This window comes from Euprymna scolopes, chromosome 2, assembly GCF_053919585.1.
Source record: "Euprymna scolopes isolate OS-2025 chromosome 2, ASM5391958v1, whole genome shotgun sequence".
In the NCBI taxonomy this organism is placed as follows: Eukaryota; Metazoa; Mollusca; class Cephalopoda; order Sepiida; family Sepiolidae; genus Euprymna; species Euprymna scolopes.
The window spans coordinates 203,821,181-203,893,269 of NC_136483.1; the positions used below are offsets into that span (position 1 = coordinate 203,821,181).

General features: G+C 35.1%; 1 protein-coding gene and 1 pseudogene across 1 annotated transcript; both read right to left on the bottom strand.

The window, feature by feature from the left end:
- Positions 1–23,111: 23,111 nt before the first annotated feature.
- On the bottom strand, positions 23,112–56,753 carry LOC145241340 (uncharacterized). The gene is made up of 4 exons (XM_080104189.1): positions 56,729–56,753; positions 53,252–53,458; positions 31,027–31,253; positions 23,112–28,406 (listed from the first exon to the last, which is right to left on the bottom strand). Exons 1-4 carry the CDS (start codon positions 56,751–56,753, stop codon positions 23,151–23,153), a joined length of 5,715 nt encoding a protein of 1,904 aa, XP_079960315.1. The 3' UTR covers positions 23,112–23,150.
- On the bottom strand, positions 36,746–36,837 carry LOC145243449 (U2 spliceosomal RNA; annotated as a pseudogene).
- Positions 56,754–72,089: the final 15,336 nt, after the last annotated feature.

A 72,089-nucleotide genomic window follows, 5' to 3' on the forward strand; every position in this document is an offset into this window, starting at 1 on the left:
ATACATCATATATAATGACGTTATAGCAGATGACATCATATATGCTCACGTCATGTTTATATAGTTTATTCACAAAAACGTCATATATTATATGATTAAAAAATGTCATATATGATGTGGTTAAAAACGTCATATATGATGTGATTAAAAAAACGTCATACATGATGTCATTTAAAAAAACGTCATACATGATGTGATTAAAAAAACGTCATACATGATGTGATTTAAAAAAACGTCATACATGATGTGATTTAAAAAAACGTCATATATGATGTGATTTAAAAAACGTCATATATGATGTCACTAAATATGTGATATGACACATTTTGTTTCAACCTGACATATACAGCTAGTTTAACATTTAATTTGTTGAAAAAGTATTTCTTGAGCAAATCCATGAGTTGAATGCAATCAAACATTGTGTATCAAAAGTCACGAAAGTAGATCAATTACAACAAACCGTATGTGATGATCAGTAAAGGACATTTGTATCTCAGAAAGCAAGGAAAATCACTGTAATCAAATTTCAACATGATCACCTGATTCACAATATTTGGCCTCTTTGCTCTTCAAATCGTAATCGTTTGGAAAACTATGTACAGAACATAGTTGAGAAAAGGCTTAATAAGCAAACCTCGTAACACTAAATAATTCTTTAAACAATTTTTGTTTTTGGTGAAATACCATTGTGTATTTTTTTTTTCTGCATCATACTTTAAACATGGCATTCACAAATGTATGCGTAATGTTTTCGGATGATGAAGTCTGGTAGCAGCCCAACTGCTCCTATAGCCTGTCATATATGGAGGGGGGGCGTGCAATAAGTAATGCCCCTGACCCACTTCCCATAGCAGTAGAGCAACAAAACTTGGCACAGTTATTAGTCTTTCTCTACATAGGAACCACCCAGGGTTATGCATTTCTCCCATCGTTTGATGCAGCTCTGGAGACCGTTTTTGTAGAACAACCCAGGTTGGTCCTCCAACCACGATGTGACTTCAGAAATCAAGGCTGCATCATCTGGGAAACGCTTTCCTTTCAAAAACAACTTCATGGCTGGGAAGAGCTGAAAGTCAGAGGGTGCAAAGTCAGGAGGGTAGGGAAGATGGGGGAGGATTTCATAACCACACGCCCATGCTTCTGATTTGGTGACATGCGAGTTGTGGACTGGAGCGTTGTCCTGCAGGAGGAGGGTACCTTTGCTGATCTTGCCCCGCCTCTTGATTTTGATAGCTTCCCTTAATTTCCTCAAAAGTGAAGCATAATAGACTCCTGTAATTGTGGTACCCTTTGCCAGGAAATCTGTCATCACTACTCTGTCCTGGTCCCAGAAGACTGTGAGCATGACCTTGCCAGCGGAGGGCTGCACCCTTGCCTTCTTTGGAGGTGGTGAGTTCAAGTGCTTTCACTTCCAAAATGGCAGCCTCAACTTGACGGACAGATGCCTCATCAATGGCAGAAGGGGAGCGACCAGGTCTGGGAGCTGTTTCCACAGACTTCCGGCCATGTTTGAATTCGCGATACCAGCGTTTTACAAGGTCATATGATGGGGCATTATCACCATAAGTTTCTTCCATTTCATCAAAAGTCTCCTGTGGTATGCGTCCTTTCAAATACAAAAACGGATCACTGCTCAACATTCAACAGGTTCCATTTCACACCTGACTCAGTTTAAACACCTGTAAAACAGAAACCACAATTAGTTCAGAGCTGTAATTTGCCACATAACCCGTAGAGATATAAATCATTGCACATGCAAAATTTCAGCTAGATCAGACAACTGGAAGTGGGTCAGGAGCATTACTTATTGCACGCCCCTCGTAGTCAGAGGGTTTCTGAACAGTTTCATAGTACTCAATTTCTCTCACAAAGTTTTGGCTGACCCTTGAAATATGGTTTTCAGGTTTGCCAAAGGTGCTGCCAGGTAGAACCAAATATGTGAGTGTTCTTTAACAGCTGTTATGTCGTATATATATGATTAAAAGAAACACAAAGAATGAACAACTTTTTATGTAGTAAACAAAGCAATAAACCCCTTTCTACATGATTAAAAAAAAAAGATTATATGGTCAACAAAAGCAAAATAAAAAGATATGGTTATATAAAAAATCCAAAAAGATTTATATGGTCAACAAAACGTACTTTTTATTGTTAAAAAAGGCAATAAAAATAACAAAACAAAAATAGGATCATTTTGAAACAAAACATCTTTAAGAAATATTCTTTGTTAAATTCACGTAAGAATAATTTTAGTTTACAATAAAATAAATAAACAAAAAACTGACACATAAAACTGTTTCAAATTTGACAAAAAATAAAAAATTTTTTCAAAATTAAAAAAAAGATGTATACTTGGCATGTGTAAAAGTTTCCAGCAAAAACTAAAACAATAAGATTTAAAAATAAATTAAACCAAATTCTATGCAATCTCCAGTTTAAATTGCATTTTTCTGTGAAAGTGAACTACAAGTCCTGCTTGTCATAAACAATTTCAGTATCGAAAGATTTTGTATGAAGAAACAAATAGAAAAATATAAAAAATTATGATTTTAAAATATTGAAAATTAATATCTATAATTCATGAAAAATATTGAAAACTAATATCTATGATTTATGAAAAATATACATAAAAACATTAAAATATCTTAAATGCATAAAAATATGAAAAAAAAAACCCTAAAATTATTGATACATGACATCTTTTGTTCTTCAAACACATCAAAAAGTTTTCTTAACTGACAAACCATTAAAGTTTGTCTGGCAGCACAAAACCAAATTACGGAGGAATACAAATTGAAAGACTGCATTGCACAAACCCTCCAAAGAGAAACGACCTTGAAAATTAACAATCTAGATTCTGACATTGAACTCCAAACAAAGGAAAAAGCAGAATTTCCTCTGTCAGCGTACATATTTCATCAATGTGCTTTCCGTGAAACCATAATGTTAACATCAATAAAAAAGGTAAAAATGTCTCAAACAAACAAACAAACAAAATTTTCCATGTATAAGAAAATGATTTTCAGCTTAATCAGATTTGTCTGTCTTAAAAATCAACATTGAAATCTTGAAATTTGAATTGAAGCCAAAATACTGACTTCATTGAGAAAAATACAATTGTTGTTTCCATATCGAAACATGTTTTCTCGGTTCATCCATTAATTGATGGTGAAACTAATGTTAAGATAATACGGTTTATGTCTAAATGCCTGACCTGCTTTGAAAATCGGCAGTTTAAATTCTTATTTAGGGTTGAAACCTAAATGCCAGTGTCAATCAGAAGCAAGTTTCTTCGTTACTAGAAATTTCTTGTTTGGCAAGAGAAACGACACTAACTCTATGCGGGTTTAACCGGCTTCCTCCAAAGCAGGAAGTTCCATGGGAGGATGAAATTCACAAGCAGTCCCCATCGCATGTATATCACCGTTAGAGGAGATGACAACGTTAGGTTTTTGCAACTCTTGCGGGGAGGTGTTGATGTCCTCTTACATACAGCGCCTGGAATTCCAAAATTGGTTACCCATCTGGTACTGATCAAGCTCAGCATTGCTTAACTTTTGTGATCTAACGAGAAGCGATGTGTCAACGTGATTAAGCTGTTTAGAATATTTTGAATGTTGTTAAACAACATTCAACATGCTTTTCTTGGAAAAGAAAAAACATAGTGAAGAAGAACTGGTTCTTGGAGATTTCATCATAAACAAATTCAAAATTGGTAAAACTGTGATGGTGTTTGATAACAAAAGATGTAAACGCTTTTTTCATTTTTGATGTATTTTTACATTAGAATTAAAAAAATATATATCTTCTTTACCAATAAATATTAATATGCACACACGCATTACATACGCACACACATTACATACACACACATACATATCAAATATTCACATATGTTTTCTTAAATTCTATAAAAATTGGATAACAATGATCGTTTTCAAATTAAAATTGAAAATATGGACTCCCCTGCAGTCTTTGCATAATCATATTCATTTTAATGCCCATTTTACATACTGACCTTTAGAAAAAGAATTATCTCTGCCCAGGTTTTTATTTATCCCTCTTTCTCTGAAATTCATCCTTATCACTTGCTCCCACGTTTTTTTTTTGTCTTCTTCTGTCAACTGATCCTGCTACCTCAACTGTTCTACACCCACTGACCCAAGCGCTTATATCCATTTCTGCAAATGTGACCCAAACTAACAAAGTCTCTAACATATTTTTCTATAGATTCATTCCTCTGAAAATATGTTAAAGACATTTCAATATCTTATATCAGTTGGATATTCACATTTCCCCAAATCTAAAGATGATCTTCTCAATTTTTTTTATTGAATTCGCACATATGTCCCCCACCCAGCACAGGTTTAAATGATAAAAATTCAGAAATAGTTGTCTTTTTGGGATTTTAGCTCAAATTTATAATTCTTTCTGCTGATTTATTTTGTCTATTTATTCTGCACTTTTAGTGAATACCTGATTTTTAGGAGAATAAAATTATTCAGTTTGTAAATTATTTTAATTTAAAAAACAAACAAACTGTTAACTCTAAAAAGACAGCAAAAGAAAGTAATAGCCAAAAATTGCTAGTTTGGTTTAAGCAAATTTGTTTGATAACAATTAACAAATTGCATTTTTTTTATTGTTTTATCCAAATATAGACCCCCCCCCTCCCCAAAGCGTTCTAATAATAAAAAATCGTAAAATATTATTTTTCTGTGAATTTAATTTTTGAAATTTCGAAATTCCCAATTTTCTCCTTGCACCATAAATAAACTGGACAAAGTAATATCATAACCCTCCCAGAGATTATTTCCCCTTTTTAGAGCTCTCCACTCAATAGAGAACTATAATTATAGCTTCTTTCCCAGAAGGATTTTTCCTTGGAATTCCCTCCCTACTCCTAGTTTTTTCCACCATACCATCATGCACAAATTTCAATGTAAGTGCACAAACATTTTGTTGCTTAATTCTTCACCTATGCCACCCCTCCTTTTTAAATAAATCTTGTCCATAATCGCAGCAGCACCTTATGCCTTGTTTTGGAGTGAATAAAAATAAACAAATAAAACAAAAAAAAATCATAAATTATATCAACTTCACCTCATTTAATCTTCTTTTTTTAACCCGACTAGCACAATATTTATTATTTAATGCGCATTTATTAAAAATGAGTTCTGTGTGAGATTTATTTATGCCTCCCCCTTCTTTCTTGCCCGATGTTTATTCATATTTCCACAATTTTAATAATTGCCCTCTCAATTCTTTCATTGAATCGGCATATATGCCCCTTTCCAAATAATCCAAATAGTGTTGTCATTTTGGCATCTTAATCAGCCATGAATAATTGATTAAAGGTCAGTTACCTAGCCAATAAGTGGCACATTAATTTGATGAGGGACCCTTGAAGGAATAGTTTCTATCTTTAATTTAAAATGGCGTTAAAAATGTAACAATATAACGAAATGCTATGATACATATGCATTGATTTGAAAGCCAACTAAAATTTTGCAGTTTTAACAAAAGAGCTACAATAATATCAAGGCGTCTCCATTTACGCTGAAGATCCACAGAATGCCAACATCAATATATTAAAAGAGTTTGTTGTGGCAGTTCCACAGGTCCGCTAGTATATTATTAAATAAATGATTTCTTAATTTTGATATTGCAGCTTCTTTCATACCTATCAACATCATTTAGCAATCATCATTTCATTCTTTTTGATGTCACACTGTATTTGGCTGCTCTTCATCATTTGTGACGTCATCCATTTGCAAATAAATATTTCTTTCTTGATAAATCTCTGATAATAAGCATTAATTTTTTCCATAAAATTTTATCAATTTAGTTATCACACACACATTATTTGTATGTAGCTATTAAGTTTTAGCAATCATTTAAAATATGAACATCTTCCAAATTTTGTGTCCATCAGAATCAACCCAAATACTGAAATTCTAATTTGCCAAAGCATAATTCCGTTGGAATTTCCTTGGTTCTCTCTATCGAACTAGAAAATTACTCACACCTGAGAGTATCCTGTATCTTTACAATGCCACCATTCGCATACAATGCATGGAGTATTATTGCCACACCTGGGATGGTGCATCTACCACGTCTCTCCTTCTTGGATAGGGTCCAAAAAAGAGTTTTCAATCTAATAGATCCCATTTAAGCTCCAACCCCTGTCCCATCGTTGCAATGTCGCATCACTGTCCCTGTTTTACAAATATTTTAATGGGATGTGCTCTGATGAACTCTTTGCACTTGTGCCCCCTCGATATGCATATCCCTCAACAACAAAATCTTAGCAACAAAATCTCACCCCTTCACTATTGAGGTCCCTAAATGCCAGAAAGCTTTCTACTCTATCAGTTTCTTCCTCCACGAACAGCTAGACTTTGGAATTCCCTTCCTGCTACCTGCTTCCCAGACTGTACTGATATGCAGAAGTTTAAATGTAACATAAACCAATATCTTGTTAATTTTTCCTAAGCAGAGTCCCAGATAGTGGCTCCTTTACGCCCGAGTGGCGATGTGCTTTGTTAGGGGTGAACGTAAAAAAAATAAAAAATAAATTTTAATAAATAGATAAATAAATATAAAAACAACAAATACACTTAAAAAAAATATCATCAGCTAATATTAACCCTTTATCTATATACACTCTCTACAGGTTTGAATTTCTGATGGATCTTTCCTGACAGATCAGGACACCACATCTAGTTATCCAATAAAATATTTGTCATGCCCAGCAGGTGTTTCTCCTGGATCGTCATCAGAAAAAGATCCACATTCTTCAGAGAATCTCCGTCTCTGCGCACGCACACACACACACACACACACACACACACACACACACACACACACACACACACACACACACACTTTTACTGAAGCTTTCTCACTGATAAATTCAAAATTTCAGGCAGTTTTTTCTTTTTAAATATCTTTCAACTTTTTAGTTCACAAGAAATTAATCATCCCTTTTCTATACGTTCCTGTCTAATCATCTTTTATTTATTTATTTTTTTTATGTTTTCTTGCCTGTCAATAACCGTTCCTTATTCATAATGTCATCTCTGATATAAAAACACCTTTTTTGTTAGAATAATAGTTCAAAATTTGGGCTGATTGTGTTTATTTTGAAGAATAATTATTCAAAATTTGTTCTAAGAATGAAAACAAAATGACAAAATAAAAAAAAATGACAAATTTCACACAAAAAAGCAAACAAAAAATATTTAAGACAAAAAATTTTGATTTGTGTCTTAATTCATCAAAACTTTGCAAAATGATTTCTTAAATTTAGGCCACATATGGTTGCACAGTTTTGATTGATGTCAGTTTTTTTAAGTCGGTACTTGTGCAGTTTAAGGACCATGCTGAAATAATAATGTTATTAGTTAGAAAGCCATTCTTACATAAAGAGAGGAGAGCAAACAAAAACTGTAAAAATTGAATTTTACTTCAAAATCCTATCTAAAAACAACACGGTTCATAAACTGCACAAGCCTTTTCGATCCAATAAAAAAGACAACTCTAAAGCAAGAAACAAATTAATTTATAAAAAAATCTTTAAATCAAAAGTGAAATTGTTATTTGTATTTTTTTCTTTTCAACTTTTATAGTAAAGTCATATTTACTTTGTGTGTAACTAATTGCAAACTTCCTGTTGGAAGTTTATAGATTCGTTCACACTTGTTGAATTGCATTATGGGATACATTTTTGTCTTACAAGTAAAAAGGAACCATCTTGTGGCTGTTTTATACTTACATATAATGTCCCCTCCCCACAAAGAAAAAACAAACAAAACAAAACAAAAACAAAAAAAAAACGAAAAAAAATGCCGTCATGTAATCTTCTATATATATAAAAGCGAAAATGTATGTATGTATGTTTTGATTACCCCCCCCCGGTACCCCCCCCTCGCTTTCTGTTTTCTTTTTTACTTCGCTTATTCTTAGGTTTTCAGTAACACCCCCACCCCCTCCAAACACTCGGGCAACGCCGGGTACCCCCCCCTCCCGCTAAGCCGGGTTTTTTAACGTTCGTTTTTCTTAGGTTTTCATTAACACCCCCATCCCCGGCCCGACCACACACACCGAAAAACACCCGGGCAACGCCGGGTACCCCTCGCTAGTCGTTAATAAAATTCACAGTATTTTCTGCAATATTTGGTAAAAATTACTTTCATTTTATATCTGATTTGTTCACCAAATTCCAGTCATGAATGCCCAACAGTTATTGTTTTATAACTGATTCATGATAAGCACACCTGAATACGAAAAATTTAAAACATTATCACTATCTGTGAGATACCCCTTTCTTCGCACTTTCCTGGTTTGGACTGAACCTCAATTCAGAAATCGTTTGTGGTTTGTTTTTATCTAATAATAACCTACTTCAGATAAAAATCTAGGGTAAGAGTGAAGCCCATTCAGGATCACACCGTTTACTGATGAGACGATTACCAAAGTGTCCCCGCATATCAATGAGCCGTGATAAAACAAAAAACTGTAGGACATTCTTGAACTGACAGATGGAGAATCTTTCTATTTACCTGATGAACTTTTTGAAATTGAAATTGTCTTTAAACGTTTAACCGTTCTTTCATTTTTATTTATTGGCAATGAAATCGCAGAAAATAGTTAAGTTTTATTTTTTATTGTAGTTAAAAAAATATTGTTAATTCTTGCTTTGGAGTTAAAATAAATCAAAGAACAGTGCTCAAACAGTGTAAAAGTTCATTTTCGTTGTTATTTCAAGACGTACTTTGTTCGCGATTTCCTTGAGTCTTTTCAGTTCCAATTTCATAAAGAAACTTCTTTATCTGAAGTACAGATTAAAAAAAAATCGTTAAAAAACAAACTATGAATTAACTAAGGAATTACCAACAGATTTAATAGATTGTCTACTTTGTATTTTGTGAGCTGATCTAAATTTCCAAGCGATCCTTTCTAAGTTTTTCATTTGTCTATTGTGTATGGTTTCGTTTATTGAATGCTCAAATTCATGTGAACATGTTGATCAATTTGTAATGATCAAAAGGTTTCAAAATTAAAATAGAAGTAAAACAATATTCGGTATTTAGTTCCCATCGCAAGAACTATGACTCTAACGCCAGAAAGTGAGATTGAAAAAGTCAGTGTTCTAGGGAAAGAGCCCTCTGGCTCTGCAAACGATGTCTGTGCAGCCCCACCGGTATTCCAGGCAGGGCGCCCCAAGAGATTAGCAATAAACTAACCTTTTCTCAAAGAGAGAAGGCAAAGCTTGGAAGGATCGACCACCTAGAACTGCACAGAACCAGCCTTACACAACGATCAACAGGGACCATGTCATTACAGCAATGGTCGAATCTCTGTTGATTTTTGGGGATGAGGGTAAAAATCCGGGTCGAAATAAAACAGGACTGTATACTTGCATCTGTGCTTTATTGACATTTATACTTGCAATGTAATTCAGAAACTCAACTGAAAGAATATATATATATATATATATATATATATATATATATATATATATATATATATGTGTGTGTGTGTGTGTGTGTGTGGAAGACGTAGGAAGCACAGTCTCAGAAAACACCAAGTTGGACAATGTCACTGTCTATGATGGGCAATGCAAGCAGAGCTTAATAGAATTCTTAGAGAAAGTACATAAATTATTAGATTAGATCCAAATTGATTTGAACTCGACATAGACAATTCTATCGATTACACTAATCACATACTGATTTAACTGTAAAATTAGTCTTGTACTTCAGACAAAGAAGTGTATTAATTTGCAAGAGTATTTTTCTTTTCTTTTTTTAATTGGGAAACTGATTTAAGAAAAATATCACAGACGACAAGAGAATCGGAAGTCTAACTGTCATCGTTTTTTTTTGTTACAAATCATTTGTCATGTTCAGATCATTTCATTTTCTCACTCTCTCTATGAAAAGAAAATTCGAGTGTTTATGAGAGAGAGACTCCTGAGATTGATATTCAATAAAAAGAAGAAATATTTAACATTTGTACGCGCGGATCATTTGTTTTTTGTTTTAACAAATGTTTCTACGAAACTCATTAAAATGTTTTATAAGCATCAATAGATTTTTCAAAGTCGTTGGTATTTTCCAAATAATTTCAAAATCGTTGGTATTTTCCAAATAATTTCTATCACAAAACAAAAATGTTTGTCATTTTGATCGGTTAGATTATTCATTTAAAAAAAGGAAAAAATAATATAAAATATCTCTGAGTTGAAAAGGCCGAGAAAATATATATCTTATGCCATTTTGAAAGTTTATTCTTTTTGGGATATTATGCCGAATTCAAGTACAAAAAAGGGAAATAAAACCAATTCTATTCTTTTTAATTTCCAAGATAACTTGTCATTGTTAAAATCTTTGTAGTAACATTGTATGCACATTTGAGTAAAAGAGTCAGATAAAATTTGCAAAATTCTATTTTTAATTACCTAGATATAATTTTATACATGTGTTTTTAATTCATGGAAAAGTTTATATAACTTTAATATGTACATGTTTTTAAATTTTAATGGGAAAATGTATATAACTTTAATATGTACATGTTTTTAAATTTTAATGGAAAAATGTTATTTTTAAACCAATTAAAAAAAGGTTACTGTTTGTGTTTTAGTGATCATCATTGTTGTGTTAAACTCGTTTCTTTCAGATGCCATCACATTTTTTAAATAAAAAAGAATGACATGAACGAAAAACTAAATAACTGTGTGGCATAATTATTGGCCAATTTTGCATTTTATTACATTTCTTGCATTTTCAAAACGGAGAAAGTTTTGCTATTTGAAAAAAAAAATATCTTTTGGACTTTTTCGTTTTGTGATGAGTTTTCCCGCCATTTTTCAGTCATCGATGTTTCTTGTGATTGATTTTTATTCAAATTTAAAATCACTTTTAAAATATTTAAAAATACTTTTTAAAATATCTAAAATGTACTTTTAAAAATATTTAAAAATTATTTTGAAAAATATTTTTTCAGTGAGCTTCAAAAAATCTATTAATACTGACAAGAGATGTTTAAAAGAACATCATCTGATAAAACAAAACTTATACAATCACATGATACAATCACATGATATAATCACATGATACAATCACATGATACAATCACATTATATAATCACATGATACAATCACATGATATAATCACATGATACAATCACATGATACAATCACATTATATAATCACATGATACAATCACATGATATAATCACATGATACAATCACATGATACAATCACATTATATAATCACATGATACAATCACATGATATAATCACATGATACAATCACATGATACAATCACATTATATAATCACATGATACAATCACATGATACAATCACATGATATAATCACATGATACAATCACATGATACAATCACATGATACAATCACATTATATAATCACATGATACAATCACATGATATAATCACATGATACAATCACATGATACAATCACATTATATAATCACATGATACAATCACATGATACAATCACATGATATAATCACATGATACAATCACATTATATAATCACATGATACAATCACATGATACAATCACATGATACAATCACATGATACAATCACATTATATAATCACATGATACAATCACATGATACAATCACATGATATAATCACATGATACAATCACATGATACAATCACATGATACAATCACATTATATAATCACACGATACAATCACATGATACAATCACATTATATAATCACATGATACAATCACATTATATAATCACATTATACAATCACATGATATAATCACATGATACAATCACATGATACAATCACATGATACAATCACATGATATAATCACATGATACAATCACATGATACAATCACATGATATAATCACATGATACAATCACATTATATAATCACATGATACAATCACATGATACAATCACATGATATAATCACATGATACAATCACATGATATAATCACATGATACAATCACATGATACAATCACATGATACAATCACATGATATAATCACATTATATAATCACATGATACAATCACATGATATAATCACATGATACAATCACATGATACAATCACATGATATAATCACATGATACAATCACATGATATAATCACATGATACAATCACATGATACAATCACATTATATAATCACATTATACAATCACATGATATAATCACATGATACAATCACATGATACAATCACATGATACAATCACATTATATAATCACATGATACAATCACATGATACAATCACATGATATAATCACATGATACAATCACATGATACAATCACATGATATAATCACATGATACAATCACATGATACAATCACATGATACAATCACATGATACAATCACATGATACAATCACATTATATAATCACATGATACAATCACATGATACAATCACATGATACAATCACATGATACAATCACATGATATAATCACATGATACAATCACATGATACAATCACATGATATAATCACATGATACAATCACATGATACAATCACATGATATAATCACATGATACAATCACATGATATAATCACATGATACAATCACATTATATAATCACATGATACAATCACATGATATAATCACATGATACAATCACATTATATAATCACATGATACAATCACATTATATAATCACATGATACAATCACATTATATAATCACATGATAAAATCACATTATAAAATCACATTATACAATCACATGATATAATCACATGATACAATCACATGATACAATCACATGATATAATCACATGATATAATCACATGATACAATCACATTATATAATCATATAATATAATCATAATATATACAAACATAGAAACATTTCTATAACCAAAGAGCGAATCCACGTGTCTGTCTGACAGGAGTTGTAGAGGGCACTGATTATTTGTCTCTCTATAAAGTTTCATCTCCCTTATTTCTTACATAAAATATATCCAGTCGATTAGATTTAGATTTTACTAATAAAGATTAAAAATTTATTAAAAAAATATTGGTTGAATTAAAAAAAAAAAAAATATTTGTGAAGTTTACGGACCGTGTTGAAAACATAACAATATTATTTAGAAAGTTATTCTTAACATCGGAAGGGGGAGTTTGTTAACGATTCTGTAATATTGCCTAACAATTTATTAAACAAAAGATGCTGTAAAATTGAATTTAACTTGAAAATCCTAACTAAAAATAGAACGGTCCCTAAACTGCACAAGTACCAAAATTATTTTATAAATAACTGCTGTATCTATTTGGAATTGCTCACGCGTTTTTTACGTTCATTTTTGCTCACTAATTACAGGACCTCCTCCCACATTTTCTCTTTTTTTAACAATTAGTTTCTTGTCAGAAAATATATTTTTAGAAAGGTAAATCAATGAGAGTATATGTTTTATTATAAAGTCAGTTTTGTAATAAAATCGATGGGACGTCTTACAAAATCTTGAAATTTGAATCCCATAAATACTTTTGAATCTATTTTTTAGTGTATATATATATATATATATATATATATATATATATATATATATATATATATATATATATATATATATATATAACTGTTGCATGCCAGATGTGTTCCTTTTTTTAAATCTGATTTTTGTGACGGTTAATTGAATTACAATATCTTTCGTCATTTATATTAATTGAATAAAATTGTTGTTGTACATATTTCTCTTCTGAAGATGAGGTTTACCTCAAAAATTCAAAGAACATAACAAGAACATAAACCCACTGATAACCTCCTGATTCCATATATTACTTAAGTAAATAAATAATTTGTAATATTTTTAAAAATATTTCAATATCGTTATTTTTTTTTATTTTACCTCATTTCGTATCCAACAATGTTTTTTACACCATTGCATAGTCATGGCCTTTAAACACAACTTATTATTTAATGTTTTCTTATCAAAGACCGATAAACCCGCTTAGCAACAAAATCTCACCTCTTCAGTGTTGAGGTCCCTAAATGGCAGAAAGCTTTCTACTCTAATAGTTTCTTCCCTCGGAAAGCTAAACTTTGTAATTCCTTTCCTGCTACCTTTCCAGACTGTACTGACATGCAGAAGTTTAAATGTAACATAAACCAACATTTTGTTAATTTTTCCTAAGTATGGTCCTAAATAGTAGCCCTTTATGTCTGAATAGCGATATGCCTTGTTAGGGGTGAACGCGAGTAAAAACAAAAAAAAAAGAAGAAATTAATAATTTCCTAGACTAACCTTAACCCTAACCCTAACCCTAACCCTAACCCTTACCTTTACCCTTAAAGTTGTGGTAAAAGCTTGGTCAAATCTGAAGAACTAGAGATCTTAAGATTTTATATTTGGCACACCCTAAAGTAAAGTTCAGAGTTTTCTAAACTTCTATGTTCAAACAATTCTTTTGTTTTATTGCTATGAAGCGTTTATGGAGAAATTGTAGGAAACTAGTGTGTGGGGAGAAGGATAGGAGAAAATGTGCCCACTTAGTTCATCATGGATTCGCCCTTCCAGAACTGTATGGAATATGCTATGGAATTTCGATATCTTTGAATTCTTCTTGTTTCATAGTCCTATTATATAGTTTTTTGGCGATTTAATAACTTGTAAAATTGTCATTAATGTAAGATTTATAAAAAATTCTGAAATTTGAAGTCGTTCAAATCCTCCTAATTTTTTAGGAATCCATATCAAGGCAAGTTTGAAATGTTAATTCTTTCAAAAATGACAATAAAAAAACATTGTTATAAAGATCAAAAGCTAAATGAAAGGATTAAAAAAAAAAAAAGAAAGAACTTTGTTATTTAGTGTTCCAGTAGTCTTGGACAAATTTCAAGATTTTATATCTATTACATATGTTAAATGAAAGTGACATAATTTTAAAGCTAAATCTATCAAGTTTAACTTTAATGAATTTATATATATATATATATATATATATATATATATATCGGCATGGTTTTTACATCTTTAATAGTTTTTGAGATTATTAATGTCCAAATGTGTTCATGACTTGTGGAACACCCTATATATATATATATATATATATATATATATATATATATATATATATATATATATATATATATATATTGTGTACAGAAAGTTGTTAGATGAGACAAGTCATTGGTACCGTCGGTTTCTCTAATGAGTATTGGCTGAAGAGAGCTTGATATGGATATCTTAAACGGTCCTAATTATCGGGCTTAAAACCGACGGTACCAATGATTTGTCTCATCTAACAACTTTCTGTACACAAAATACAAAATATATATACGCTCTTATTTTCGGATTTTCCTTTTAATTGAGCATTCTGCTGGATTTTTTTTCCAAAAAAAAAAAAAAACAACAAAAACAAACTAATCATATATATATATATATATATATATATATGAATGACCTTTTTAAGGCATCACTTTACATATGAAAGGGCTCTGGTGTATGTGGGAGCCAGCCCACTTCACATCGATGGTGTAACAACCGGGAGTGGACACACGGTATGTGACGTCGTAGACAGAGTCCTCGCTGTAGATGACAGATGTCTCTAGGACAGTGTTATTTGTACGTGGTCCACGTATGCCAACCGTCAGCGGTCCATGTCCATTTACTGTACGGACCTTATAGAAAAAAAAGTTAACCATTAGTTACAAGAAATACAAATATAGAACCATTATTAGCATTTATTACACAAACCGTATTATTATTATTATTATTATTATTATTATTATTATTATTATTATTATTATTATTATTATAATAATAATAATAATAATAATAATAATAATAATAATAATAATAATAATAATATCATCAAAAATATAAGAAATTAAATATTGTTTGGATGATTTACAAAACAACAACAATATTATAAAATAAAACGTATTCGTTTTTTAATCGTTTTTTATTCGTTCTTAAGAAAGTATTCGTTTTAATTTGGTTTTCATTCGGTTTTTGTATGTTTTCTTTCGTTTTTTATTCGTTTTTATTCATTTTTCTTTGTTTTTCATTCGTTTTTTTCCGTTTTAATCCGTTTTTATTCATTTTTTTAAAATTCATTTTTATCAGTATTATTCGTTTTTATCCGTTTTTCATTTGTTTTTATGCGTTTTTTTGCATTAGTTTTTATTTATTTTTATTTGTTTTTCATTCGTTTTATTCATTCATTTTGTAATCATTTTTATTCGTTTTTATTCGTTTTTTAATCGTTTTGTAATCTGTTTTTAATTTGTTTTTATTCGTTTTTACTCATTTTTTATTCGTTTTTTATTTTTTATTTATTATTTATTCGTTTTCATTCATTTTTATTCGTTTTCATTTATTTTGTAAAATCTTTTACTCGTTTTTTTTTTATTAATTTGTATTTGTTTTATTATTCATTTTGTATTAATTTGTATTCGTTTTTCGTCCGTTTTTTGTATTCATTTTCTATTATTTTTTCCATTTTTGTTTTTTAATTCATTTTTTATGAGTTTTTTATTCGTTGTTATTAGGGTTTAGTCGTGTTTATTCGTTTTTACTTGTTTTTCTCGTTTGTATTTATTGTTTTGAAGTTTTTTTTATTCCTTTTAATATTAATTTTTATTCGTTTTTTATGTTTTTATACATTTTTCATTCAGTTTATTTAATTTATTCATTTTATATTCGTTTTTATTAGTTTTTATTCGCTTTTATTTGTTTTTATTCGTTTTTTATTTTTTTATACATTTTTTATTCAGTTTATTTAATTTATTCATTTTATATTCGTTTTGTATTTGCTTTTTAATCCTTCTTATTCATTTTGTATTCGTGTTCATTCGTTTTTTATTTATATTTTATTCGTTTTATATTCGTTTTTATTCGTTAGTTATTCATTTTTATTCATTTTTTTATTAGTTTTCCTTTTTTAATTCGTTTTCTATTCGTTTTTATTCGTTTGTATTCATTGTTTATTAGTTTTTTGTTACTTTTTATATTCGTTTTTAATTCATTTTATTAGTATTTTATTCATTTTTATATTCGTTTTTTTCCATTTTTCTTCATTTTCATTCGTTTTTATTTGTTTTTCATCTTTTAGTATTCGTTTTCTATTTGTTTTTTATTAATTTTTTAAGTTATTTTTCATTTTTCATCATTTTCATTCATTTTTTATTATTGCATATTTTTTCATTATTTCATTCACATTTTATTAGTTTTTTTCCTTTGTAACGCCTCCCTCGAGGAGGTGGTTAGGACTCTTATTTCATTGGATTCTCGGCACGTGTCGTCTAGACTCCTCGGAGGTTGTTACATAATCTGGTATGCTGAAAGCGAATATCGAAGCGGCAGGCAGGAAGAAAGACAACGATTGTAGTCTATCTACAAAAGCTTAATTCTCATAAAATTATGTACAAATGTTTTTATAATTCTCATTCAGATTTTGTAAGTTCTTTTCAAAGTCTCAACTCTCTTCACAGACAGCGACCGACGGATGGATGAGGTGGGGACGGGTCACGTCTCTTCTCTACTCTGATCTGAAACTCTCTCTGGCTCAACTCTTCTCGCTTTTCTCTTCTCATTAATTTTCGCACGACAGTCGTATATATAGTAAGGTAAGTGGATGGGGTTGGAAATTCTCCCCAGCCAATAGGATTTCGCCACGGAATCTCCACGAAATCCTAAGCCCCAGGTCCCTGGGTGGGCACCGTTCCCACACCTGAATTTCTTTCACCAATTTCAAGGACAGATGTCAATTCTGACACCCGACCCTGGGTTCATGTAAGGCCACACAAGGTTCTAAGTGAAATTTCCTGTCGTCAACTTTTAGCCGTAAAAATACATTTCTCTGGTTTTCAAACAATATCTATTTTGACATGAAATAAAATATGTATATTTATTTTCTCTATCTTAAATCCTTGGGTTATCTGGCGTCACCCGGGAATACAAAGCTACTTTAGCGTAATTCTAACGCTCCTCAATGGGGGATTACGTTACACTTTGTATATTCGTTATTTTTATTTTTATTCGTTTTTATTCATTTGTTATTCGTTTTTATTCGTTTTTATTTATTTTTTTATCATTTTTATTCGCGTTTTTCGTTTTTTATTCATTTTTATTCGTTTTTTATCATTCATTATTCGATTTTAATTCGTTTTTTTACTCGTTTTTTATTTTTTTGTTTCGTTTTTATTTATTTATTTTAATGTTCTATTCGTTTTTTATTCGTTTTTTATTTATTTTTTTCGTTTTTATTCATTTTGATTAATTTTTGTTCTTTTATTCTTTTTCTATTCGTATTTTATTCATTTTTCTTCTTTTATTCGTTTCATCATTTGAGTAAGAGAGAGACGAAAGATCTTCGCTAAAGTCTTTAAATTTTTAATGAATTGAACGCTAATCAACTTCTTCGTTAATGCAAAATTTTTTCTGACAATCAGTATGGATTTAGGAAATCCCGTTTTACTGTGGTCATCTCAGAATGCATTTACCATAAATTAGATGCAGTTCCCTTCTTGCTGACTGTTGTTCTCCTACTTCAAGCATTGGTTTTTCACGACGAAGGTCAATAGGCATTTCCTGCCTTTACAATAATCATTATTCGTCTTTGTTCACTCCTTACATAGTGGGTTCATGCATTGTCTAGAGAGATTTTTATAATAAAAAGAATCTTCGAAAACGTTTCATTTGCTTAATTTAAATTAATAACGGTTCGAGTGTTTCATGCAGCAAGAAGATTTCTCCAGCTCTTTCATTCTTCTATCACCAGCAATTGTTTTTTTTTACATGGGGTCGCCAGTTATCAAGGCCTGGAGGCCACTCAGGGATAAGGGTTATTGCGTGTACAGTAATCAATGAGATAGTATTGTAGTAATCATTAGTATTGGAGATTTGAGAGAGTGTCTTACTTAAGGGGGCGGTTTGTCAGGAATTTGTTTATGTTGGACTTGAAGACATCCAAGTTGTAGTCAGGTGGGAAACAGGCAAACGGAACAGAGTTCCACAGTCGTGCACTTCTGAGAAAGAAGCTCTGCTCATGGAATCTACGTTTGGATTTAGGCACAGATAAAGAGTGGGGAAAATTATTGACAGTAGTTTCAGCCAGACGGGTGTTTCTCGTGAAAGATTGGCGAGGGAGGACGAGAGATTGGAGCTCAGACGAGCACTTACCATTGAAATAACGATAAAACAAAGACAGGCTCGCAACGTCTCTTCTGTGGGAGAGAGGTTGCAGGGAAGAGAAAAGGGCATCCCCCACCAAGCCATGAAGTCTATTTTGTACTCTGTCAAGACAGGATAGGCTGTTTTTAGAAGCTCCTGTCCAGATGTGGCAGCAGTACTCCATCCTTGGACGTACTTGGCTTTTATACAGATAGAGAATTGCATCAGTAGTGAGATATCTTCTAGAGGGGTAGAAGGATCCCACCATTTTCTCAGCATCCTTGGCAACAGACCTGATGTACTTGTTCCATTTCAGATCAGGGGTAAAGGTTAAACCCAGAAGCTTGTCAAAACATGGAGCCTCCCCAAGACGAGAGCCATCCATTTCAATTGATGCCAGATGGGGATCAGAGCGTTGATGATGTAAAGATAGAAGCTTGGCTTTGAATACATTAAAAGTAACCAGCCACCTCTTCCCCCACTGTACTATGCGCTCAAGATCAGAGGAGAGAGAATTGGAGAGAACTTTATCATTTACGACCTTTGATGTGTTGCCATAGATGGTCGTGTCATCAGCATAGATGTCAACGAATGATTTAAGTATGTGTTTTTGGAGATCATTGATGTAGATCAGGAAGAGAGTTGGGCCCAGGATGGACCACTGAGGGACTCCAGCATTAATACTGTGGGCCTCTGATTTTTGCCCATCAACCACTACTCTTATGAACCTATCGGAGAGAAATGATTTAATGATTGAGTAAACATTTCCAGTGATACCGTAGCTGGAAATCTTGTGAAGTAGGCCCTTATGCCATACATTATCGAAGGCCTTTGATATGTCGAGAGCAATTGCCCTGGAAAAGAAGCCTTTGTAAAGAGATTCACTAATCCTATGAGATATAACCGTTAGCACATCTGCTGTAGATCTTGCAGAGCGGAAACCATATTGCATGTCACTAAGAAGGTTGTTTCTGTTGAGGTGGTTGACTATTTCTTTATTTAATATGGATTCCAACAACTTACTCATGACACACAGGAGAGTTATTGGTCTGTACTGAGAGGGAGATGATTTTTCACCTTCTTAAATACAGGGCAAACTGATGAGGTTTTCCAGGGTGTTGGAAAGCACTTCTCCTTAAGGCAACGTTTAAACAGTTTTGTAAGTATGGGGGCAAGTTCTGGTTGGAGCTTTTTCAGCACTATAACTGGAATACCGTAAGGGCCAGTTGCTTTACTGGAATCAAGGTTCCTTCAGGCGATATAGAAATCATCATCATCATCATCATCATCATCATCATCATCATCATCATCATCATCATCGCCCAAAGAACCACCCTGTCCAAGGAAGTGGAACCCCGAAACAGAGCAGCCATACAATAAGAATTTTAAGCTCAAATTTAAAAAAAAAAAGATATTAATTTTTAAACCTAAATCAATCATGAATTGCAATAGTTTGATTTGCTTTGTAGGTATTGATTTCATCGATTTAATTAGCTACTCACAAGATGGACCACACAACATTTACCAACTGAAAGTCGTACTACGGACCTGACCAAACTTGAACAGGGAACATCGAGTGGTCAGTCTATGTTGTTATCCATTTAATCCCCCTAACGGTCAATCCTTTCTGAAATGTGAATAAATCCTTACAATTACTAGTGTGACACATGTCACGGCGTTGTACGGAAAATGTGAAGAATTCGGTATATTTTGTAATATTAAACCCTTTTATGAAATGTCTAAATTTAAATCCCATAAATATATTCAAATACTTACGTATAACAAAACCAAACTCCTATCCTTACATCATCAACGCTCTGATACCCATCTGGAATCAATTGTGATGGATGGCTCTCGTCTGGGTGAGGCCCCGTGTTTTGACAAGCTTCTGGGTTTGACCTTTACTCCTGATCTGAAATGGAACACGTACATCGTCTGTTGCCATGGTCGCTGGAAAGATGGTGGGATCCTTCTACCGCTCCAGAAGATATCTCACTACTGATGCAATTCTCTATCTATATAAAAGCCAAGTACGTTCAAGGATGGAATACTGTTGCCATATCTGGGCAGGAGCTGCTAAAAACAGCCTATCCTGCCTTGACAGAGTACAAAATAGACGTCGTGGCTTAGTCGGGGATGCCCTTTTCTCTACCCTGCAACCTCTCTCCCACAGAAGAGACGTTGCGAGTCTATCCTTATTTTATCGTTATTTCCATGGCAGGTGCTCATCTGAACTCCAATCTCTGCCCCCCCCCCTCGCCAATCCTTCACGAAAAAGACCCGTCTAGCTGAATCCACTGTGAAAAATTTCCCCCACTCTATATCTGTACCTAAATCAAAACGCGGATTCCATGAACAAAGCTTCTTTCTTAGAACTGCACGCCTGTGGAACTCTGTTCCGTCTGCCTGCTTCCCACCGGACTAAAACTTGGATGTGTTCAAGTCCAATGTTAACAAATTCCTAATGAACCGCCCCCTTAAGTAAACACTTCATCAAATCTCCACACTAACGTAATGTACTTGCAATAACCCTTATCCCTGAGTGGCTTCCGGGACAAACAATAAGAGGTGATCACTGGGTAAAAAAACAAAAAAAAAACAACAAAAAAACAAACAAAAAAAAACAGCTGTATTCCAAAATTCTTAATGATCGGTTAATTATTTTAGGAGTGAATCCTTTACATACAAATATAGAAACATATTCACAAATTTAAATTTATATTTTTTAAACTATGTCGTTTGTTCATTGTTTTGTATTTTTGTGCTTTTTTTTTAGAATAATTAATTTTTTTGCATACGATTTGGAACATTAAGGTCAATTATTACGTTATTGTAACGTTACGTGGCGTTACACTTTACTTTAGTAATTCATAAAAATATAATTGAAAAGAAAGAAATAACAATCCGAGCCGGCATTTTTCCTTTTTTAGCAAAAAGGTTTTATTACCGTTACTTATGCAATACGTTATACAATACATTATACAATACATTATACAATACATTACTATATGTTATACAATACATTATGCAATACGCTTTACAATACGTAAAACAATACGTTATACAATACGTTAAACAATACGTTAAACAATACGTTATACAATACGTTATACAATACGTTTTACAATACGTTATACAATACGTTATACAATACATTATACAATACGTTACAATACGTTTTACTATACATTATACAATACGTTATACAATACGTTATAATACGTTTTACAATACATTATACAATACATTATACAGTACGTTTTACAATACGTTATACAATACATTATACAATACGTTATAATACGTTTTACAATGCCTTATACAATACATTATACAGTACGTTTTACAATACATTATACAATACCTTTTACAATACATTATACAATACATTATAATACGTTTTACAATGCCTTATACAATATATTATACAACACATTACAATACGTTATAAAATACATTATACAATACGTTATACAATACATTACAATAAGTTATACAATACGTTTTACAATACGTTATACAATACATTATACAATACGTTATTATACGTTTTACAATACATTATACAATACATTATACAATACGTTATACAATACATAATACAATACGTTATAATACGTTTTACAATACATTATACAATACATTATACAATACGTTTTACAATACATTATACAATACGTTATAATACGTTTTACAATGCATTATACAATACATCATGCAGTACGTTTTACAATACATTATACAATACATTATACAGTACGTTTTACAATACATTATACAATACATTATAATACGTTTTACAATGCCTTATACAATACATTATACAACACATTACAATACGTTATACAATACATTATACAATACGTTATACAATACATTACAATAGGTTATACAATACATTATACAATACGTTATACAATACATTTTACAATACAAATTCATTCTTGGAATGTCAAAAGGCTCTCCTCATAATTGATTAGAAAAAACATTAAGCACTAACCTGGAAGAAATTGATGACATGCACGTATCCGTTATCTAGTCCTGGTCCAAGAGCGTAGCACTCGTTAAGAGGCCTCTCTTCGACATTGACGATGGCCTTATGCAGTGAATAGAAGAGCATCTCCGTTCCAGGCAACAGAGATTCACTTGTCGAAGCACAATTACCGATATGAGGATGACGGCATTGAATCACGGGATCGATGCAAGAATCAGAATAGCAAGCATCACCTCGGCAACCAAAGCAACAGATTCCCGGCGCTTCCTTCAAATTCACGTTTGGTAAGCATCGTTTTCGATGACTGTCAATTGAGTCGTGGCGGTAATAGTCCATGTGATCCGAAGCTGCTGAAAGCATTTTCCTATTGGCGCTGAAATTTGGGTCAGTTCCATTCGAATTGGATGAGTAGTCGGTGTGTTGGTTGAACCAGGGAGCAAATTCTTCGTCTTCTTCGTATTTTATATCATTGATTAACAGACTACCGGCAGGGGAAAGATTTTCTGGATTGTCACTGCGGTAACCATGAACCTCGTTGATGACCGCCTCGCTTGTTGACGGCAGTTCTTCCATCTCCATCAGTGAAGAGAAATCCGTAGCATCCGATCGATCCAAGTATTGAGCGTAGAGATTCTTGTCTGAGGAGAGCGATGATACAGCCGAGGTGGTTGTTTGGGCAGGTGGTCCGTCATCATTGTCAGCTATGAGCAGTTCGTTGAGACCGCTAGCGTACGACCGGTATTGACGCAAAGAGGACCGAAAACCCAAGGGCTCTTGCCTCTTTTTAGGCCTCTGAATACATCGATCACCTGGCCTTCCGTAACGGAACAACGGTTCTCCAGAAAAATGATTAGGATTTTTTGATTTGTATTTATCGTTTTTTGATACGTACCTATCGGAAGTCAACTGGGCAGGACAACTATTAAAATGCATCGGTGGTGTACTAGTGCCGCCTTCCGTAAATAGGCTATTTACACTACTGTAATGAGGTCTACTCTGGGTGAGGGGTTCATTATAATAGAATTGACGATGACGTCGGAGGTGGTGTGTAGAAGGTTCGCCTGACAGAGGAACAAAACCGATTTGTTCATCAAAATAGCGACGCCTTCTCTCGTCGTAATCGACACTGTCATCGTTGTCATTTTCTTTGCAACTTTTATTTGTACTACAATTCGATTTTTTAAAATTATCTGATAGTGTGCTCCGATTTGAATCTCGCCCGCCATAACTAGCGGTGAGAAACTGTGAATCTTCGTCGGTTTTCCCCGTTTCATGGTACCCTCCACTGGACCAGAAATCCATATCAGAAGTATCCTCGTTGGAATCGTTAACAGTTTTGCGTGCTTTCGGTTCTTCGAAAGGTTTTATTATGGCCTGAAGCAAACCGCCAGTTCCAAATTGACGGACCTGAGGTAGAAAGCCCCGTTTGTTAACTTCACGTTCTGTCCAGTTGCCGGAAGAAGTCGTGGACGATCGATGCATCCTGTCATAACTATAACCGTCATTCGTTGGTGACGATCGTGGATCGTAGGAACATTCGGTGTAGCGGGGAGATTTTAAGTGGTGACGCGGAAGATAACGGACATTGTTTTCCAGACTGTTAGGCTTTGCTTGATATTGCATTCGTACAGTACATGGCGAGCTTTCACTGCGGCCTTCTGGAAGGTTTTGGATTGGTCGAATGTTCATATATTTTTGTTCTTTGTCTAATTGGCGGATTCGTTGTTTTTGAAAGAAGTGGTTAGTGTATTCTTCTAACTGTTCAGAATGATTTTGATGTTTATAACTACGATTGGAAACATAAGACACTTCGGCGTTTAAGGGTGGCAGGTGATTGTTTATGGCACGGGGGACTGAACTGGGGGGATCTTGACCGCCGAGTGTGGCAGGGCGCTGCGGAGAAGACGACCGAGAATCAATAGCAATACCACTGTCAATGGTTTCCATGGTTGACTGCCTGGCGGGTAGTTCAATGTAATCATTCAACCAACCACGAACAAACCGTTGATTTTCAAGGTTATCTTCTTGTTGATGCCTTGCGCAACTTTTGCTGCCCAACTCTTTTTCTTTTGCGTCTAATATAATCGCAGGAATATTTGATTGACTGATTGCTGTGTTGTGCATCACTTGGCCCGATCTAGTATCTTTGCCCGAGGTGCCGCCTTTGTCACGATCTTCAGGCAAAGAGTAATTGTGAAGAACCAAGAGTTTACTCTTTTTCAGAATGACGCTGTTTCGTTTTTTAGCAGACGCCTCTACTTTGCTGCCCTCGTTGGTCACCGACTTCTCCCGACGAGGGGACTTAACCATAATCTGAATTTCAGATTTGTACGTTTCAGTCCCGTCAGATCTGGTGGTCTCCGTTGGACTAGGTGCTACTATACCATCGCGGGAATACATTGGATAGTTAGGAATGTTAAACGATATTGGATTATTAAATACGTCAATTGTCGGCGACATTGAAGATGTTGGAGACGTTTCGTTTGGTCGCCGGTTGGCTCCGATCGATCGAGACCCAACGGAATTATGGCACTCTCGACAAACTTGTAATCTTAGAATATCCTTGTTAGATACCGGGATCCAATTGGATTCGTTCTTTTGGCAAGAACATTTGCGAGTTCTATTCCGTATCGAACCGCATGATATTGGTACATTTCTCCAAAATGGAAACGAAGCATCCGTAAAATGTCCCCGTTCATCATAGTAAGAATCATTATAATTCGTATCTGTTTTCCACGAATTTGGAGGGAAGTCATAAGCGCTAGGAGACTGAGGCAGCTTCGAAGTAGAACATTGCGGATGTTGATGGTCAGCAGAATATGAACAGTTTTCGTATGTCATGCTGTCCATTCGGTTGTATTCCTCGAATCCGATGTCGTACATACGGTTCTCTGCATACAGACTGTTTTCCTCAGCATCTGAGTGGACATGAGGCTCATATGAAAATTCCGGTCTTTTTTCGTTTTCCTTCGTCTTTATATACCAAGGTGTAACTCGATCGCTTGGAGCAAGTTTGCTATGTCGATTTGAAGAGAAGTCCATTTTCCCAGTTTTGGTTCTGTATATATTCCGTGGAAGCGAGACAGAAGAGGAGTCACTGTCGTCGGATCGGTAGTGAGTGGTGATTTGTGAATGTTGCGGGGAAGACTGCATGTCATCTGACTTCTCTTCTGTCTGGCATTCTTGGTTTTTTCGTCTCTGGATTTCGCTTTCTTCATTTTGTTGTATTCTAATTAGTTCATCGTAAGACATGTGATTGTTGTGAAATCGCCTGTTGGTTTGAGGAGGCCTCTGTGCCATGCTGTCATGTTCGCAGCGGAGAGACGTGCTTCTCTTTAGGTTGAAGGAAGTGAAACATTCTTTAGTTTTGATCAACGAGTCTCTGTGGCGTCTAGCCAAAGGGTACGATAAAAACACTTCCTCGGACAAAGAATCGTGAGAAACATCCGAAGTGTGCGGCGACGTTAACTTCGGCGACGTCCGCTTTACACTACTGAAGGCACTTCGTTTGGATTTCAGTCCATTCTTTAGGATAGATTTCGGCAAACGCCTCCTCTGAAACTTAAAAGGCGCACTTGCGAGCCGCGAAAGTCTTTTTTTAGACTTTGAGTAAACCTCTTCTTCACTTTCTCTTTCTTCCTCTTCTTCCTCCTCTTCATCTTCTTCCTCTTCTTCTCCATCCTCTTCTTCATCTTCTTCCTCTCCTTCTTCCTCCTCCGCCTCCTCCTCATCATCATCTGTTTCTCTCCATCTTCCTCCACCTCCTCCTCCTCCTCCTCCTCTCGTTTCTTGATGTTCATAATCATTTTCTTTACCGTCTTCCTCTTTTTTCCCATCTTTATTTTTTTCTGTTTCTCCTTCTCTTTTTCTTTCCTCTTCTTTCGATGGTTCATTTGGCGGAGTTTCTTCCCCCATCACATTACCTACGCAACGAACAGTGTATTTGCCTCTTTGTCCCTTAACGAAGAAATATTCACGACTATCACTTTTACTAACGCCTAGTTGGGATTTGCTTTCGACTTGATGAGATCTTTGACCATCCAAACTCTCCATCGCGGATCTTTGATAACTTTTATTCACGGCATCAAAGTAAACACTACTGCTATTGTCGTCTTCCGATATAGGAGGACATGGTGATGAACCTGGAGTTAGATATTCAAAATTTGATTCCGAATTAGCGTCGACTAATGATGAAAACTTAGATTTACAATTATCGTAATTACGTTTGTTTATTGACTGGTCTCCCCTTTTTGCCAGACTGTGTAAATCCTGCGATTTGATTGGACGAAAGTTTATCGCAATATCCTCGTCACCCAATTCACATTCCTCTTGCTCTCTTTTATAAGTTTTAAAGCCATGGCTATGTGCGCGAGGACGCTTTCGGGCGCCATCTTGAAAACCCTTCAAGGCTAGAGATACCGCAGGCAAGATATCTAATGTTTCTTCACATATTTTATCGGTTAGTCGGTCTTTATTTTGTCTCTCGTTCGCAGTTTCCGATTCCCCTCGTCCATCTTTAAGCACACGAGGAATTAAAGTTCGGCGTAAAATCCGTTTTTTCTTCACTGTGATTTTTTTATCGTTTTCTATCACAGTCCAAGATGGTTCCAAAGAGAGACTTCTCTTGAATGTCGACCGAGAATCTTGATACGTTAATGTCGGATGGGTTATCAGTACACGAAATGGACTACCATTAACGTCTTGTTCGTGAACTCTGACTCGAACGTAATGGAACCCTGAGTTTCTGGGTACATAACTGACCAACGCGTTCCCGCCAGGGATTATTTTGTAATCAAATGGAAGCATTTCAAAAGCTGAACACGACTTGATGTTTACATCATTGTCCTTATTGTCGCCTGCAAGGAAAGAAATATGTCGTTTTGTCACATTGGGACCGTAATGTAGTCCTTCTTCAAGATCGGTCATCGCGGCTGCCTGTTCAGATATAGCTCCTGATGGTCGAGTGGTCGGAGCTAGGATGTTAATCTTCAAGTATGGTGGACATTTCTTTGGCAAAGAAATGGTAAATTCGGATTTCCGGCCGACTGTGCCATGGGAGATACCTTTGCCGTCAACGACACAAGACTGGCGCGAAGTAGTGTCAAACATTTCAAACGAATGATTGTCCTTTATGGTCATTTGGTATTGAAGATATTCGGACGCAAGCTTGACCATGTGGACCAATCGGTAGATATTCTCAGCGCCATTGAACTCGTCTGCAATCGCAATCTCTTCAGCAGAAATCAAAGACTAAAAATAAAAATAAATAACATATAAATATGCAAAATATCTAAATATGCAAAATATATAAATATGCAAAATATCAAACACAATACGTTTATGTAAATTATATATGTTGTAGTGTAACCATTCAGTGTAAAAAGACGTTTGCTTTTGACAATAAATAGGATTCTTTGATGAACATGAAATAATCCAAATTGAGATGTAAATATTTTTAGACGCGATTTCAAAAGATTTCAAAAGATTCCGAAAGATTTTCGAGATTCCAGAAAATTTCAAATGATTCCGACAGATTTCAAAAATTATCCAAAATTCTAGAAAATATATTAAACTTTAATTTTTAGAATTAAAGCAACATCTTTAGATTAAATAACAGACAAAACAACAAAAAAAGACAAGTGTAATCTATTTTAGGCGTCTCCGAAAATTGAATCAATAATTAGAGTCATCGATACAAATCCCTTCTCATGGCATAATACTTTTGCCCTTTTTAAATCGTATACCTGAACTACTGAATTATGTCTTTATGGATATATAACTTTACACAGATTCCAAAAAATTCAAGAATATCCTTAAAGATTCCAAAAGATTCTACAAGTTATTTGTTGATATAAATCGTTTTTTGCAATGTAAAACTCAAAGTAAAAATGTCATACAATGCTAATAATTGTTTATATCATTAAACTTTGTATTATTAACATTATTCAATCAACTCTTCTTTTCTTGGATGGTATTCTCACAGCGTTCCGGTCGATGTAACATCTAACATTCTTCAAGTGCTTTCTGTCAAACTCGGAAATCTTTATATGTAATTCGGGTATCTGTATGAAACGGAAACATTTATTTAATCTACGTTGTGCAAATAACATCCAAGATGAGAACAGTAGTCCAAATAATCCAAATTATCAATCCTGATCGGAAAAATTTCGAAACATAAAAAATATAAAATAATGTTAACAATTAGATCATTTTCTTTCCATTCGTCTAAAGTATCATTTTTTTGCAATACGCAGTCGGGTAAGTTTGAAAGTTGGAAATAAAGCAATCGAACAAAAATGTTTAAATGTCATGAGACAGAGTGAAGGGCATTTAGTTATCTCCCACTGCCAGAACTTAGACATCAGGGTCGGAAAGTGAGATTGAGAAATCAGACCCACCGAGGAGGGTCGCTCTGACCTACAAAAAGTGTCTGGTCAGCCTCGTCGGCATTCTATGGTGAGAGCGCCCCAAGAGATTAGCAATAAACTAACCTCTTCTCAAAGAGAGAAGACAAAGCCTGGAAGGGTAGACCTCCTAGAACTGCACAGAATTAAACTCCCGTCGCAAAATCAACAGGGACCAGATCATTGCAGGAATGGTCTAATCTGTGTTGATTTTGGAGGCCCAGGATAAAAATCCCTAGCCGACCTTACTAGGAATTACTCCAAGATATGTTCTAATCCCAACTCGTATGAACAGAGGTTGAGTGAAAGTGAAATGACCTAAGATTGTCATCAATGATTAAAACAGTAGTAGTTTTTTTTTTTGATATTATAACCGTAAATAAAGTAGTACAGAAAGAATAAGATTTTGGATAGATTGAATGACGACACTCGTTCAATCTATCCAAATGAACTCGTTCAATAGTTCATTATGAAAAAGGAAAGGAAATGATGAACGCCGAAATATGTTGTTTATAAATCAAAGTGCGTCATTTTATAGAGAGAAACCGAAAGTTGTCAGCGGCGATGTTGAATTTCATTTTAAAATTCCGATTAACTTTTGTATGCATATAAAGTCACAAAAACTTTAACTCCCGATAATATGAGGAGATGTCGACTTAAAGTAAGACAGTTTTCAATAATTAAAGTTGTGGTGGCTTTTCCATCAGCTGAAAATATCCCCAGGAAATGAATCACGCACCAGTAAGCATGATTAAAGGACAAAAGATGGTGGTGTTATGCAGTATAAGTACTTATACAATTGTAAATTATGACCAAGATCGCTAGAAAAATGGTTGGATCACTCTACCGCTCCAGCAGGTATCTCACTGCCGATGCAATCTTCTATCTGTATAAAAGCCAGGTATGCCCTAAACTGGAGTACAGTTGCCACATCTGAGCAGGAGCTTCTTGGCGCATACTATCCAGCCCTGGTCGAATTCAAGACTGTCTTCGAAATCTAGTAGGTGATGCCATTTTCTTTTCCTTGCAACCTTTTTCCCACAGAAGAGACGCTGCAAGCCTGTTTATATTCTATTGTTATTTTTATGGCAAGTGCTCGACTGAACTCCAATCTATAGTCTCCATTGCCAAACTTTCACAAAAACTACAACCATTATAAACGATTTTCTACACACAGATTCCATGAACAAAGCTCCTTTCCCAGAACTGCCCGCCTGTGAAACACTGTTCCGTTGTCCTGCTTTCCGGTGGAATACAACATGGTAGCCTTCAAATCCAATGTAAACAAATTCTTGTTGAGCCGTCCCCATAAATACTCAAATTCTACTCAATTTACTCCATTACCGATTACTTAAATACAAATTTACATTCATTAACCCTTATTCTCGAATGGCTTTCAGGCCTTGATAAGTGGTGACTCCCAAGTAAAGATGATGGCTTCAACGTTATTTTTTTTTAATACTTACGTTTGGAATATTAAAGTAGTCGTTGGCCAGTCGGAGTGCCAGTCGACAGTTGTTGACGCGGCAATGGTTCTGTAAGAAAGAGTAATGTGGACAAATTCCAGGACAAATTGTCTCCAAAAGGGCGCAAAGCGCAATACCATCATTCCAACAAGTGTGGAAATTGGTAATTTTGAATTGAGGAATGACATCTGCCAACCATTTCAGCAGATTCTGTTTAAGTTTATGATCTGAAAAAATAAATAAATAAATAAAATAAATAAATAAAAGTAAAAATAAAATAAAAATAAAAAATAAATAAAAAAATAAATAAATAAAAGTAAAAATAAAATAAAAATAAAAAATAAATAAAAATAAAGTAAAATAAAACTAAAAAAATAGATAAATAAAAATAAAATAAATAAAATAAAAATAAAATAAATAAATAAATAAATAATAAAAAAAATAATACTAAATCTCATTTTTAAACATTATTGACAACTCAAATCAGACGAAAGTTTATTTTGAAGGTTTCCTTTCTTCTTTATGGCAGGAATTTAAAAAAAATAGTCAAATCTCTACAAATACTGATAAAATGCAAGCGTCATGAATTGCCCGTTTCATTCAACAATATTTGCATCTTCATATCAATAAAATTATATGACAGTTTCTCGTATGTTCGTGTATCTGCGTTTCTTGCCTCTACGTGATATCATCATCATCATCATCATCATCATCATCATTTATATATAAATAGCATAGCGTGTGTGTTATTTATTTTGTGTGTCACGCTTACATCCGAATGACTGTTGTTTAATTGTTATGGACTTCCATTTCCTGTAATAAATAATTTTAACAAGAATTCTTCATAAGTTTCGGTTTCGGTTTTTATTATAGCTGAAGTAACTCAAGTTTATATATATATATATATATATATATATATATATATATATATATATAGTTTAGTTTCGGTTTCGATTCAAGCTGATGCACCCAATTCGTATGGATATATTTTTTCATTTTTGAAACCGCAACTTTATAATATATAACATTAACTCTATAATAATATATATGAAGTCTGCCAAAATTAAAATATCAAATTTAAGCGTACTTTACGATCGAGCTACGCTGGGCATCCTTGCTAGCTTATATCCATACTTTTGCAGTTTTAACAAAAGAGCTACAATAATATCAGAGCGTCTCCATTAACGCTGAACATCTACAGAATGCTAAAATCAATTTATAATTCATATGAATGAGACCCTTGTGGAATTTCCACAGGTCCCGTTAATCTCTACTATGATATAAAAGTCACTTTGTGTGTGTGTGTGTGTGCGTGTGTGTGTGCGTGTGTGTGTGTACGTGTGTGTGTACGTGTATGTGTGTGTACGTGTGTGTGTGTACGTGTATGTGTGTGTACGTGTGTGTGTGTACGTGTGTGTGTGCGTGTGTGTGTGTGTGTACGTGTGTGTGTACGTGTGTGTGTACGTTTGTGTGTGTACGTGTGTGCGTGTGCGTGTGTGCGTGTGTACGTGTGTGTGTGTACGTGTGTGTGTGTACGTGTGTGTGTACGTGTGTGTATACGTGTGTGTGTGTACGTGTTTGTGTGTGTACGTGTTTGTGTGTGTACGTGTGTGTGTGTACGTGTGTGTGTACGTGTGTGTGTGTGCGTGTGTGTGCGTGTGTGTGCGTGTACGTGTGTGCGTGTGTGTGTACGTGTGTGTGTACGTGTGTGTGCGTGTGTGTGCGTGTACGTGTGTGCGTGTATGTATACGTGTGTGTCTGTGCGTGTGTGTGTGTGTGTGTGTTCTTTCCTTATAAGTTCCCGAACGACCGAACCTATCTTTTGCAGATTTCACACAAAGCTAATTTATATGCCTGGCAGTGTTCTCCACCAGAATTATTGACATCTGGAGATATAGCTTAGTGTTAGAGCATTCGACTACGGATCTAATGATCCCCTGTTCAAGCCCGAATGTACCTCACTATATTATTTTAATTTTTTTTTATTAATGAGTTCAATTTATGATAAAAGAAGAAATACCGTTAAAAATCGCCGCAAATCACTTTTTTTCTTGTGCATATTTTAAAACTTAAGATTAATCAGAAGTGACTTCCAGAGCATTCATCGTCAAGCTCAAATATCAGCTGACGTGATATTGTAAACAAACACAGACGGAATTTGATGAACTATATTATCATTCTTATCCTTTTATTTTTTATTATTTATTTATTTATTTTTTTGCGAATTAGTACACCGGACATATTATTCCTCGTAATATATAATAATCAATAGAGGATTGATTCTATTGGCAATCTGCATAAATTAAAATATCATATTAAGGCAATTTTATGACCGGGTCATGTCGGGCGGCTTTTACAATATATTGAATGCCATTTAATATTCAATAGAGTTAACATAGTTATAATAGAATAATAATTACTAGCAGAATCCGTAGAAATTCCACGGTAGTTGAAAACATCATCACACAAGCAAACAATAGAATCAGTGCAATATTAATTCCGATCAGACCGTGAATGAAAAAAATAAATCTTTCTATAGACAAAACTGGAGAACTGCTTGGGATATATTATTACAAGAAATAGAACTATAGTAAGGCATCACTTTTTTCTAGAGATTATAATTTAATCAAAGAAACTTGTAAATCAGTTAGTAATAACTATGTCACAATCTGATAATTTAGCATGTAAGTAATATTATTTGATAGAAACATGTTACACGTCAACTTTTACAATTTCTTCATAGTGGTAAGAAAATGGAATGGACCAGTAATTGGTGGAATTTGATTAATGAAAAAATAAAAGTGTAGTAGGATGTTGACAGATAATATGGCTACTCTTATATATATATATATATATATATGTGTGTGTGTGTGTGTGTGTGTGTGTGTGTGTGTGTGTTTCCTTACATAACTACAAGAAACCTTCTCTACCACCAATAGCAATGGCCAAGAACACATTGCCTGAAAGTACTTCTTTTAAACTCCTCGGCCTAACGTTTACAGGGAATATGAACTGGAATAGATACATTGAGAGCATTGCCAAGGCTGCTGCAAGGAAGGTTGGCTCCCTCTACCGTGCTAGAAAACTAATTACGCCTGACAGTATCCTATACCTCTATAAGGCAACCATTCGCTCATGTATGGAGTACTGTTGTCACATCTGGGCTGGTGCATCTGCTTCTTGTCTCTCGCTCCTGGACAGGGTTCAAAAGAGAGTCGCCAACCTGATAGGTCCTGAACTGTCATCTAGGCTTCAGCCTCTGTCCCATCGACGAGATGTTGCATCCCTCTGCCTGTTCTACAAATACTTTAATGGTGAATGCTCTGACGAACTGCAAACACTTGTACCTCCCCGACGTAACTACCCCGACAAACCCGACAAGCTACTAAGTCTCATCCCTTTACAGTAGAGATCCCTAGGTGCAAGAAAGCCTTTTCCTCCAATAATTTCTTCCCCAGAACTACGGGTCTTTGGAACTCCCTTCCGGGACTCTGCTTTCCCAACTGCAATGATATGCAGAAGTTCAAGTGTAATGTTAACAAACATCTTTCTACTCATCTCCCTTCATAATGACCCCGCTAATTAAGTCCCTAATAGTAGCCCCCTGCTTCAAAGTGGCACTGTGCCTTGTTTGGGGTGAAAATTGAATAATATATATATATATATATATATATATATATATATATATATATATATATATATATATATCATAAGATAAATATTCTTAATTCATTTAGATGAAATAAAATGATTTTTAGATCATAAATTGCTTAAGCCATTTTCGGGATTGGCTCTTTAGAACTCCGCCTCTCTTAAAAATATATATATGAAATACAGTGATGTTTAGAAAGTAAACTACTTCAGCAATTATCGAAATTACACCATACACTCTTCAAAATATACATGAAATAAATGATTTTAAGGTCGTAAAGTGCTTCAGCCATTTCCTTGACCAACTCCTTATACACCTTCTGTTCTCTCTACCAGTTTTCATAATAATATGAGGAAAAATAAGGTACGTGTACAGTATTCTACCTATATGAGAAAACAATGAAAAGTCTGCTATCCGATGATTTGATGTGATTTTCGGTTTAAAAAACGTCTATGGGCGTCACAGGTAAGATTTTTTTGTTTTTCATATGAGTACTATATCGTACAAATACCTTATTTCTTGAGTCGATTTCTGTCCAAGTATCTTATTTCTTATTAAAAATGAAATTCTTCGATTATTTTCTGTAATTTTCTGTTGTGCTAACTTTTCAGTACGTTACGGCTAAGAGTTTGCTTGTTTTAATATGAGTGTTATACTGCAGAAGCACCTTGGTTATTATTGAAAGGTTATACTACTCGATGATCTGACGTGATTTTCATTTTAATAATTTTATGTACGTCAGTGGTAAAATTTTTTCGTTATGTTTAAGAGTTTTTTTTTTCATATATGTACGGATATCACATGTTAACCATTACAAAGAAAAAGAAAACAATCCTTTGAAAGCCTGGCATTGTGATAACAAAAACAAACACTATTTACTTCCGCCCAAACAAAACGAAGGAGATAATGCATGGGAGATTACATTGTAACAACAAAACAGATACTACTCCTGCCTCAAAATCCTAGATACCTCCAGAGCACTTTTAAAACCAACATAATCATGCTTCGCTCCCGACCACAACCAACATCGTGACGTCATTTCTAGAAACAGACTCTGCAGTTTTTCCAAATAGACTGTTTTATTAAAAATTATTATGTAACATGCGGTGGCAGCGGTGCGGTGGCAGCGGTGCGGTGGCGGCGGTGGATGTGGCGCCTGGGGTGATGGTGGCGACGGTCGTTGTGACGGTAGTTGTGGTGATCGTTGTGGTAGAGATTGAGGCGGCACTGGTGGTGGTGGATGATTGATGGTGACGGTGGTGCTAGTGGCGATGGTGGTGACGATGATGGTGTGTTAGAATTTGTACTAATTTCAACATGACATATAAGTAGGTGATAATGTTTTCACCTGAAATGCGTGAATTTGAAAGGCATTTTATAATTAATCAGAAGGGACATTTCTAGGGCATTTTGTAATCAATCAAATGATACATTTCCAAGACATTTTATAATTAATCAGAAGGAACATGTCCAGGGCATTTTGTAAATAATCTTTTTCTCTGTTGTTCTTGGCCTTCACGTAAAGATCAAAGTGTAGTATCTGTCTTCAGATGCGACACCACACTTTTTTGGTCTCGGTTAATGGAGGAGAAATCCTTCATTACTGATACAATTTTTATTTTTGTTACTAACTAGAGTGCCTATTTTGGGGAGGTGGTTTCCCCCAAAATTTATAACCAACCTCATGTCTAACTACGTCCTCGTGGGAGGCAAGTAAACAAACAAAAAGATAACCAGAAGGGATATTTTCCAAGGCATCTTATAATTAATCAGAAGGGGCATTTTCAGGGCATTTTATAATTAATCAGAAGGGACATTTTCAGGGCATTTTATAATTAATCAGAGGGGACATTTCCAGGGCATCTTATAATTAATCAGAAGGGACATTTCCAGGGCATTTTGTAATTAAATCAGAAATGACTTTTCCTAGTTACTTTTTTAATATTAAAACTTTGTTACATTAAATATAGTACCTATTTACAATGCCTCCCCACGGGACAGATTTAGACATCAGGGTCGTTTTTTTAACGTGGAGAAAAGGAACAAAAAAATATTGTCTCAGTCGTGAAGGATTTCATCCCCACAAAACAAAAATTGAAATGTAGCATTTGAAGAACAGATACTACACTTTGATCTTGGCCAAAAGGCCAAGGAGAACAAAGCATTTTTATTAGCTTTGCCTTAAAAGCGACCTTAAGTTTTGTTTTGTTTTATTATTTTATATATATATATATATATATATATATATATATATATATATATATATTTATTGGAGATGGTAATTAATAAAAACTGAAGAAAGTGCTCAATACTGTTGTAGAGAAAATATGCGTTTTATTTTTTATTACCGTATCTTTCTGTTAAGTTACATTATTGTTTCGGCCACTCGACCGTTTTTTTGGCCGCCTGTAGCGTCCTCAGACTTTTACAGAAATGTCCAACGAGGACGCTACAGACGGCCAAAAAAAAAAACGGCCGAGTAGCCGAAACAATAATGTAACTTAACAGAAAGATACGGTAATAAAAAATAAAACGTGTGTATATATATATATATATATATATATATATATATATATATATATATATATGGTTTTAAATAAAATGGTAGGCGGCAGTTTCTCGAGAGCTCTTTCGGCTATCATCTCTTCAGGAGCAAATCGATAGCAATCTAAATAATATTGTGGCGAAAATAAAGAGTTCTATAGGGGAACTTATTTAATGTGCCAACGTACGGGGGCATTAATTAAATTTATTTACGTTTAAAAAACGATTAAAAATGTTGGCACAACGAGGGAGAAAAAAAAAAAAAAAAAAAAAAAAAAAAAAAGCGGGAGAAAAATTCAAAGTTCCCCAAAGAGAAACAATGCGTTAGATGTTTCTTTTTGCCGGCACAAAGAAGGTTGACGCACCGCAATAGAGACAGCCTCCAAAATCTTTAAATGATTTTTGGAGTCCGCTCTATGTAGCACCTCGAACCAATCTATTTTATATCTATCGGCACAGCATGGGTTGTCAACCAAATGCTGGCCAATAGCAGAGTCCAAGGCTGCAGAAGGAGGGAGACCTCCAAACCCCATCCTCCCTTGTCTGATCTTCGATGGAACATGCTGGTTTATACGAGTCAAAAGGTGCACGGATGTTCGCCCAACATAACCAGCATCGCACTGGCATTTAAACTGATATACAATATTACTATTTTGAATGTAAGGCAAACTATCCTTGCGGAAAGACGGAAAAGCAGATCTCGTAGTATATACCACACGCAAGGTCACCGAATTGAAGCAATCGTAAATACTTCTTCGAATCTTTTTTGAAATTATATTACTCCCCTCCCCTATCCACGGTAATTTCAAATAAACCGGGCATTTCAAGGGTCCAAACTTTTTAGGGGATTTAAAATCCGCAACCTTTTTGAAAATACAATCATCAATAAGGTCAACAGGATAACCATTATTGATGAATATTTCCCTGATCTTATCGAGTTCGACATCCAATCTGTTAGGCGAACAAATCATGAGGGCTCTATGTACCAAAGTATTAATTAAACCGACCTTACGTGATTTAGGTACAAAAGACAACCAGTTCACATATAGTCCAGTAAATGTCGGCTTTCTATAAATTGTAGTGAGAAAGCCCCCCCTTGAGCGTTCGACAAGAACGTCCAAGAAAGGAAGCGAATTGTCCTTCTCACTTTCCATAGTGAACTTGAGAGCCCCATGTAAAGAATTCAGCCTATTAAAAAATGTCGACGCATCACTTTGCGAAGGAAAAATAGCAAAAGTGTCGTCAACATATCTGAAATATGCAGTGGGTTTAGATGTAGAATGAAACATAACGGATTCATAATACCCGACGAAAATATCCGCTAAAGTTGGGGCCAACGGACTCCCCATTGAAACCCCGTCAACCTGACAGTACATAATATCACAAAAACTAAATTCCACGGATTTCGTACACATTAAAATGAGTTCAATAAGAATCTCTTTAGAAAACCGTGGAACAGTCAGGTGACCATCATATAAAGCGTCGGTACATATACGTATAGTCTCATCCAACGGTATGTTGGTGAAAAGACTAGAGACATCAAATGAACACATGAAAGACGTCTCTGCATTAGAATCCAACCCACGTACACAATCAACGAACCGAAAGGAATCTGGGATACAATGCGTGGTGTATAGCTCACGCACAGGTTGCAGAATTTCTACAAGCCACTGAGCCAAAGAATGTTGTGCTGAACCAACCATTGATAAAATGGGTCTCAGTGGAACACCTTGCTTGTGGATTTTAGGGAGACCATACATTCTGGGACGCTGTGACCCAGAGGGCCTGATCCTGTCATAGACATCCTTGCAAAACACCTTCTTTTTAAATAATGCAAGTAAACGTCTCTGCATTTTAGCCTCGTTCTTGCAAGTATTATCCGTCACCTCGACACCGCCGAGTTTACGGAATTTCGAACTATCATTGAGAATCACTGCCATTTTCTCAACGTAGTCGGATTTATCCAAAATCACCACTCCTGCACCTTTGTCTGGTTTACACATATAAATATCGGTGTTAGATTTTAACGCTTTCATCGTTTTAAATTGCGTTATATTCCAGACAAAGTCGCTATGATCAACAGGAATGTTACTATATCGGTGAGCTAAGGCAACTAAATTGGATTTCATCCCAACAATTTTTTCTGGGGAATTAGGCACATTATGTCTAAGTTGAGAGAACAAAACTTCAAAGGCAGAAAGTGTTCTCTCTTTATTTAAACTCGTGGGGGGAATACAAAAATCTAAGCCCCTAGACAAAACTTTATTTTCAATTTCTGTAAGGACCATTTTTGAAAAATTGAAAATATGTTTGCTTCCATTAGTGGGTTCACACCCATATCTTCTGCGAACCAGAAGAGCAAGGTGTTTACTATTATCTTTGGAAGCATTTTGCCTAGCAAACTGATCACCGATAGATAAATATTTGCAAAAACGGAAAAAATCACAAAAGGACAGGAACCCCTTAACTACGGACCAAAGTTGATGACGATTACTAATGTACGTCTCAAGGTTCTCCATCAACTTATTCATATCGTCACGTATAAACGCACGCTCCATAGACAAACTTGGCTTCACTTTAGATGCAGCAATACGTTTACTAATGTAAGCTGGGGCTACATCTTGTTGCAGACAGGAACGCAAAAAAGCTAAGGAGAGATTGGTAGATCTAATTCTACTCCTTAATCTTACAATATTATTACACAATTCTATTTGTTGGTGTGTATACCTCTTCCGTAAATATTTAAATAAATGTTTAGAGGTACAGAATTTATATATGGTTTTAAATAAAATGGTAGGCGGCAGTTTCTCGAGAGCTCTTTCGGCTATCATCTCTTCAGGAGCAAATCGATAGCAATCTAAATAATATTGTGGCGAAAATAAAGAGTTCTATAGGGGAACTTATTTAATGTGCCAACGTACGGGGGCATTAATTAAATTTATTTACGTTTAAAAAACGATTAAAAATGTTGGCACAACGAGGGAGAAAAAAAAAAAAAAAAAAAAAAAAAAAAAAAAAAAAAAAGCGGGAGAAAAATTCAAAGTTCCCCAAAGAGAAACAATGCGTTAGATGTTTCTTTTTGCCGGCACAAAGAAGGTTGACGCACCGCAATAGAGACAGCCTCCAAAATCTTTAAATGATTTTTGGAGTCCGCTCTATGTAGCACCTCGAACCAATCTATTTTATATCTATCGGCACAGCATGGGTTGTCAACCAAATGCTGGCCAATAGCAGAGTCCAAGGCTGCAGAAGGAGGGAGACCTCCAAACCCCATCCTCCCTTGTCTGATCTTCGATGGAACATGCTGGTTTATACGAGTCAACAGGTGCAAGGATGTTCGCCCAACATAACCAGCATCGCACTGGCATTTAAACTGATATACAATATTACTATTTTGAATGTAAGGCAAACTATCCTTGCGGAAAGACGGAAAAGCAGATCTCGTAGTATATACCACACGCAAGGTCACCGAATTGAAGCAATCGTAAATACTTCTTCGAATCTTTTTTGAAATTATATTACTCCCCTCCCCTATCCACGGTAATTTCAAATAAACCGGGCATTTCAAGGGTCCAAACTTTTTAGGGGATTTAAAATCCGCAACCTTTTTGAAAATACAATCATCAATAAGGTCAACAGGATAACCATTATTGATGAATATTTCCCTGATCTTATCGAGTTCGACATCCAATCTGTTAGGCGAACAAATCATGAGGGCTCTATGTACCAAAGTATTAATTAAACCGACCTTACGTGATTTAGGTACAAAAGACAACCAGTTCACATATAGTCCAGTAAATGTCGGCTTTCTATAAATTGTAGTGAGAAAGCCCCCCCTTGAGCGTTCGACAAGAACGTCCAAGAAAGGAAGCGAATTGTCCTTCTCACTTTCCATAGTGAACTTGAGAGCCCCATGTAAAGAATTCAGCCTATTAAAAAATGTCGACGCATCACTTTGCGAAGGAAAAATAGCAAAAGTGTCGTCAACATATCTGAAATATGCAGTGGGTTTAGATGTAGAATGAAACATAACGGATTCATAATACCCGACGAAAATATCCGCTAAAGTTGGGGCCAACGGACTCCCCATTGAAACCCCGTCAACCTGACAGTACATAATATCACAAAAACTAAATTCCACGGATTTCGTACACATTAAAATGAGTTCAATAAGAATCTCTTTAGAAAACCGTGGAACAGTCAGGTGACCATCATATAAAGCGTCGGTACATATACGTATAGTCTCATCCAACGGTATGTTGGTGAAAAGACTAGAGACATCAAATGAACACATGAAAGACGTCTCTGCATTAGAATCCAACCCACGTACACAATCAACGAACCGAAAGGAATCTGGGATACAATGCGTGGTGTATAGCTCACGCACAGGTTGCAGAATTTCTACAAGCCACTGAGCCAAAGAATGTTGTGCTGAACCAACCATTGATAAAATGGGTCTCAGTGGAACACCTTGCTTGTGGATTTTAGGGAGACCATACATTCTGGGACGCTGTGACCCAGAGGGCCTGATCCTGTCATAGACATCCTTGCAAAACACCTTCTTTTTAAATAATGCAAGTAAACGTCTCTGCATTTTAGCCTCGTTCTTGCAAGTATTATCCGTCACCTCGACACCGCCGAGTTTACGGAATTTCGAACTATCATTGAGAATCACTGCCATTTTCTCAACGTAGTCGGATTTATCCAAAATCACCACTCCTGCACCTTTGTCTGGTTTACACATATAAATATCGGTGTTAGATTTTAACGCTTTCATCGTTTTAAATTGCGTTATATTCCAGACAAAGTCGCTATGATCAACAGGAATGTTACTATATCGGTGAGCTAAGGCAACTAAATTGGATTTCATCCCAACAATTTTTTCTGGGGAATTAGGCACATTATGTCTAAGTTGAGAGAACAAAACTTCAAAGGCAGAAAGTGTTCTCTCTTTATTTAAACTCGTGGGGGGAATACAAAAATCTAAGCCCCTAGACAAAACTTTATTTTCAATTTCTGTAAGGACCATTTTTGAAAAATTGAAAATATGTTTGCTTCCATTAGTGGGTTCACACCCATATCTTCTGCGAACCAGAAGAGCAAGGTGTTTACTATTATCTTTGGAAGCATTTTGCCTAGCAAACTGATCACCGATAGATAAATATTTGCAAAAACGGAAAAAATCACAAAAGGACAGGAACCCCTTAACTACGGACCAAAGTTGATGACGATTACTAATGTACGTCTCAAGGTTCTCCATCAACTTATTCATATCGTCACGTATAAACGCACGCTCCATAGACAAACTTGGCTTCACTTTAGATGCAGCAATACGTTTACTAATGTAAGCTGGGGCTACATCTTGTTGCAGACAGGAACGCAAAAAAGCTAAGGAGAGATTGGTAGATCTAATTCTACTCCTTAATCTTACAATATTTGAAATGCCCGGTTTATTTGAAATTACCGTGGATAGGGGAGGGGAGTAATATAATTTCAAAAAAGATTCGAAGAAGTATTTACGATTGCTTCAATTCGGTGACCTTGCGTGTGGTATATACTACGAGATCTGTACTGTCAGGTTGACGGGGTTTCAATGGGGAGTCCGTTGGCCCCAACTTTAGCGGATATTTTCGTCGGGTATTATGAATCCGTTATGTTTCATTCTACATCTAAACCCACTGCATATTTCAGATATGTTGACGACACTTTTGCTATTTTTCCTTCGCAAAGTGATGCGTCGACATTTTTTAATAGGCTGAATTCTTTACATGGGGCTCTCAAGTTCACTATGGAAAGTGAGAAGGACAATTCGCTTCCTTTCTTGGACGTTCTTGTCGAACGCTCAAGGGGGGGCTTTCTCACTACAATTTATAGAAAGCCGACATTTACTGGACTATATGTGAACTGGTTGTCTTTTGTACCTAAATCACGTAAGGTCGGTTTAATTAATACTTTGGTACATAGAGCCCTCATGATTTGTTCGCCTAACAGATTGGATGTCGAACTCGATAAGATCAGGGAAATATTCATCAATAATGGTTATCCTGTTGACCTTATTGATGATTGTATTTTCAAAAAGGTTGCGGATTTTAAATCCCCTAAAAAGTTTGGACCCTTGAAATGCCCGGTTTATTTGAAATTACCGTGGATAGGGGAGGGGAGTAATATAATTTCAAAAAAGATTCGAAGAAGTATTTACGATTGCTTCAATTCGGTGACCTTGCGTGTGGTATATACTACGAGATCTGCTTTTCCGTCTTTCCGCAAGGATAGTTTGCCTTACATTCAAAATAGTAATATTGTATATCAGTTTAAATGCCAGTGCGATGCTGGTTATGTTGGGCGAACATCCTTGCACCTTTTGACTCGTATAAACCAGCATGTTCCATCGAAGATCAGACAAGGGAGGATGGGGTTTGGAGGTCTCCCTCCTTCTGCAGCCTTGGACTCTGCTATTGGCCAGCATTTGGTTGACAACCCATGCTGTGCCGATAGATATAAAATAGATTGGTTCGAGGTGCTACATAGAGCGGACTCCAAAAATCATTTAAAGATTTTGGAGGCTGTCTCTATTGCGGTGCGTCAACCTTCTTTGTGCCGGCAAAAAGAAACATCTAACGCATTGTTTCTCTTTGGGGAACTTTGAATTTTTCTCCCGCTTTTTTTTTTTTTTTTTTTTTTTTTTTTTCTCCCTCGTTGTGCCAACATTTTTAATCGTTTTTTAAACGTAAATAAATTTAATTAATGCCCCCGTACGTTGGCACATTAAATAAGTTCCCCTATAGAACTCTTTATTTTCGCCACAATATTATTTAGATTGCTATCGATTTGCTCCTGAAGAGATGATAGCCGAAAGAGCTCTCGAGAAACTGCCGCCTACCATTTTATTTAAAACCATATATAAATTCTGTACCTCTAAACATTTATTTAAATATTTACGGAAGAGGTATACACACCAACAAATAGAATTGTGTAATAATATTGTAAGATTAAGGAGTAGAATTAGATCTACCAATCTCTCCTTAGCTTTTTTGCGTTCCTGTCTGCAACAAGATGTAGCCCCAGCTTACATTAGTAAACGTATTGCTGCATCTAAAGTGAAGCCAAGTTTGTCTATGGAGCGTGCGTTTATACGTGACGATATGAATAAGTTGATGGAGAACCTTGAGACGTACATTAGTAATCGTCATCAACTTTGGTCCGTAGTTAAGGGGTTCCTGTCCTTTTGTGATTTTTTCCGTTTTTGCAAATATTTATCTATCGGTGATCAGTTTGCTAGGCAAAATGCTTCCAAAGATAATAGTAAACACCTTGCTCTTCTGGTTCGCAGAAGATATGGGTGTGAACCCACTAATGGAAGCAAACATATTTTCAATTTTTCAAAAATGGTCCTTACAGAAATTGAAAATAAAGTTTTGTCTAGGGGCTTAGATTTTTGTATTCCCCCCACGAGTTTAAATAAAGAGAGAACACTTTCTGCCTTTGAAGTTTTGTTCTCTCAACTTAGACATAATGTGCCTAATTCCCCAGAAAAAATTGTTGGGATGAAATCCAATTTAGTTGCCTTAGCTCACCGATATAGTAACATTCCTGTTGATCATAGCGACTTTGTCTGGAATATAACGCAATTTAAAACGATGAAAGCGTTAAAATCTAACACCGATATTTATATGTGTAAACCAGACAAAGGTGCAGGAGTGGTGATTTTGGATAAATCCGACTACGTTGAGAAAATGGCAGTGATTCTCAATGATAGTTCGAAATTCCGTAAACTCGGCGGTGTCGAGGTGACGGATAATACTTGCAAGAACGAGGCTAAAATGCAGAGACGTTTACTTGCATTATTTAAAAAGAAGGTGTTTTGCAAGGATGTCTATGACAGGATCAGGCCCTCTGGGTCACAGCGTCCCAGAATGTATGGTCTCCCTAAAATCCACAAGCAAGGTGTTCCACTGAGACCCATTTTATCAATGGTTGGTTCAGCACAACATTCTTTGGCTCAGTGGCTTGTAGAAATTCTGCAACCTGTGCGTGAGCTATACACCACGCATTGTATCCCAGATTCCTTTCGGTTCGTTGATTGTGTACGTGGGTTGGATTCTAATGCAGAGACGTCTTTCATGTGTTCATTTGATGTCTCTAGTCTTTTCACCAACATACCGTTGGATGAGACTATACGTATATGTACCGACGCTTTATATGATGGTCACCTGACTGTTCCACGGTTTTCTAAAGAGATTCTTATTGAACTCATTTTAATGTGTACGAAATCCGTGGAATTTAGTTTTTGTGATATTATGTACTGTCAGGTTGACGGGGTTTCAATGGGGAGTCCGTTGGCCCCAACTTTAGCGGATATTTTCGTCGGGTATTATGAATCCGTTATGTTTCATTCTACATCTAAACCCACTGCATATTTCAGATATGTTGACGACACTTTTGCTATTTTTCCTTCGCAAAGTGATGCGTCGACATTTTTTAATAGGCTGAATTCTTTACATGGGGCTCTCAAGTTCACTATGGAAAGTGAGAAGGACAATTCGCTTCCTTTCTTGGACGTTCTTGTCGAACGCTCAAGGGGGGGCTCTCTCACTACAATTTATAGAAAGCCGACATTTACTGGACTATATGTGAACTGGTTGTCTTTTGTACCTAAATCACGTAAGGTCGGTTTAATTAATACTTTGGTACATAGAGCCCTCATGATTTGTTCGCCTAACAGATTGGATGTCGAACTCGATAAGATCAGGGAAATATTCATCAATAATGGTTATCCTGTTGACCTTATTGATGATTGTATTTTCAAAAAGGTTGCGGATTTTAAATCCCCTAAAAAGTTTGGACCCTTGAAATGCCCGGTTTATTTGAAATTACCGTGGATAGGGGAGGGGAGTAATATAATTTCAAAAAAGATTCGAAGAAGTATTTACGATTGCTTCAATTCGGTGACCTTGCGTGTGGTATATACTACGAGATCTGCTTTTCCGTCTTTCCGCAAGGATAGTTTGCCTTACATTCAAAATAGTAATATTGTATATCAGTTTAAATGCCAGTGCGATGCTGGTTATGTTGGGCGAACATCCTTGCACCTTTTGACTCGTATAAACCAGCATGTTCCATCGAAGATCAGACAAGGGAGGATGGGGTTTGGAGGTCTCCCTCCTTCTGCAGCCTTGGACTCTGCTATTGGCCAGCATTTGGTTGACAACCCATGCTGTGCCGATAGATATAAAATAGATTGGTTCGAGGTGCTACATAGAGCGGACTCCAAAAATCATTTAAAGATTTTGGAGGCTGTCTCTATTGCGGTGCGTCAACCTTCTTTGTGCCGGCAAAAAGAAACATCTAACGCATTGTTTCTCTTTGGGGAACTTTGAATTTTTCTCCCGCTTTTTTTTTTTTTTTTTTTTTTTTTTTTTTTTTTTTTTTTTTCTCCCTCGTTGTGCCAACATTTTTAATCGTTTTTTAAACGTAAATAAATTTAATTAATGCCCCCGTACGTTGGCACATTAAATAAGTTCCCCTATAGAACTCTTTATTTTCGCCACAATATTATTTAGATTGCTATCGATTTGCTCCTGAAGAGATGATAGCCGAAAGAGCTCTCGAGAAACTGCCGCCTACCATTTTATTTAAAACCATATATAAATTCTGTACCTCTAAACATTTATTTAAATATTTACGGAAGAGGTATACACACCAACAAATAGAATTGTGTAATAATATTGTAAGATTAAGGAGTAGAATTAGATCTACCAATCTCTCCTTAGCTTTTTTGCGTTCCTGTCTGCAACAAGATGTAGCCCCAGCTTACATTAGTAAACGTATTGCTGCATCTAAAGTGAAGCCAAGTTTGTCTATGGAGCGTGCGTTTATACGTGACGATATGAATAAGTTGATGGAGAACCTTGAGACGTACATTAGTAATCGTCATCAACTTTGGTCCGTAGTTAAGGGGTTCCTGTCCTTTTGTGATTTTTTCCGTTTTTGCAAATATTTATCTATCGGTGATCAGTTTGCTAGGCAAAATGCTTCCAAAGATAATAGTAAACACCTTGCTCTTCTGGTTCGCAGAAGATATGGGTGTGAACCCACTAATGGAAGCAAACATATTTTCAATTTTTCAAAAATGGTCCTTACAGAAATTGAAAATAAAGTTTTGTCTAGGGGCTTAGATTTTTGTATTCCCCCCACGAGTTTAAATAAAGAGAGAACACTTTCTGCCTTTGAAGTTTTGTTCTCTCAACTTAGACATAATGTGCCTAATTCCCCAGAAAAAATTGTTGGGATGAAATCCAATTTAGTTGCCTTAGCTCACCGATATAGTAACATTCCTGTTGATCATAGCGACTTTGTCTGGAATATAACGCAATTTAAAACGATGAAAGCGTTAAAATCTAACACCGATATTTATATGTGTAAACCAGACAAAGGTGCAGGAGTGGTGATTTTGGATAAATCCGACTACGTTGAGAAAATGGCAGTGATTCTCAATGATAGTTCGAAATTCCGTAAACTCGGCGGTGTCGAGGTGACGGATAATACTTGCAAGAACGAGGCTAAAATGCAGAGACGTTTACTTGCATTATTTAAAAAGAAGGTGTTTTGCAAGGATGTCTATGACAGGATCAGGCCCTCTGGGTCACAGCGTCCCAGAATGTATGGTCTCCCTAAAATCCACAAGCAAGGTGTTCCACTGAGACCCATTTTATCAATGGTTGGTTCAGCACAACATTCTTTGGCTCAGTGGCTTGTAGAAATTCTGCAACCTGTGCGTGAGCTATACACCACGCATTGTATCCCAGATTCCTTTCGGTTCGTTGATTGTGTACGTGGGTTGGATTCTAATGCAGAGACGTCTTTCATGTGTTCATTTGATGTCTCTAGTCTTTTCACCAACATACCGTTGGATGAGACTATACGTATATGTACCGACGCTTTATATGATGGTCACCTGACTGTTCCACGGTTTTCTAAAGAGATTCTTATTGAACTCATTTTAATGTGTACGAAATCCGTGGAATTTAGTTTTTGTGATATTATGTACTGTCAGGTTGACGGGGTTTCAATGGGGAGTCCGTTGGCCCCAACTTTAGCGGATATTTTCGTCGGGTATTATGAATCCGTTATGTTTCATTCTACATCTAAACCCACTGCATATTTCAGATATGTTGACGACACTTTTGCTATTTTTCCTTCGCAAAGTGATGCGTCGACATTTTTTAATAGGCTGAATTCTTTACATGGGGCTCTCAAGTTCACTATGGAAAGTGAGAAGGACAATTCGCTTCCTTTCTTGGACGTTCTTGTCGAACGCTCAAGGGGGGGCTTTCTCACTACAATTTATAGAAAGCCGACATTTACTGGACTATATGTGAACTGGTTGTCTTTTGTACCTAAATCACGTAAGGTCGGTTTAATTAATACTTTGGTACATAGAGCCCTCATGATTTGTTCGCCTAACAGATTGGATGTCGAACTCGATAAGATCAGGGAAATATTCATCAATAATGGTTATCCTGTTGACCTTATTGATGATTGTATTTTCAAAAAGGTTGCGGATTTTAAATCCCCTAAAAAGTTTGGACCCTTGAAATGCCCGGTTTATTTGAAATTACCGTGGATAGGGGAGGGGAGTAATATAATTTCAAAAAAGATTCGAAGAAGTATTTACGATTGCTTCAATTCGGTGACCTTGCGTGTGGTATATACTACGAGATCTGCTTTTCCGTCTTTCCGCAAGGATAGTTTGCCTTACATTCAAAATAGTAATATTGTATATCAGTTTAAATGCCAGTGCGATGCTGGTTATGTTGGGCGAACATCCTTGCACCTGTTGACTCGTATAAACCAGCATGTTCCATCGAAGATCAGACAAGGGAGGATGGGGTTTGGAGGTCTCCCTCCTTCTGCAGCCTTGGACTCTGCTATTGGCCAGCATTTGGTTGACAACCCATGCTGTGCCGATAGATATAAAATAGATTGGTTCGAGGTGCTACATAGAGCGGACTCCAAAAATCATTTAAAGATTTTGGAGGCTGTCTCTATTGCGGTGCGTCAACCTTCTTTGTGCCGGCAAAAAGAAACATCTAACGCATTGTTTCTCTTTGGGGAACTTTGAATTTTTCTCCCGCTTTTTTTTTTTTTTTTTTTTTTTTTTTTTTTTTTTTTTTTTCTCCCTCGTTGTGCCAACATTTTTAATCGTTTTTTAAACGTAAATAAATTTAATTAATGCCCCCGTACGTTGGCACATTAAATAAGTTCCCCTATAGAACTCTTTATTTTCGCCACAATATTATTTAGATTGCTATCGATTTGCTCCTGAAGAGATGATAGCCGAAAGAGCTCTCGAGAAACTGCCGCCTACCATTTTATTTAAAACCATATATAAATTCTGTACCTCTAAACATTTATTTAAATATTTACGGAAGAGGTATACACACCAACAAATAGAATTGTGTAATAATATTGTAAGATTAAGGAGTAGAATTAGATCTACCAATCTCTCCTTAGCTTTTTTGCGTTCCTGTCTGCAACAAGATGTAGCCCCAGCTTACATTAGTAAACGTATTGCTGCATCTAAAGTGAAGCCAAGTTTGTCTATGGAGCGTGCGTTTATACGTGACGATATGAATAAGTTGATGGAGAACCTTGAGACGTACATTAGTAATCGTCATCAACTTTGGTCCGTAGTTAAGGGGTTCCTGTCCTTTTGTGATTTTTTCCGTTTTTGCAAATATTTATCTATCGGTGATCAGTTTGCTAGGCAAAATGCTTCCAAAGATAATAGTAAACACCTTGCTCTTCTGGTTCGCAGAAGATATGGGTGTGAACCCACTAATGGAAGCAAACATATTTTCAATTTTTCAAAAATGGTCCTTACAGAAATTGAAAATAAAGTTTTGTCTAGGGGCTTAGATTTTTGTATTCCCCCCACGAGTTTAAATAAAGAGAGAACACTTTCTGCCTTTGAAGTTTTGTTCTCTCAACTTAGACATAATGTGCCTAATTCCCCAGAAAAAATTGTTGGGATGAAATCCAATTTAGTTGCCTTAGCTCACCGATATAGTAACATTCCTGTTGATCATAGCGACTTTGTCTGGAATATAACGCAATTTAAAACGATGAAAGCGTTAAAATCTAACACCGATATTTATATGTGTAAACCAGACAAAGGTGCAGGAGTGGTGATTTTGGATAAATCCGACTACGTTGAGAAAATGGCAGTGATTCTCAATGATAGTTCGAAATTCCGTAAACTCGGCGGTGTCGAGGTGACGGATAATACTTGCAAGAACGAGGCTAAAATGCAGAGACGTTTACTTGCATTATTTAAAAAGAAGGTGTTTTGCAAGGATGTCTATGACAGGATCAGGCCCTCTGGGTCACAGCGTCCCAGAATGTATGGTCTCCCTAAAATCCACAAGCAAGGTGTTCCACTGAGACCCATTTTATCAATGGTTGGTTCAGCACAACATTCTTTGGCTCAGTGGCTTGTAGAAATTCTGCAACCTGTGCGTGAGCTATACACCACGCATTGTATCCCAGATTCCTTTCGGTTCGTTGATTGTGTACGTGGGTTGGATTCTAATGCAGAGACGTCTTTCATGTGTTCATTTGATGTCTCTAGTCTTTTCACCAACATACCGTTGGATGAGACTATACGTATATGTACCGACGCTTTATATGATGGTCACCTGACTGTTCCACGGTTTTCTAAAGAGATTCTTATTGAACTCATTTTAATGTGTACGAAATCCGTGGAATTTAGTTTTTGTGATATTATGTACTGTCAGGTTGACGGGGTTTCAATGGGGAGTCCGTTGGCCCCAACTTTAGCGGATATTTTCGTCGGGTATTATGAATCCGTTATGTTTCATTCTACATCTAAACCCACTGCATATTTCAGATATGTTGACGACACTTTTGCTATTTTTCCTTCGCAAAGTGATGCGTCGACATTTTTTAATAGGCTGAATTCTTTACATGGGGCTCTCAAGTTCACTATGGAAAGTGAGAAGGACAATTCGCTTCCTTTCTTGGACGTTCTTGTCGAACGCTCAAGGGGGGGCTTTCTCACTACAATTTATAGAAAGCCGACATTTACTGGACTATATGTGAACTGGTTGTCTTTTGTACCTAAATCACGTAAGGTCGGTTTAATTAATACTTTGGTACATAGAGCCCTCATGATTTGTTCGCCTAACAGATTGGATGTCGAACTCGATAAGATCAGGGAAATATTCATCAATAATGGTTATCCTGTTGACCTTATTGATGATTGTATTTTCAAAAAGGTTGCGGATTTTAAATCCCCTAAAAAGTTTGGACCCTTGAAATGCCCGGTTTATTTGAAATTACCGTGGATAGGGGAGGGGAGTAATATAATTTCAAAAAAGATTCGAAGAAGTATTTACGATTGCTTCAATTCGGTGACCTTGCGTGTGGTATATACTACGAGATCTGCTTTTCCGTCTTTCCGCAAGGATAGTTTGCCTTACATTCAAAATAGTAATATTGTATATCAGTTTAAATGCCAGTGCGATGCTGGTTATGTTGGGCGAACATCCTTGCACCTTTTGACTCGTATAAACCAGCATGTTCCATCGAAGATCAGACAAGGGAGGATGGGGTTTGGAGGTCTCCCTCCTTCTGCAGCCTTGGACTCTGCTATTGGCCAGCATTTGGTTGACAACCCATGCTGTGCCGATAGATATAAAATAGATTGGTTCGAGGTGCTACATAGAGCGGACTCCAAAAATCATTTAAAGATTTTGGAGGCTGTCTCTATTGCGGTGCGTCAACCTTCTTTGTGCCGGCAAAAAGAAACATCTAACGCATTGTTTCTCTTTGGGGAACTTTGAATTTTTCTCCCGCTTTTTTTTTTTTTTTTTTTTTTTTTTTTTTTTTTCTCCCTCGTTGTGCCAACATTTTTAATCGTTTTTTAAACGTAAATAAATTTAATTAATGCCCCCGTACGTTGGCACATTAAATAAGTTCCCCTATAGAACTCTTTATTTTCGCCACAATATTATTTAGATTGCTATCGATTTGCTCCTGAAGAGATGATAGCCGAAAGAGCTCTCGAGAAACTGCCGCCTACCATTTTATTTAAAACCATATATAAATTCTGTACCTCTAAACATTTATTTAAATATATATATATATATATATATAATTCAACTTTCCTTTTAAGGGATGACAAGGTTTATTTGGAATATTTCGCTATCCTTTTTTAAGCGGTGCACAGTATGATAACGGCCGAACCGTATACGAATAATAATCATAAGCGTTATAATAGAATATAATAGTTACAGTAGAATACCATTTAATATTCAATAGAGAATTGACCATAAAATTATAATCACGAAATATACATAAATTATCATGTTAAGCATACAGAAGAAAGGAAAAAGAAAGCGAAAGGTCTGGGTTCAACCTTTTATTTACTTTATCACGTGCTCAACTCGCCTGAGACATGACATATGATTGGACAAACCGGGAGTTAAGCTGCGAACCTGCGCCAATTAGCTTTGCATTTGTAAATGAAAGATATTTAACTATTAAGACAGCGAAACTTCCTGGAATAGCCAGGTGGACTTGTCAGTACCGCCTCCTGGCTAAGAAAGAAGGAAAGAAAGAGTTGCCGTGGGTCTAACGTTTTAATGAACTTCATCACGTGGTCAGCTCGCTTGAAAGCTAGTCTCTGAGTGGCCAAGTCATAAATGCTTTAACTAATGATCTTATATAAAAAATATTCAAAATCTTATATAAAAAATATTCAAAATCTCAAACCGCGAGTATATGTTGCTTCTACTGCTACAGACTTAATAATACTTTTGTTTCAAAGTAAATAAACGCTTTAAAATAATGTAAAATACCAAAGAACTTATTTAAATAGGTAAAAGAGTAACTTATCTTATCTTTGGTAGCATTTATTTGTTGTATATTTGTTTTTCACCCTTTTTATTTTGTTTTGTTTTGTCGGCCATTGTAAAAAAAAAATACCTGACTAGTTTCGTTTCTTACCTGATGCGAAAATGTCGTAGACTTGTTTCTGGAATGTTGGTCGGTAGAGTTGGTTGCCATGGCAATCCAACGCCGAGAGTCGCCCGCGTCGTTCAATAATGATGGCAAGTGGGTTGTAGCGCTGAATGGAAAACAAAGTGATGAGGATCGTCTGTACGATGAAATGGATGCCGCAGAAAAGCTGAACACACACGGCCCACGTCGCCGCTGAGACGCGCGTGAAAAAAAGAGATGAAAACAAAATGAGTTTTTGTATTCGTGAAACAAGGATTCCGAATTTGGATTGTTTAGATTATTTAGATTATTTTTTATTTAAAGTATTATGCGCACAACATTTTAACCGACATAACCTTCGTCCTTCTTCAGGTATATCTTGTCGATCTCGGGAATCTTTCTGTCATTGGCCAAAATGTTGTGCAAATAAAACTCAAGGTGAAGTCAGTAGTCCGAATAATCCAAATAATAATAATAATAATAATAATAATAATGATAATAATGATAATAATAATAATAATTAGTTGTGTAAGGAATAAATTCAATAAATTGCAAATAATGTATGTCCGAAACCGGAAGTAAAATTTCATAGAGACACGGTTCATATAAAATTTCATTTCCGATGTACTCCAAGAGATAATCTTACTTGAAATGTTTTAAAATAAGTTTTAAATCTTTTGTAAGTGAAATGGATTCGATCACCATTTATAAAGACCAAGAGCGACTCGAAGATAAGGGTTAATAAGAATAATTGTGAACCGAAAATGAGGAACACTATGGAAGTATTAACATTGATTAATGTTATGAATTGAGTAGATGTGTTTTGTTGTTATATTTGATTAATATTAAGCTTTTAAACAAAAAGGATTTGTCATTACAAATGGTGAAATATAATTGAAAAAGCATATTTTACTGACCCCCATACCAGTATATGCATATAACCAATGTTGTTATATAAATATGTAGTTCAACCCAGCTTTGCTCGGGCCCTATGTACTGTTCATAACTTTATGTGCATATGTATATATATGTATATATATTCAAAAGTTCGACTCATTTCCAGGTAACTTACATCTAAAATTTCAAGTGTTTAGACCCAAAATTGGCGGAGGAGTTTGGTAGAATCTGCAAACATCAACTCTTTAAACTTTGACCTCTTCGCAGCTAAATGTTCGCTCAAAAACTGATTAAAAAACTTGCTGTATGTCTGAATACTGTTTATGTAAAATTTCAAATATTTAAACCCAAAATTGGCTGAATAGTTTGCTAGAGACCGTAAAGATCAAACCTTTTGAACTTTGACGCCTTGACAGTCAAATTTTCGACCAAAAACCGATTAAAACTGACCTTCTGTTCTCCTATATATAAAATAGTAGGGTAGCTTAGACTCAGTGGCGGCTCGTGTCTGAGATTAGTGGGGGTGCTGCTTCAAAAATTTTACGTATTTTTTAATATCGTGTAAAAGAAATAAATATTTAATCAAATAATAAACAAACATTCAAATAAATATTCAAATATATAACAAAGACAAATAATCAATCAGAAATGGATAATACGCAAAAAAAAATTAAAAATATGTTTTAAATTATGTACACTTTACAGAATAATAAAAAATAATATATACATTTATTCCTTTTAAACTTTTCAGATTAAATAAAAGTTTGCGTTTTTTTTTGTTTTTTTTTGCAAAAAAAACGAAAAACATTTGAAAAAATACATTTATTTACAATTTTTTAATAACTTACTTTTTATAAAAACAAAAAAGAAAAACTTTGAAATTTACTTGCCTCCCTACGAGGGTTAATTTAGGAGTTTACTATTTGAAAATAGCGTTTTATTTAATAACAGGTTTATTTACAAAAATTATTTTTAAAAATGTATTTATAACAAAAAGTATTTGTAAATAAAATACGAAATAAAAAAAGTTTACATTTTTATATAGTAAGCAAACAAGCAAAAAATATTTAAAGATACAAAATTTTATTTACAAATCTTTTAACAATTTGCATTTTATTATAAAAGAGCAAATAAGCTTGGCTAATCCTATGCCGGTAAAGATCGACATAAAGTGGAGATTTATTATAAGAAAATAGGGTGTCATATATAAGCATTATAAAACATCGAATTTTAATGTAGCTTTCTCCCCAAAGAAAACAAAAAATTAAAATTGTCTCAGTCCAGAAGGATTTCTATTTACTTTTTTAATGCGTATTATCTGCCCCATCTACTAACAAATTCAATGTAAAGTTTAAAAATGCATAATTATAAAAACTGTTTTTTTGTTTTTTTTTTTTTACTTACAAACCTTAAAAAAAAACCTTGTGTAAAACCCCCATTTTTCAAAGTGTAAAACTTCTAACATTGTCCTCGTTGGAGGAAAATGCATGCTAATTTTTTTTATATCTAAAACATACAAGTTAAAAAGATTTCTTACTAAAATGTATTTTCAACATAAACTGTTTCTTCGCTTGTTTGCTTCTAGGAAAAAATGTAAACAGCTTTTTTTTTTAATTTTGTAAAGTTTAGTTGTTGCAAAATAAATAGCATTTAAAAGTACTTAAAACAAACAAACAAAAAGGCAGGTAGATGGAAAAGTAACTTTATTTTTATGGTAAGATTTATTTATTGTAGATTTGATTTTTATCGTTAGTCGCGTGTTAGCTTCACTGCTAAATCCGAATACTTTTAATAATAAAATAAAAAAAAAAAACAGTTTCTGCATATTATTATTTTCGTCTGCTACCGAATTAAATCGCAACGCTAAAAGTGTGCGTATTTAAAAATAAAGAAAAGGCACAATATTTTATGTACAAGAACACGTTATATGCAGATTTTAATAATAATTTAAAAAAAAAAAATTGTAAATAAACCTCCTTTTTGTTTTTTTTCAATAAAAATGTTATCATATCTATACAGGCGCACACTCTAAACAAACAACGAATTTCACGACGCGGAACTGCGACCAGCGACAGTTCTTCAAGCGGCTTTCATCGGCTGCCTAAAGCGTCTAAAGCGCGCATGCGCACAAGAGAATTCATTAAGAAAGTGTAACTGTGAATTTCACAGCTCCAAGCTAGTTTTATTTTTGTTTTTATATGAATTTGGAGATACCGACATTAAACTTAATGATTTTATAATGTACACATAGAAAAAAATAAAATAATAATAATAATAATAATAATAATAATAATAATAATAATAAAACAAACGTATTATTTTTAATTTTATCATTAATATTGTGTAGAAATAACTTGGGGGTGCTGCCTGCAGTCCCACAGCTCCATGCACGAGCCGCCACTGCCTAGGCTTCCAAACCAAAACAGAGCAATTAGTTTAGGGCAAGGAAAAATTAAAAACAGCACGCATCCTTTTTCGCTTTTCTTAACATTCGGATCGACTTAGATGTACAACTAGCAGGAATACCCGGCGTTGGCCGTGTTCACAAATAATAAATCGAAGAAATGAAGTTCCGTTTGGACATACCTGCTATACTAAAGTTATCGAGCATTTTTTCATTTCTATATGTCAATCCAATCGTGGGCAACGTCGACACCTCCACCCCTATCCAAGTATATGAATGGGGGATTTGGTAACTGTACTTAAATGTAACAATTTCAAAAACAAAAAATACGGTAACCCAACTTTAAAAAAAAAACACGGATAAAAACACGAAAATGCAATCTCCCCCAAAAGAAGCAGTACCTCACCATCTCCTCACCAGATATTTCGGCAGAAATGATACAAACAGAAGAAGCTATTCTTAGGATATTGAGCACTTTTTGATGACTATATACCAGTTTAAGCTAATCTCTTAAATGCTGCCTCAGTCTAGAAAGATCTCTATACGGTCCGTTGTAATGGTAGTGTTACTTTACGGTACAGTCGTAAATTTCATTTTTTTTTTCAACTTAAAAAAAAAAAAACTGAAAATAATTCTATTGTAAAAAATTGTAAAAAAATGTAAAAAAATTGTAAAAAAATGTAAAAAAAATGAAATAGAAATGATTACTTATTATGTTGTATGTCTTTTTGAAAGTAAGGAAATGAAAAACTTGAAAATAAAGCAAACTGAAATGAATTCAATTTTAAAAATAATAAAATAGAAAGAATAAAGCATCAATTAGTTACGATGTAATAGAAATTGTGGTTTATGTAACCCTCGAAATAAGAAAAATGATTTTTGTTTTAATTTAATTAACCGATGATTAACAAAGCCAAATAAAACACAAAGTACAAAACAAAATTATTTAAAAAATATTTTAACCATGTTTAAATGCAAAAGAAAAAAAAAGTGCACCGTAGAGCGTGGGTAAACTTAAAAACTAATAGTTTTTAGCCAACCTTCTCATCCAATCAGCCTAGGTGACCGTCATAAGATGACGTTGCAAGAAACGAATCTGTTCACACATGTGCAAATGTTAAAATAGTTTAGGAGAAGACGATTTTACGTGACCCCTCCCCCTATCAGATTTTGTAATCGTTAAAGTAGAAAAAATGAATATTATTTTTCTGCATCTTCGACATTACATGTCTGAAGTATTGACGGCTCTGACAATATCATATCCATGGTTGTCTCTTTTCTATTTTTTTAACTTTTAGCTGGACAGGCAAACACACAAACAGACAAACACACAAACAGACAAACACACAAACACACAAATAGACAGCTGAGATTTATATTATATATGTGATCTAACTTAAGCAATGGGACAGATTGCACAATTCTTGCTTCTATATTTTCTCTATCTAAAAACCAAACGAAATTTTCATGAACAGAGATTCTTTCGAGGGACTTCTAATCCGTGGAATGCAATACTACGGGATGCCTTTACTGAGTGACAACGGAATCGTTTTCAGGTTCACCGTAAACAAATAGCTGCCAAACCTTCCTCTTAAGTAATTAAATCATGTCCTTTTCATCCATCGTTTTCAATCCTCTCATAATATTGTTCATCATCCAACTAACAATCACATTTACTTTTATTCTCGATTGACCTTTAAGCCTTAATAAGTGATTACTCATCAATAACAAATATATTGGCCGTACAAGCACCCTTGCAGAAAGTATTCATTATGTCTCGATAAAGAAGATGGCTATAGCAGAAACAACAAAAACAAAATACTATTTATATATTGTATTTTATTGGAATCCTTAGAGATGAGTCATTTATGTATTTATTTATTTGCGAACTGTTATCCCTATCTTCATAGTTGTTGTTTCACTAGTAATTACTGGTGATACAGTTACGAGACTCAGCATTCTTATCCTTTAATCACCTGAAGAAGACCAGATGATGAGTTGGCCGAAACGTGATGAAACAACAACTATGAAAATGAGGATAACTGTCCGCAAATAAATAAATAAATAAATATAAAAATTACTGTAGTTTGTAATAACGACCGTATCAATCTCACAGAGGTAAAAGGCAGTGTGCAACGTTGAAAAAAGCCATGTGCAACGTTCACAAGTATCGGCAATGAAAAACTGGCGCGAAAATTCATAAAATGTCGTTTAACGTAATTAAAGCAACGGAAAATTACCTTAGCCTGCGTGAAAAAAAAAAAAAAAAAAAAAGGAAGAAGAAAAAACGTGGATTAGAATCATTTAAGGCTTTAATCCAGATTAACTGACTATCAATGTCATTTGGTTGTGGATATCGTTAATCCACTTGCCGGCGATGGGGTGAGGATGTACGAGTGTATGGGAGGTCGGCAGAGGGAGATACAAGTCAGTTGCTAACATACCGAACAAGGCGGAAAATCTCGTAAAAAATAAAATAACAAAAAATTGAACATTTCAACTTTCCTGTAACTGAAATATATTACAACCGAGTTTTCTAGGGAACGAGGTTGGGCGATGGAAGCAAATGTTGACGTAGAACAGTTTAGCTCAACTCAACAAGTCTTTATTGTTTAGTTGCCTTCCTACGCGCACAGTATAAGACACGCGCTTGTTTTAATAAAGAGAATTCTTCTACACGAAAAGAGGTACTAGGGACCCGAAACAATAATACGAGGTGCCTTCAATAAGTCTCCAGACGTTTTTTTTTTTGTACAGGCATTTAATATTGTCGTAGACTCTTGAAAATTCAGTATGTTATTGCTACACATCTTATGAAATGACTGACCAATTTTTATGATTTAAGGTTCAAATGAATAGCTCCAGCAGGAATTGAAATACGCACTACTAAAACCTGATTGTCACAGCTGATGAATTTCAAAAATGCAATCTGGACGTGTAGACGCTTTAGAAGAACGATATGAATTAAAATTCTGTTTAAAAACTTGGAAAAAATTCCGCAGAAACGTATGGAATACTTCAGACTGCTTTTGGACCATGTTGCATGAATTGAACATCAGTTTTAGAGTGGCATAAGAGATTCAAGGAAAGCAGGAAGTCTGTGAGAGATGATGTAAGGTGTAGGAGAAGTAAGGAAGTCCGAACATCAGAGTTGATTGGCCAATTAAAATATTTCATATATAAGGACCGTCGTGTGTCTATAGATACGATAAGTGCATAGTTTGATGTCAGTGTGGGAACTGTACACACAATTATTCGCGAAGAACTGAAGATGTGGAAGATTTTCCCGAAGTTTTCCCCAAGGGTGACAAGAGAAGATCAGAAAGAAAGATGTTGTCATAGCATCAAAACCTCACCCTTTCTTTAGTCCAGACCTTGCTCGCTGTGACTTTTGGTTATTCCCTAAGCTCAAAGGAAACCTTAGAGGCTGTCGTTATGAGACAATTGAGGAGATGAAAGAAGCTGTAATGAGGGTCATTGAGATGCTCACACGTGAGACCTTCCAGAAAATGTTGGAACGACACAAGTGCAATGTAGCCGGAGGAGATTACTTCAAAGTGGACTAGATTTTCATCTTTGTACTATCAATAAAAGTGGCCACACGAAAAATTCTGAAAACTTATTAAAAGCGCCTCGTATATTGTTTATTCAGGTCGACACGTTTTCACCAATGGCGCTCCCTAAAACAATCAATATATCCAACCTGCTGACGGGAAGAGGTAATGACTAGGAGGTAGGGTAATTTTTGTTCAGTTTACAGAATAATGACGATCAAGACTATGTTTTTGATAAACACACATTTTCAGTTTTAAATAAACCCCGAAACGTTATTTAGTGTAATAATCGTAGATGACCTTTAATTAATGTAAGACACTACCGGAGAATAAATCTGAAGTTGAAGGTTACGGGGGTGGGGAGTCAGACGAGGGATTATTGACGAATAAATGTAAGAAAACTCATTTTTTCCGTAGGCTAACGCCAATGTGAGAATATGCATCAGCGATAGTGTTGACAAAGCAAGCAAGCAAACGAAGATAGAAGATAAATAAGTCACATGTCTATGGTTTGAATTATATGATGCCATTCTTGTTAAACATCGGCGGCTTTTTGTATCCATACTTTTAGTTTGATAATTTCTAGTAAAGAGAACAAAAATGAGACTTCCGCATTCATGTCCAGATTGATGCCCAATGATTGGTCGGTATTCGAAGTGTTGTTGTATATTAGGACCGTGCAGTCTGGATTTCCAGAGATTTTATGAAACCGTAAGAATCGATGGAGGATCAAACTAATATACAATATTATTGAACTATAATATATTTCATAAACTAAGAATGTTAGAAAATAAATATTTGGAGCCATCATATATTTGGAATTTATCGATAAGTCAAATATTTAAAGTCGCAATAAAAGATTTGCAGAATTACAATAATAGAACTTGGAATTTTGTTCACCAAAACAATAAAGTCACTAAAACCAATAAACAATAAGATTGACCCGTTTACGTAAAGTGCTTAACAAAAAGGAAACGGTTATGATGTGTTTATGAAAACATTCGGGGAAGAGTGAGAGTCATTTTACCGGTTATCAGAGACGGGATCGGTCGTCATTTATACGCCCACAGAAACGCATTTTAGAAAGATGTAGAAACCAAGAAAACGTTTGCAAACTCCAAGACACGGAAAATAAAAGAAATAAAATTGTATAAAATATAAGTCGAGTGTCATGAATCTCTTTGAATAGAGATATATTCATTTACAGAACTTCAAGCAGTTGACAACCACCAGAAGAGAAGGAAGACGATGTAAGAAAGTATGTCTATCTTTGTCTGGTGTGCCACATAGAAAAGGATGTTTATTCGCTTCGTTGTTATAGAACCCTCTCTCGTGCGTTTATTGTCTCGTTTGGTGAACTGTAATTTAAAGTGTAAACAAATGCACAACCACTCACAATGTACATCACACGAACTATGTAACACTGTATACACACAGAAGACGAACAGGCGTTTTCTTTCATGCATACATTTCAAGAGAGACATTTAGTTTCTACTAGCAGGCCGCCTAGCATTGCCCGGTAGTAGAATACACTTAAACATGATATTTTAATTTATGCGTATTGAATATGTATTATTATAGAATCAACCCTCTATTGATTATTATATAATACGAAGAATAATTGGCCTGATAGACTAATTCACACAATAAATAAATAAAGACAGGACAATGATAACGTCGTTCATCAGATTTCGGCTGTGATTGTTTACAATATCACATCAGCTGATATTTGGCCATGACAATGAATGCCATGGAAAAGTCACTTCTGATTAATGTGTAGTTTTAAAATATGCAAATGAAGAAATGATTAGCGGCAATATTAAATAATACATCTTATTTTCTCGTTAATTGAACTCATTAATTAAAAAATTAAAATAAAATGGTGAGGTACACCCGGGCTTGAACAGGTGATCATTCTATCTGTAGTCGAATGTTTTACCACCGAGCTATATCTTCAGATGACAATAAATCTGTTGCTTTTTTAATAAGAAATGATTTGCTGAGACTTTATTATTTCCCTTAGTCGATGTAACACAAAAAATCCTTTTGTAAAAGTTCTTTTTTATCTATAAGAGAGAAAAGACTATTTTTATGATCGGATTTTTTCGGTTTTCAATTCTTATCGGATGAATTTCTGTACAAAACATATCTAAGAACACTGCCAGACATATAAGTTACCATTGTGCGAAATTTGCGAAAGATAAGCTCAGCCGTTTTGGAACTTATGAGGAAATCTCTTTCTTACACACACAAACACACACAAAGTGACTTTAATATAATAATTGAGATTTATACATGCCGCGGTATGAACATGAAACGTACACTTTGCTATGTTACACTGTCTAATCCAATCAAATGAGGCAAAGGCATGTTGATAAGAGAAATACACACAGGCATATATGATTTCATAATATAAAGTCTTCCGCTCAGTTTCAAGAAACAATGTGTATCATCGATAATGTGAAGCAATTGTTGCATAATCCCAATCTTTTCTTAAACCAGCATCGCTTGGATTCAGTGGCAAGGAGTCCAGGGCAACTGGAAACAATACCGAAATAAGTAAACTTCTAAACTCATTAAAAGCTTGACAGTCTAGTCTACGCTTTTATTTAATCTATAACTGAAGAGAGGATATATGAATGAATATAAATGAAAGTTATCCAGAAGCCTAGGCAGAAATTGCACCTGGCTGGATTTATTTGCTTCCCCATTGAGCAAATTAGGCACAAGGCCATTTTTTAATGTGGAGAGCGAAGGGGAAATGGGGACCAACTCCCCGGGGAGTAGGGGAGCTGGATAGTGACAATTGGGAGTAGGGGAGCTGGATAGTGACATTGACCAATAACTGATTACTACGAGAGCAATGGTCTTATATGTGAGGTTGCCACCAAAGACGGTCTTTGAAATTAATGCTCCCCCCCTGGGGAGGGAACTTCCTAGACAGAAATTGAACCTGTCGCGTAGGATCCACAGTTTGCTCCTATAACCACTACATCACGCCAATATAATTACAATGTGTTCCAAGAGATTCAACAGGCAATCTAATAGTTGTATTGTTTTATCGATTCTTGTTGGTCGTTTGCTCATGTTTTGAACGCAAGAATCATGATTCAGTGCACAATAGGCTTCTTCATATACGTGACCGGAAGTATTACCGCACTAGAAAGATGCACGCGATTAATATTAACGACGACGTACAAAACGAAAAGAAAGCGCTAAAGTTACTTAAAACATGTTCATAAAAATTACATGTCAACGTTCGATGATTTACGACGCAGTCTCTTCAATTTGCCTCCTCATCGCAGTAATCATACATTTCCCCCAATATGCTAGGAGGCTTTTGTTTGTTTATCCAATGTTAGAATTATCCAATTTTAATGAAACTAGAATTAATGGACGGCTATTAATTCTAGCATATATCTTCGGAGCGATCAAGCAATGAGGTCAAGATTTCCAAGGCAGCTTCCTGATCACTACACGTTTTTCCTCTTCTATCCTTCCAGCTCCGTTCGTTTTATTTTCTTGCTAATTGCCTTGAATGTTCTCGGTTTTATGAACAAACGTTAATGTTACACTTGCTTCTAAATCATATTAAACTAAAATGTCGTCACGAAAGGCCTTAATAAATAATTTTTAATTTTAATATCAGGCATTGGATTCGTTCTGATTCTTTCCTAATCTATCTATTTATAAAAGTGATAATGTGTGTGAGGACATTCCTCAACCTATATACTCAATGGATATTTGATATACAGTCTTGAAATTTGGTACATAGGGTATTCAGATGTGTAAAACTTTTTAATAGGTCTTCATCCGGAAAAAATGTCTGCTAAGGGGTCAAAATTGAAAAATTACTACATGGGGCTTCATCGGATTTTTATCTGTTATCAACTGTTTCATGAGGTTTGAAGACACTTTTAAAAGAACGTGGCCAGTTGGTCTAATAGTTATAGTAATTGACTCACTGGCTTTCGGTTTTGATTTCGATCGCAGTAAAGGTATTTAACTGTTTAGGAAAACATAATACTCGTATGCGCATGTCTCAGTTTTTTTTTTACTTCGTTTTTTTAAAGGGATTTAACGTTACGTTTTACACCGGGAAATACTGGGTACATCTCGTATATCTATAAAATGAGAATGTGTGTGTGTACGGACACTTCTCAACCTATATACTCGGCGAATTTTTGATCAACAGACTTGAAATTTGATATAAAGGATATTCGAACACGTGGAAACCTTTTTAATCGGTTATTATCCCGAACAAAAGGTCCGTTAAGAGGTCAAAATTAGCAAATTAGTGGAAGTCGTCGGATTCTTATGTTTCTCGGCTGTGTTTGTGCTGTCGAGAAACAGCTTTCTTATGTTAAGGATAAGTAGGTTTGAAAACACATTTAAAGCTTTTGTCAAGCTGGTGTAATGGTTATAGAAATTTAATCACTGTCTTTAGGTTTTAGTTTCGATCTCAGCTTGAGTATTTTTTTACTTACAAGAAGTGAACGGTTTAGAAAAAAACATAATGCTCGCATGCACATGTCTCAGTTTCTTTTCGTTTTTTTTTACTTGATTTTTTTTTTAAAGAATTTAACTTACGTTTAATACCTACGGTATTTCTATTTATAAAAAATAAGAAAACTGCATTAAAATATAATATTTATGCGTATTTTACGACCGGGCAACGCCGGGCGGTCTGGTAGTTCTACATAGTTTCATTGTTTTGTATTTATTTTCTGTTTTTATTTTTTATATGATTTAAATTTTTTTTAGTCATATTTTATTCAACTCTATGTACGCTCATATTTTAAGCAAGCTTAAATAAAAAGAAGTTACCCCCCACCTTTTCTTTTTAATTTTCTATCGCATGCAGGGGAACGAACTTTTTATTTTCATGGAGGGGAACGAACTTTTTATTTTCTAGAAGGGTCAAGGAAAACTTATGAGTACATTTTTAGTTTTTATTATTTTTGTAAACACGAAGTAGTTACCTTATATAAAGTACATTCGTATAGAATTTTGTAAAAAACGACCCGGCCGTTTTCGAGTCCATAGGGAAAGAACTCACACACAGACACACAAAGTTCCTTTTATATAATAGTAGAGATATGTGGGCAAAGCAAATGCACATGCATCCGAGGCAATGTCTGAAAATTTAGGAATGACCACCAGTTTATAGTGAAATTGGCATCTAAATGGATACTAACATTTAATGCTACTAAGACAAAGCTCCTTTTTATTCAACAATTTAAAAAAAAACAAAAAACATTTCAACCACCCACTATCCTAGCTAATAGCACTCTATACGAGAGGTCATCATTCAGACTCCAATATTATATACCTCTACAAAGCCATAGCAACCAAACGACATAGTTAACCTATTAAATACAAATATTTTTCAATCTTTGCCTAGAATATACATTTCCAATATAAAATTGCTTTAAGTATTCGGCCACTCCTTTACTATAGATGAAATGGTAGGGTTGCCTAGACTCCCAAAACTTGGCAAGACAATTAGCCTAGGCCCTAGACTTATTGTACTGCCAAGTTTTGCCAGTTGATCTAGAGATGGAGCCCGTTGATTTGCAAGCAACTGACTTTTTGAAAAAGAATCACAGAGAAGGAAAACTTGTTGAATTTTATCGCTGTTTGCCTGATGATGATGATTTTCCGAAACTGCAAAACTTTGCCGCACGTATGGAATCAGTGTTTGGAAAAACTTATGTCTGTGAGCAAGCCTTTTCAAAAATGAAGTATGTGAACTCAGCATATCGAACGTGATTGACTGATGAACATTTGAAAGCAATTCTTTTGATTGGATGTAGCAATTCTAAACCAAATATTGATGATAACTTGAAAGTCAAACATCAGTTTCACAAATCTCACTAAACCTTTTTGCTGCTTAGTTTGTAAGATTCGGATCTGTGCACATTATGTCTACCTTTTTTCTGTTGTCACTTTCTTTTATAACATTTTAGTAGTTAAACATGTTGATTGCATTTGGTTTTATTCATTGCACGCGCACCCATTAACATGGGATACTAAACTTAGTTTTTCGTCTTTTTTCCCCCAGCACTTTCGTTCTGGCTTGCAAGTATTGAATAGACTAATTATGCAGCCCGCGTTCGTCATTCTTTCAGTTATCCGGCCCGCAGTAAGAAAGTTTGGTGGTCACTGGTCTAGAGCGAGGAAAGCTTGCTATGCATGGAATATTTCCATCACATATGGTGCATCAACCACTAGTCTCTATCCATTAGACGAGGTCCTCAAAAGATTATGCAACCTAAAAGGCTCTGCTCTGTTAGCCAAGCTCAAAACCCTGTTCATTGCCGCAATATGACATCCCTGTGCCTGTTCTACAATTACTTTTATGGAGCATAGTTATATTGTCGGGTTATAACTTATATTGGTATATAGAGAGTGTTTATAAAACAGGCATGTAAAAATAACGGGACCACACCCTGTATATGTTATATAGTCGTCTATGTAATGTTTGTTGCGCATGCTTGTGTGTGTGTGCGCGTACATTTTTAACACATATAATAAAGAGATATATCTCACTTCGACAACAGTTCAACAAACGGGACATATAACATTTTATCAACAACAATTTCCCCTAACAACAAAGGGACGGAACATCTGGGGTATTATATCTTGCCAAACAAGCAAACGTTCATTCATCTGGGCATCTTGGTTAACGACCGGCTAAACCTGAAATGAACATTCTTTCAAAGAAGCGACAAAAAGTTTCCGGTTATATTTTCCAAATGTTTTCTTGTAAGATTGCACGGGTCTTTAGATTCTGCTTTTCATCCGTATAGGGCCATTACAGGCCCTGTCTCCAACCTTCAACTCTCTTCGTCCGTCTAGCCTTCTCTCTAGCTCTCTTCTGTCTAACTCCTAACTTTACCATGTTGGACTTGTTCACACATGTTGACCTATGATGGAACAAAGAAAGAATTTCTCAATAAAAGCAAAAGCTTTGACGAAAAAAAAAAAAAAAGACAGAGAGTGAAAGACGAGAGAGAGAGAGAGAGAGAGAGAGAGAGAGAGAGAGAGAGAGAGAGAGAGAGAGAGACGCACGATCGTTACGTCATTAGCTTGTCAACCCCAACCTCACCTTTAACCCTTGCTCGATACGCCCGACAACCACTACAGACAAAATAATAATTAAATAAAAATCAGTTTTGCTATGAAACCGTTTCTGTGTTTGATTGTCAAGCGAGAGTGTAAATATTTATTGAGCAGCACGCATATTTGTAGAAGTGCAACAAACATGATTATATATACGTGACAGTGAAAACAGATAAATTGTTACACAGAGAGAGAGAGAGAGAGAGAGAGAGAGAGAGAGAGAGAGAGAGAGAGAGAGAGAGAGAGAGAGAGAGAATACAGCACTTGCTCTACAATTACTTTTATAAAACATACTCCGATGAACTCATACCACTGGTGCCTCTCCTCAACATAAATACATCGGCTGACACAACAAGCAGCAAAATACCATTCTTCCACTGTAGGTCCATAAATGCCGGAAAACATTCTTTCTAAATAGTTTCTTTCCTCGAACTACTAAACCTTGGAAATCCCTTCCTGTTTCCTACTCATCAAATGTATGCAAATACATGAAAGCTTACGGCATAAAATGGTTGACATGCTATAACACCCAAACAATAACAGAGCGATAATATATGTCAATAACAACTGATTATAGATTTACTAAATCCAGTAAAATGATACAAAAACACTTTTCCGTGACGAATTGAAAATCTGCCTTGACCATCTGTTGCTAATGAACTTTTGTTGTCGGCGACGTTTTTCTTGATTAGCAATTGTCAGTAACATTCGACAAGTCACGTATTCTCGCCGCCATATATATTTTTTTTGTAATTTATTATTCATTTCAATGCCATTACTCGTTACTCCCCCCCCCAAAAAAAAAGCACTGTTCATTTGTTTTATCGTTTATTCCTTATCATCTAAAACTTCTCAGAACCAGTCGTTACCTGAGATTTTTTCTTTCTGGTGAAAACAAATGATTTTCCTTGGGATTTGAGTGTCAGCAAGCCTTTTCAGTATTCCCTATCCATTTCCACAACAATTGCGACTCAATTTGTAGTCTGCACCAATCGTTTATCAACGAATTTATGTTGATAACGGTCAATATTTTGCTCTGAAATTTGAATGACAACACATTTCCTGAAAATTTCAATGCTCTCGAAACCTTTCTACTCAGGATCTGGAGAGTCCAATTTCTACTGTCGTTCATGTAAAAGTTTGCATAATTCTTAATGAATGGTATTCCCCATGCACGTTTGTTTTTGTTTTCCTTTTTGTCTCGTTCGCTGCATCCATTTATGTGAATTACTTGGGTTTTGTCTGTCTTCGTTTTTATATAGTTCGTTCTGATGTTTTGTGAGGTTATCAATAGCGATTGTGTTTCCCTCTTCAAGTGTCCTTTTCATAACCATGTTTAATGTTCACGTTTTTTTCGTGATGTCTCTTTGATAAGTCTTATAAATCATCCAAGTAGCTGCTTTCTATTTCCATGCTGTTTTCTCACACTTTTTGGTATTTTTCATTTTTGCAATACGTTTTACAGCGTTAATTAGCCTCTGTGTACAGTCATGTATTTTTCTATTTTTTAGCGTATATTAGAAATTAAACAGTTAAACTTGCATACGATCCCCTTCCTCTTTCACTTACTCCGTGCTCGTTGTAAAAAAAGAGAGAATGAACTTTTAGGTAAGAATTTGGCGTTCCTTATGACCACGCGATGCGCAATTTCTTTTTCTTAGGTTGAATATAAGCAAGCAATGCGTTAACCTTTCGTCAACTAGATTGATAATATGCCACTACCTTTATGAACTGCCTTCAAATGAAAAAACGATCTATTTGATATCCTCTGGTTATGCTGTACGCATCGTTCTGCAATGAAAAACAGGACCAGATTTATTATAAAAAGTAAATGTGTTATAGTTAACCATTATGCTCAAAGTTCCGTAAATTGTGTTCCATGGGATAAAAAACTCTCATATTTACCATATAATGGTCCATACTTATCAATCCATTTCTCCATTCTCTGATTTCTATATAAAACCATTCAGTATCACTGTTCGATGTGTAATACATTGCGAATGGTATTTAGTTACTTAGTGGCCTATTCTTTTGTCCAACTTATGAAGGATCCGGAATATTTACTTGGGTCATCCCAAAAGTAAAACCTCCTATTTTTTAAGTTAAAAAGTTAAAGAGTTGCGAAGACGGATGTGGTACCATTTTGTGCCCCAGAATTTATTTTTCTAGATAGTCACGACCATTCCTAATAGATTTTAACAACGATGAACGATGGCTGTTCATGGGCGTTCAGAGGGCGCTCTGTTATATGAGGGTCGTTCTAAAAGTAAAGCCTGTTATTTTTAACTAAAAACAGGAAGAGCAACATTTTGTGTCCCAGAATTTATTTTTCTACATAGTCATCACCATTCTCAGTGTACTTTTGCCAGGAATTCAATGACGCACCGCTGCTTCTAACGCACGTCCATAACAGGGCTTGCTTTCTTAAAATCTCACACCGTCAATATCTGCAACGGAGAGATTAAATTTTTAGGTCATGAATGCATAAATTTAGTGACCAGAACAATATGATTTGCAATCCAATTTGATCCATTCAGGCGAAAAAGGTAGGATGTATTACTTTTGGAATGCCCCTTGTAGTAGAGACCACATTTATTTCTTGTAATATATTTCTATTATAGAATTTGCTATCGAATATTTCGATTTTGTTCTCGGGTATTAGCTTCCTATATTCTCCTCCATTTTCGTTTATTTGATGGCGTACTACTACTACTACTACTACTACTACTACTACTACTACTACTACTACTAGCGGGACCTTTGAAATGATATTTCTCAGATTTAACTAACTTAGAAATTAAACTGATTCTCTTGGCCAGACGTTCTCTCATACATTTTGACAGTAAGCATTAGACTAGGAAAGATACTCTCAACAATTTTGATGTCCTTATGGGATTTTAGATTTTGCTCTGGACTGATTTGTTGAGAATTTTCCTTTTGAATTATTTTTTTTTATATTGAAGTTTTAAAAGGCTTTTAAAGCGTTGCATAGGTTACAAGGGGAAGAAATTATCAAATACTCAATTAAGACTTAATTTTCTCTAAGCTATATCTAGGTCATGAACTAGGTCGCATTAAGATTTAAAAGTGAGGAAAGGGAGAGATATGGCTATAAAAACAGAGGGTCGGGGAAGGTTAAATATATCTGATACAGGGTTTTAAAATTGGGAGGGGAATTGCTACTTGCTATAATTAAAAGAGTATATAAACCAGACTGATAGAGGAGGAGGAGGAGGAGGCACATAAATAGTCGTATAGATTAAAGTTTGGAAAAGTTGAAGGGAGGCTGCTTATGCGTGTCAAAAATAGTAATGACATTTTACAAGTTTTGAACTTCGTAAGCGGATATGTGACAGTTTTTCCATTAGATATGTTCGCATTTTAAATAATTTAAAATGCTCAAGCATATAGTTTATTTTACCTACGCTGTTTTATATAATTTTGATGTTACAAATTTAAGCAACCACCTTTCCATCCAAGCTTCTGGGTCTGACCTTTACTCCTGATCTGAAATGGAACGCATACATCAAATCCATTGCCAAGGCTGCTGGAAAAATGGTGGGATCCTTCTACTGCTTCAGTAAGTATCTCATTGCCGATACAATTCTCTACATGACAAGTACATCCACGGATGAAGTATTGTTGCCACATCTGGACAGGAGCTGCTAGAAGCACTTTATCTTGCCTTAATAGAATTCAAATAGACTTTGTAGTCTAGTAGGGGATGCCCTTTTCTGTTCTCTGCAACCTCTTTCCCACAGGAGACGTTGCTAGCGTTTCTCTGCTCTATTGTTTTCATAGCAAGGGCTCGTCTGAGCTCCAATCTATGGTTCCCCTTGCCAAACTTTCGCAAAAACACTCGTCTAGTTGAAACCACCATCAACAATTTCCCCCATTCTTTATCTGTTCTTAAATCTAAACGTGGATTCCATGAAAAAACTTCTTTCTTAGAACATCACGCATGTGGAACTCTCTTCCGTTTGCCTACTTTCCAGCTGACTACAATATGATCGCCTTCAAATCCGACATAAATAAGTTCTTGATGAGCCATCCCCTTTAGTAATCCAATTTACCAAATTTCCACTACTAGGGATTACTTCGATATTGTCCCATTGACTACCTCACACTCATTAACTCTTATCCTTGATTGGCCTCCTCGCCTTGATAAGTGTCGATTCCTTTGTAAAAAAAACAAAAACAAAACAACAACAACAACAACAAAAAAGGATTCTAAACTGTACTCTCATTTAAACAAAATGCATTAGGGTCGTCTTATACTACCTAAAATATCTGTGAAGGATCAAGGAGGATAAAAGGATCGTGGTTGAAGAGCACTAACCGGATATCATCTGAATTAGTGCGAAGGTTTATTGCCACCTACGTCTCAGAGAAGACCAATCATCGTTGCCTGCGAAAAATCAAGAGTAAGTGGCTTTTGCAATAACGTAAAATCATTTGCAAAGTTATCGAAAGAGGTGTAGAGTACTGGAAATCAAGGGAGATCTGTCATTCAGACCTAAGGGAACATCGCCGATTACTACCAGTGAGTAATAGCTGATGATGAATTGTGTGAAAACTCTTAGCAACTACTACTACTACTACTACTACTACTACTACTACTACTACTACTACTAAGAATACGAATAAGAACAAGAAGATGGAGGAGGAGACGAGATAAATAAAAATTGTACTTACTTAAAATTGAGCGCAGCCAATTTTCTCTTGTTCTTGGTGCATCTGGGCGCATATCAACACCGGAAGTGTACGGCGTTCTTCAGTATAACTGGTAATACGCATTCTTATCCTCTGCTATTTCCATGTCAACCGTTACGAATACGACAGCGGGTTTATTTTATATTCGACG

Coding starts and splice junctions, on each gene's coding strand:
- LOC145241340 (XM_080104189.1), bottom strand. CDS start 56,753: ATGCTCGATAACTTTAGTATAGCAG. Junction 53,459..56,728: donor CGATAACTTTAGTATAGCAG/GTATGTCCAAAC, acceptor CGCGCGTCTCAG/CGGCGACGTGGGCCGTGTGT. Junction 31,254..53,251: donor CTACGACATTTTCGCATCAG/GTAAGAAACGAA, acceptor TTATTTTTTCAG/ATCATAAACTTAAACAGAAT.